The 72,089-nt window shown below is 34.1% G+C and overlaps 5 protein-coding genes and 1 pseudogene across 5 annotated transcripts in view; 2 read left to right on the plus strand and 4 right to left on the minus strand.

Annotated features, from left to right (window-relative positions):
• The first annotated feature begins 19,899 nt into the window (after positions 1–19,899).
• LOC131046601 (UDP-glycosyltransferase 72B1-like) lies at positions 19,900–20,331 on the plus strand. Its single transcript, XM_057980378.2, has one exon. The coding sequence runs from the start codon at positions 19,900–19,902 to the stop codon at positions 20,329–20,331; it is 432 nt and encodes a 143-aa protein (XP_057836361.1).
• Positions 20,332–24,779: 4,448 nt separating this feature from the next.
• LOC131046602 (replication protein A 70 kDa DNA-binding subunit A-like) lies at positions 24,780–25,639 on the plus strand. The gene is made up of 2 exons (XM_057980379.2): positions 24,780–24,955; positions 25,057–25,639. The coding sequence occupies exons 1-2, from the start codon at positions 24,780–24,782 to the stop codon at positions 25,637–25,639; spliced, it is 759 nt and encodes a 252-aa protein (XP_057836362.2).
• A 6,590-nt stretch (positions 25,640–32,229) lies between these two features.
• On the minus strand, positions 32,230–33,946 carry LOC131046626 (UDP-glycosyltransferase 72B1-like; annotated as a pseudogene).
• An 8,560-nt stretch (positions 33,947–42,506) lies between these two features.
• LOC131046619 (UDP-glycosyltransferase 72B1) lies at positions 42,507–44,309 on the minus strand. The gene has a single exon (XM_057980393.2). The coding sequence runs from the start codon at positions 44,169–44,171 to the stop codon at positions 42,777–42,779; it is 1,395 nt and encodes a 464-aa protein (XP_057836376.2). The 5' UTR covers positions 44,172–44,309; the 3' UTR covers positions 42,507–42,776.
• A 9,092-nt stretch (positions 44,310–53,401) lies between these two features.
• Positions 53,402–54,082, minus strand: LOC131046627 (UDP-glycosyltransferase 72B1). Its single transcript, XM_057980402.2, has one exon. It carries the CDS (start codon positions 54,080–54,082, stop codon positions 53,402–53,404), a length of 681 nt encoding a protein of 226 aa, XP_057836385.2.
• A 4,961-nt stretch (positions 54,083–59,043) lies between these two features.
• The window catches only part of LOC131858809 (UDP-glycosyltransferase 72B1-like), a 20,501-nt gene continuing 7,455 nt past the window's right edge, over positions 59,044–72,089 (minus strand). Inside the window, exons 2-3 of the mRNA XM_059212258.1 lie at positions 59,299–60,654; positions 59,044–59,142 (exon numbers count right to left, since the gene is read on the minus strand). Of these exons, the coding sequence (XP_059068241.1) occupies positions 59,044–59,142; positions 59,299–60,654 (1,455 nt within the window). The remainder of the gene's footprint in view (positions 59,143–59,298; positions 60,655–72,089) is intronic.

Consider the following 72,089-nt stretch of genomic DNA (forward strand, 5'->3'; position numbering starts at 1 on the left):
GTTCGTCATTTGGTGAAAGTGATTTAGTTGAAACTATTTGTGATAAAGAATGCAAGAAAGAAAATGAGAATGTGTTTGCAAATTATGTTAGTTGTGATGATAAGAATATTGGTTTAAAAATAATGAAGAAAATGGGTTATAAAGGTCAAGGATTGGGAAAACAAGAGCAAGGAATTAGAGAGCCTATTGAGCCTATAATGAGGCTAAACTATGAAGGTCTTGGATATGTCCCAGGAAAAGAAAATGATGCTATTAGTTCAAGCAAAACAGCCCATAAAAGGCATTGTATTAAGTGTTCTCATTGCAATAGAGAAGGACACACAAAAGAAATGTGTTGGGACTTGCATCCATGTAAAATCTATGGCTTAAGAAATCATTCTGAAAAAATGTGTTGGAAGAAAGAATCAATACCAGGTTGTATAAAAATGGATTGTGGATGGACCTATGGACCTAGTTGGCAAAAGCTCACAGGTATGTTCAAAAGATTGTACAAATGTTCATATGTGATGAACAATAGAAGTAATGAAAGGTTTGAATGTCCAAAAGGGATTAAAAATGTTTTCAGCCAAAAGAAATCATTGCCTAGCAAGACATTTACAGATTGTATTATGTTTTGAAATTTAAAAACAAGTGTTTAAAGAGACTACAGCAGCAGTTGAAGAAAATTGGAGGACAAGAAAGAAAGAGAAGTTGATGAAAGAAATCAGAAAATCAGAGAAGGATATCAGTTAAAGAGAAGACATTGTGAATGCTGAAAATTGCAGCAGCTGTAGCAACAACAAGTTAGCAAGAAAACCAAGGCAGAGATCACAGACAAAAAGGGAAGGTAGTTGAAGAAAGTTGGAAAGAACAAAAGAATGGATAGAATATTGGTAGTTGAGATTAAGGGGGAGTGTTTGAGTCTAATCTCACCTACCCCCATCCACATGCTCCGTATGCACAAGTGTTTACAGAATTAGCAGGATTTGGATTTGTTTTCAACATCTACTCCAACCTGTCCACCGTACCTTTTATAGTGTTAAAACATTATTTTATATGCAAAATTCTGGAAGTTTCCAGCTACCTCCTGACCATTCTAAAAACATCTAAGACCTCTATTAAAAGAGGCATTTTGTAATCATTTTGGACTTGAAAGGAAGAATGAAAATATGGTCTGATAATTAAAAATTTGTCTTCCTTGTGTGCTGCTCTGTTTTTCTCCATGCTTTGTTTTTGTGTTTTGTTTTGGTCTGTTTCATTTCTATCAAACGGGAAGCCGATAGGCGGGCAGGCGTGAGGACCTGAGGTGGAGAAGATGATTGGAGTTGATGCATTCGTTATACTCAGCGAGGACTTTTTTTTGGTTTGATACCAGCTGGAGAAAGTGTTTTTGGTTTCTATACTTGATAATTTCAAGTATTTGAAATGGTATTTACTTGGAATCATGTGAGGCTTGTGCCATTAATGTATAATCCATGTTATTCAGTCTTGATGAATGACAGCGTACCATCGTTGGTATTGTTTTAAACGATGCAGGAGTGAACCCCAAAGAAGATATATTATGCGCCACATGCATCTTCAAATTGTTGAAATTCAATTCCATAGATCCAATACCAGCAGAAGATACCAAAAAAACATTGCAAATCTGTAAATCTTTACTTGTAGTTTCAATGCATCATTTTCATTCATTGCAGTATTTAAACTTTCTAGTTACAAACACATTGAATTCTACAATTTCTTCCACGTACTAAAGTTATATATTTTCAATTCTTTGTCTTCATTCACATCCCATCAAGTTTTGAGCTCACCATACTTTGATACAGGTTTGAAATGAAAAAAAAGAGCTTACAGTCATTCCATACATCTAGTCAGGTATTCGATTTAATTATCGATTGCAGTCCAACAGATGGAGCTCTAGTCTTTATTTCACTTTTTGTTTTTGTTACAGGGCGTGACATATAGTGCCAACCACTTAAGGAGAATTAGAACTACTTTAAGATGAACGAGAAAAGAAACTAGGAACACCTGAAGTTGCTCTTACAGACAAATTGTAAAAGCAATATATTTTGAGAGATTTGAACTGGGCCCGAACTGAAACCAAGTCTGCACATACCCACCCAATTTAGCATGTAAACTATAACTGACAAATAAATCAGTATTAGATTGAGAAACAGAAGTTTCATATCAACCGCCAAGCATTTGTGTAACTTTGGACAAATAATCAATACCATGACACCCAAATAAAATATAAAGAAATTTAAATCAATAATAGGGGGAAAATGCTACAATGGTCGAGAACAAAAAAATTGTCTTTAAAATAATGAGGCCCAGGGTTGGAGACCTAGCTCATGGGTATCATATTGCTGCAGTTCAAAACTCACTTGGAGGAGAATTTGGGAGAGCAAACGGTTAAAACTGAATAATCTCAATTCTTCAAACCCAGGCAGAGAGATTAGTGAGCAGGTTTGAGAAAATCATTATCTATAAAAAGAACACAAAGGTATTGGCAAAATCTGAATACTTATACCATTAAATAGGAGGCTTTGAGTTTGAATGCTAAGTGTTCCATAACAAAATAACAGTGTCAGAACTGAGAGTATGAGCCCTTTGAAAAAATATGACCTAAGGAGTTTTAGAAGAATAATCAATGCTTGTGATAGGAAAAGAAACAATAGATAAGTAATTAACACCTTAGAATGCAATGGAAGGTTCTATATTTAAAAGCTAGATGGCCGGGAAGGAAATGAATTCCAAAATTTTGCATTGCCAATGCAATGAAAAGCTAGTCCGAAAATGTGTATAAGTAAAACTGAAATGTTAAAGCCGAAATAGCATGATCAAAATACCTTGGACTCAAAATCCATCTTGAGTGCCTTAAAAGTCACATTGTCCTGTACAACTTCTTTGAGAAGAAATTCAAATGTTTAAATATAATTGTACAGACGTGCAGATTCAAATTTTGTATAAATATTGATATATATGTAAAAATGTAGGTAGATATACATATACAGATATGTGAAGAAAATATATAAGAATTACTAAAAGGTGCTGAAATTTCTTGTTAAACATCGAGCTATTGAAATGGAGTAAGCAAGACAAAGGAACTTGAAAAAGCGACAGGCAAAATGCAATCACTGTAGGCTTTGGCAAACATAAAAGTGCATTAAAGTTTAGTAAAGGTGTTGAAGACCTGCAGGAAGAAAGTCAGGTTGATGGAGATCATGAAACAACATGGGACGTATATTTCCCAACATTAAAGTGTGCAAGAAAGAAAGTAATCTGCAGCAATGGATTAACTGGGTAATATGTACATAAATGTAAGATTTATTATGGAAGAAAATATTGTACCTCTACAAGTTGTTGTTATTGCAAGTGTGCTTGGAAAGTCTGTTGAGACAGATCTTGCAACCTATCCTCTTCCTTTTTCCTGATAGTTGTATAAGCATTGTTTTGCAATTTTGAAAACCTTTCGAAAGTGAAAGGAGGCTCAATCCTCAAGCCCTGAAGCATTTTGACTCTTGACAGTGCAGTATATGTGAGGCCTTGTTTTTGCCACACCAATATCAATTGTTACTTTGTCCAAAGTGAGGCCTTGAGATTTGTGAATAGTGATAGCCCAAGCCATTGTTAGGGGGAGCTGCGTGTGGCTTCCTCGAGTTATAGGAGACTAGGAGCCCATTTTGGATTTGTTAGGTCTCAATGGGGCCTGCTACAATGTTGAAATTCAACAACAATTTATTTTGGCAACTCTGGCAGTTTAGAATTTGTATCATAAACAATGGTTTTGATTTCTCCTAATGAGCTATTGACAAGTCCGACCTCTATCTATAAATTAGCAATTAACATTACTTGCTCATTTGCACAAAGTAGTATCTCAGATGGGAGTTGCTCATCATTATCGTCGCCAACATTAGTTTGCCTTGCTATTTGAGCAACACATCGGACGATTGGCAAGTGCAACTACTTTAACATTTTGATATTGTGTTGTCTAGTAGATGCATTTGTTGCGAATAAATGTATGCGGGTGTCAAATTGTGCATTTTCTTCAGCAACCAATTTAGGGGACGATCGAGCCATAAGAGTGTCCCGAGCTTCCTTGAGGACTATGGCATTTCTAATGTTGAGGAGGATAGTACGAAAGCGTTGTTGTGTTTTAGATGCACCTTGGTGGCAAAAAGTGGTATTCAGTGTAACAACTGTAGTGAAAGAGCGCCATAATGTGAGAGTTGTAGAGTGCGATGCGTACAAAGGTTTATCCATTACAGGGGGCAATTGACCCAAATCACCAACAAGGATTATTGAGACACCACCAAATGGTTCTTGTTATTTATGAGGGAATGCTTGGTGCAATCTGCTGTATATTTTCAAAAGTAGTTTAGGGCCCAAGAAACTCATTTCATCAATTAGAATGTATTGTAAATCTTTGTATTGTTCTTGGAAAACCATTAAAGATTGGCCTATCAAAGGTTGCATTTCTTTAATAGGGATCTGAAGGGCAGCGTGGATTGTTGTTGCTTGAATGTTATATGCTGAAATACCTGTTGGGGATAGCACAAGTAATGGGTTGCTCTTGGCATTAGAGAAGATGTTCAGTTTCCTTCTAATGCATTCGATTAGGTACGATTTACAAGTGCCTGTGGTATCTCATATAATCATTCGTAGAGGCGCTTTGGCTTGATGAGCTGCAAAATGGGAAAATATAATGTCAACAACAAGTTGTTATTCTCCTGCCAAATGGAAAATATCACCATTTGAAGGAGTTATTTGTCGAAGGCCAGGTTGGAAATCTAGTTTTTTTGTAGATATGAAATTAACAGCAGCATTATCAAGCTGATCAAGCAAATCGATAGCATTCCAATTGAAATTAATATCATAGTCACGTCTGCCTAGCATTTGCAAGTCATTTTTCTTGAAATTGTTTGAAGCGCCCATTTGAGAAAGGTACTCCCATTCATATTGCTTGACATGTTCTGATTGTAGGAAATCATCATCATCAGAGTTTCCATGATTTTGTATTGTGCAGTCTTGTTCAATGCCATTTAAATGCCAACAAAAGTAACCAACTGTGTGCAATAACTTCCAATTTGCAATGATTTGGTCTTTTGATGCACCTATATATGTAGGAATATGTCGAAACAGTTTATATAGGAGCAACTCACTCCAACAATATGTCTCAAACTCATCACTATCTTCATTTGGTGAGCTTATCAGTTGCGGATAAACATTTACAATTGCTTGCTTTTGTAGCTTTTGCCATTTACCTTTCTTCCATTGTCTATTGTATGAAAATTGTTGTACTGATTGTACCAAGGAAACCTGCTCCAATTCAATAGGCCTTTCCATATATGCAGAGATATAAGACATACAAAGTTCGGTAGGGTCATTTGAATTGGTAAGTCATTGGAAAACCTTCCTATTGACATTGAGCATCACAAAATGCCGACTACAAATAATCAATGGTAGTTTTTGCAACATGTGATAAGTTTCTTGTGCACTAATGTCTTGGTCAACAACTATTCCCATCATGAATCTTTGATAGGCCAATAAAATGGTATCTTCACTATTAATTGTAGCAACTATTTTTTTGAGCATATCAACATAGCTTGCTGATTTGGAAGCATACTTAGGGATATATTGGAGAACAACCGTTTTGGAACAGACAGGCTGGCAATCTACATTTGCTCGCCATATTGCAAGCATAATTGGGTTGTGAATATTCAAGAAAATGTCATTCCTTGCTGGTTGGTAACATGGCGTTCGATCATGCTCAATAGTCAATGTGGAAAGTTCTTGTTCAGGCCATGGAGCTTTACATCGACATTGCAATACGGTGCCCTTTTTTTTCAAGCAAGTATGTTTAGATAATTTTGTGTGTCGTTGAACAACATTCACCAACTCCTTATAATCTAAGAATGGATCAATTGATAAAATATGGTTTGTATCAGCTAGGCATGGGTCAGACATAGAGGTTGTGTACAGTCTATTTTCTTGCTCAAGTTGGTTGTGAGGATTCCAAGATGAGATGTATCTGTCAAAAAAGAATTTTGTTGCATGCACGTGTTCACAATTTTTCCAATTAATGGTATCCATATTTGGTGCACCAGGCAGCCATAGGAATCCATGTATGTGTGTTGACCCATGAAGTTGTCATTCATACCTATAACAATGGTCTTTAGATTTGAAAAGTTATTCGATAACCTCTTTGCGAAAGATTGTAAATCTAAAATGCAAGTATAATGTTGTAGCGTGAGGGTTGCGAACAACATTTTCTATATATTGTTTCCTTGCTGGTTGGGATTCCATGGAGGAGTTTGTTGATAATAGTTTATGCAGGTCTGGTCACTTTGTATTTGTTGAACTTAATGTGAAGAATAATGTGGGCATTCCCAGTTGTTGTATCATTGTAGTGAGGTCTCTTTGAGATTTATTCTAATATGCTCAAGTGGCACGCGACAAGGCTCCAAACCGCATCAATAGTTTTGGCAATTCATTAGAAGGTGTATCCTTTAATTCTTGCAAAGTGGTTGGAAAAGATTCTTCCAAATTGGCCCTTATGAAAACTGTAATGCATGTAAAATTCATCTTAATAACAAGTATTCAAATATCAATATCAATTAGAATCAAAGGGAAATCAAGAATCCCTATCTAATCAAAGAATCTTAACAAACAGACAATGAAATAACACAATCAAGCAAAATAGGAACTATAAATGAAATCAATTAAGGACTCCCTATTCCGTGACTACGTATAACTTCCATTGCTCTTCTCTTCTCTGTGGTATGATGGCTCTCACATATTGCACTGGTAACCTGCAAGTGACACAAAGATTCAAAGTTTGTGATTCAGAGGAATTGTCCAGGATTGAGGAGGATTTAAAATGGAGATTGGAATTGTCTATATTTGCCCCTCTTTGAGACAATGTCGAAATGATGTTGTTTCAAAGAAAATAAAAAATTCTGCCCCAGTATGCCCCAGTTATACTTAGGGTGTAATGCCCACTCAAGAGATTGTTTATGCATTAAAGACATGAATGATCTCTCGAAAAAAGAAGAATGTGAGATGAAAGATAGAAGAATGGTTAGTAGATTAGAGATAGAGATAGGTGATATGAAGATGATATTGAGATAGAATATGAGAGAATGAACCTTAGAATGAAATAGAATAATGTTAGATGATAGAAAATGATTTAGAAAGAGATGATGAGAAAAGAATAAGCACACTAGCAATAAGAAGATGAGATAAGAATGAGAATGATTGAATCATGAACCTGTGTCATTATTTATTTTATTGCACCAATATATATTCATCACTGAGGCTTATTATTGAACAATGAAACTTAGCACATTAGGGTATAAGGAACCAAGATGCAAAGATATCTCATTGAAGAAACAAACACATAGCAGACAAGGAGTGAACCCCTCCATTCTGGTTGTAGTGCTAGGGGTTGAGGTATGTGGGATAGTCACAAGCATAACTATCCTTGACTTTTGCATAGGATATTCCTTGAATGAACGTACCAACATAGACAACCACTAGAACTATTAGCCCAAAACTTCATTGGTCCACACCACAAATAGCAAACAAAGAAAAAGATAATGCCCATCATGGCTCCTCTAATCACTTGTGGACATCCCTGAGTAGCATAGGAACATAATCTGTCACCAAATGATAAAAGATACAGACTAACCCGGACAAAATTCAGTAGCTATACTGACCTTGTGCCTTCGTTCTCAGTTGCTTGATGTGATGGTTGATAATGTCTGATCTCAGAAAGTTGCGGACCTTGTTTAAGACTGACCTGTCTGATTTCGAGTGTATCCTCCTCTGTTTAAGACAAGATAATGATCACTTGATATGGATATGATACGATTGATAAGACAATTTGATCAGTTGATTGCAAATGTTTGTCAGGATAGTCGTATCCTTTGTTAACTTCGTGCAAAGTGTTTGCTGGATATCTGCTAGGGTATTTGTTTCTCACAAGACATTTTATTGCAAGTTTTTTGATTGATTGATTTTCGATTTTTAGTTCTTTTCCAAGAGCTTTTTCGATGTTTTTTGGATTATGTAGATCAATATTTGAATGTTTTTTATTGATTTTTTTCAAGAAATTTTGCAGATGTTTTTGGATTTTTTTAAGGATTGTTTGCAGATGTTTTTGGATTTTTTATGTTTTCCATATTTGAATGTTTTTGGATTTTAAGTTTTTCATTGTTTTTGGATTTTTCGAAGGACGTTACATGATTTTTTAGGATTTTTTGGATTTTTTCAAGACTTTATATGATTTTTTGGATTTTTTCAGGACTTTATATGATTTTTTGGATTTTTTCAAGACTTTATATGATTTTTTAGGATATTTTCAGTTAGGCCCATAGTGTGCAGACCTGTATGGCATGATGATCTGCAGAATGTATGTGGAGACAAATGAAATTTTGACATGACCTATGTGAATGCGATATGCAGGATGAAGATGCATTTCCTATTCGAACAAGGTTGACTGTGTTTGTTTTTGCATTTGTAATACATCGATTGAAATAGAGGTGCAAAACATTTTATAGATAAGCGATCAATCGATCCCTAAGGCCCTTTGGAACATTCAAATCAACACACTTAGTGACTAGGATTTACAAATGGAGACGCGGAAAACTTCCCCATTGGTTCTTGAAACTTTGATCTTCTTTTGCCCATGTGTGTGTAGATGAGTTAATTGTTGCTCTTGTTTTCACTAAAGATCCTTAGCATCCTATATGACTAGCTACATGGATTATTCTAACTTCAAAAGCATCCTGAATAGAGTCTCGCTGCCAGCAAGCCTTGAGAGCTCCAATGAGGTTTATAGACTGTAATTTCTCAAACATTGCTCCATTGCCAGTAGGCGTTCATAGCCCTAATGGAGTTACTTGTGTTTTCCCATAGTCAAGCTTTTTGTCGCACTTGCATGCGTGATATTTCAATTATATATCATTGCTCTTTTGCCTTAAGATGAATATTTGGCATAGCCTTTTTTTTTTCTTGCCTTGACTTGTAAGTAATGAAACCTACTTGGGTGTGACAATTACATCAATGCTGAAGTATAATTTTAGATTTTTCACTAGGGGTGTGACAATTATAGCGGTGCTGAAGTAGAATTTTAGATTTTTCACTAGTCATATGATCAACTAGGTGTCTCGAATGAATTAGAGATTTATTGTGTTTGAGATATAACAATTGATAGATTTTGGGTTAACAAGTCTCAAATAGTGAAATCACTGCCCAACCATAAGTAAAGCATCGTCACAGGGTAATGTTGTGAATGAATGACCTTAGGACCTCAAAGACTTCATGTTCGAATATCTAAGAAAGGAGATGGCCCTTATTTCTCTTGAATGGAAACAGATGATAAACTTGGATAGTTGCCTTGTTTTATTGATGTTGCTATATGAAAATGCATAAATTTTGCGAATGTGACTTTTGAATATGATGTGCTTAGAAATAAACTATATGCAGTACAGTGCTTTGAATAAAATGATATGCAATGCGGAAAGTAAAACCTAAACTAACCCAGCCTTTAGGTATAATGTTTGTGTAGGTAGTTCATTGGTCTTTGTTTGAAGAGTCAGATAAAGATGTATTTTTCAATACGATATAAGGACTCAGCTAAGTGTACATGTTCAACATCTCCAATGTTGATTTTATTAGTTTTTGGATTTTGTGGATCATCAGAGGGAAATCCATCGCTAGAACCCATGAATTCAGCTATAGCGTTATCATTTTCAAAGACATCCAATTGTGGTAGATTCTCTTGCCCCCAATCTATCAAGTGCGGGTGTATGAGACAAATTGGTTTCAAAGTTATGACATGAGTAGGTGATATACTTGTTTTTATTGATGCACTTGAAGAGGATGATGAAACCAACCAAGTGTTGATCTTATTAGCTGGTGTTATGCTTGTGCATGAAGAAGATGATGAAACAATTTGAGTGTTGATTTCATTAGCTAGTGACATGCTTGTTTTTGTCACCACTTTGGCATGTGATGATGGCTCACATGCAATTGTTGACAAGATGCTCTGTGTAGTATAATCTGGATTGGTGATTTCATTGATAAGGGGTTCATGAACAACTTGTGTAGAGGAATCATGAGAGAGACTAAGAGAAATGACAAGTTTGTTTGAGAGGGAATCTTGTGAAGAACATGGAGGATTATGACATGGAGATGAAGGGATGGAGGGACCTTGATCAAGATTTGGAGAAATAATGGAATCTTGTTTAAGACATGAAGGTAAAGGTATGCTTTGATCTTGGTTTGTAAAGGGATTATTAGGGAGGATGGAAGGGATGCCTTGTTCTTATTTAGGAGGTGGATGTTGGATGGGACTTGAAAGGACACTTTGTTCTTGAGATGAAAGGGTGTCATTATGAATGGAATAGAAAAGAGCAAGGGGATCATCATAAGACTCTTGGTCGGTGGGATCTTGATCAAAAATTGGGTAGGATGGAAGTGGTTGTTCTTGATCTTTATTTTTTTCAAGACTCATTTCTTCTGATTTTGGATCATCCTCTTGACACGGGGAAGGAGTTTGGAAATGCATGGGATATTTTTGGAATGTTTCAACATTTTGGCCTGATGAAGAAGGATTTTGAATGAGATCCTCTGAATCATGACTTGGATTATATTGGATTTGTTCTATGGATACCCCTTGAGAGGTTGTGTTATTAGATAGAGATGGAATGGGTTGGTCTTGTGTGACTTCAGGGGATGATGAAATGGTGGATGAATATGGTTGATTTGGGCTCTGGTTGAGAGGGATTTGATTTTGGTTGAAAGTAATATGATTTTGGGTGGAAGATGTTTGATTTTGGTTGAATGAATTTTGATTTGGACTTTGGTTGAAAGGGGTTTGATTTTGGTTGAAAGAGATTTGATTTTGGTTGAATGAATTTTGATTTGGACCTTGGTTAAAATGGGTTTGATTTTGGTTGAAAGAGGTTTGAATGTTAGGTTGATATGAATTTTGATTTCCACTTTGGTTGAATAGGGTTTGATTTTGGTTGAAAAGGGTTTGAATGTTGGGTTGGTGTGAATTTTCATATGGACTTTGGTTGAAAGGAGTGTGATTTTGGCTGAATGAATTTTGAATGTTGGGTTGGTATGAATTTTGATCTGGACTTTGGTTGAATAGGGTTTGATTTTGGTTGAAAAGGGTTTGATTGTTGGGTTGATATGATTGGTATGATTGATATAGTGGGTTTAAAGAAAAAGAAAGTTTACATGACTCTAATGTTAGTTGAACTAGGGTAGGAACGATTTTGTTGAAGAATGAAGGTTGGCATGTTTGAATGGTCTCACAAGAAGAAGAAGGTTGGTCTGATATTGATCCCCTCATGGTCATCACTTCTCTCATCGTGTTTTCTAACTAGCCCCTATAGTTGTCAGGACTAGCCATGTCTGTCACTTGTTGCAACGTTTTGATTTGTTGAGCTAATATTTCTATGGATGGCGATGAAATAGGAATGGAAGGGATGAATCCTCCACCTTCCCTACAAAATGTATAATTCCAATCCATGATGTTTTCTTGTTTGGTTTGGACCTAGGATCACAACATCTAAGATGTTTTCTCCATTTCTTTGGATGTGATAATGTTTGATTGAACTTGACCAACTTGTTTGAGTTGAGGTTGAGTTTGATTGATACTCTAATTGTGATTTGGATGTTTGGGGTATGACTTTCTAGGATGATTATGCAAATGATGATGAACTAAGACAAACGTATATGAGGTCTAGATAAGGATGTATATGATAATGTGGACTCAAAATTTGGACTATGCAACAACTATGGATGATAATGAAGATGTGAATGAGGACTACGTGAAGACTTTAGGATGGTAATGAGGACATAAGTGGGACTATGCAAAAGACTTAGGATGATAATGAGGATGTAAGTGGGACTATGCAAAAGACGTAGGATGATAATGAGGGTGTAAGTGGGACTATGCAAAAGATGTAGGACGATAATGAGGACGTAAGTGGGACTATGCAAAAGACTACCCAGGGTCACAAGTATGTAAGGACTTTAAGTTTCTGGTTTCAAAATGGACTTTGTTTTCTGTAACTTCGTGTCTATAAAAAGTTTTGTAGTTTTCCAAATCTGAGAACAATTGCAGGGAGGTATGTATAGCCGACTGACTTAATTTTCATACAATCTCAGAAAATTTGGAGATACATGGGATAGGGCCTGAAATAGCCCAAGGGATTGACTCAATACTGATCTAGCACAATGATACATAAAAAAGCACGAAATACAATCTTAGGCTGGATAGTGGACACCATTCAATGAGGCCCCCGCAGCAAAATATCGAGACAAGACGGACAGATAGAGAGTCTGGCAGCACTGGTTCCACTCCACGACACACACTTCTCGAGCATGCCAGTCTCTCTTAGCCCGAAGATCTGAAGATCTTATCACCAAGGGATTTCTATCTCATAATGTAAGGTACATGAGGGGTATCTATGGGGTACGATCTGCACTCCCAGAATCACTGAATGTAGGATTTTCAGCAACTAAATTGGTTCTTAGTATTAGGTTTCAAGGGGTCCCGATCCAATGATGGATTCTCAGAGCAAGCCACTTAAGACTTTAGTTGAGCTTATTGGTGCAAGGAAGGCCCCCACATACATCGAATTCACTCAACACTCTAGCCGTTTGACAGTATATTTATATAGTGGCTTGAAAAACCCGCTCGAGAGTACGTTGGGAGAGATGATATCCCCAACGCATCCCAATTCGAAGTACCTCTGTGGGGTGATGAAATCCCCAGTTAAAGATACCCCTCACTACATAGAATAAAATAAAATTTGGATGTCGTTGTCACCTTCCTTCTTTCTGCCAATACCCCGAAGGTGGGTGGAAAGTCAGTTAGTGCAATAGTAGGTCCACCCCAGACACAATAAAAATTCTTTAGCTTAAGAAAAAGAAAAATGATTTAATCTAATGCAGCCTGATTCACATTCATTTTATAGCCCAAATTTAGGTGTTAGATACGCATGTGCATGTCTATTTTAAACACCAAATCGAAATATGAAGGCATACATGCCAATTTTAACCATTTGTTGATTTTAAGAACCAAAAAACCAAGTGTGAGATACATGCAAGTCAATTTTAGTCCATGTTCATTTTAAGCGCCAACAACGAAGTGTGAAATTATCCATGCATGTCCATTTTAACTGTTGTTGATTTTAAGCACCAAAAAAATGAAGTGTGAGGCGATGCATGCAAAAAATACTAATCTAATCCTCTCTGCAAATCCGCCATAGGCTGTAAACATAAGATTAGTATTAAAATCAAACTAACAAAAAATAGAAACTCAAAACTTGACAGAAGCTAATGCGTAACAATACCTGTTCGATTGCGTGATACTTACAGACCGAATGTGTGAACCTCACAGAGCGAATGCGTAATACTGACAGAGCTAATGCGTGATGATATCTGATCGATTGCGTAGCAATAACAAGTCGATTTCATGATAGACAGGCAGACAACAATAAAAGTTAAAAACTAAAAACTAAATAAAAGAAAACTAAACCTGATCAGGAACCTACAAAACCAATTGTGAAGCCCTAGCCAAATCTATCATCATCCATTCAATATTGATTAGATCATATTTAACTGTATAAGAGAGAACTAAGCTATTATATCTATCTAAGGCCAGTTGCTCTTCCGAATCCTGTATTAATTTTTCTGCCCGGAGAACCTTTTGATAGTGTTTGACTTCTCTTCTTTGTTGTTTCGTCCTTCTTGCACCTGAAATCCTGAATTGTACTTTTCTTGCCATAAATTGTTATAATCAAATGATGAAATAGAAGCAATTTGATTCTAGATTAACCCAATTTTAGACAGAATTAGACAGATGAAATAACAAATGAAAGAAAAAATTAGACAACAATGCTTCCTGCGAATGCGTGATCCAAAAAGGGCAATTGTGTGATCTGGACAGGGCGATTGCGTAACCCTGTCAGAACGAATGCATGACCCCGAAGGGTCGAATGCGTAATGTTGTCTATTCGATTGCGTGATGATGTAATCTTGATTGCGTGACAAAGAATCTATTCTCGAAATTCGTGCAACCTGCAAAAAAGATAAAAAAAATCCGTACGATCTGCAAAAATCACACAGAACACAGAAAAGGTTAAATTGATGTTAGTTCATGTCGGGTTCACCAAAATGTAATGCATGTAAAATTCATCTTAATAACAAGTATTCAAATATCAATATCAATTAGAATCAAAGGGAAATCACGAATCCGTATCTAATCAAAGAATCTTAACAAACATACAATGAAATAACACAATCAAGCAAAATAGGAACTATACATGAAATCAATTAAAGACTCCCTATTCCGTGACTGCATATAACTTCCATTGCTCTTCCCTTTTCTATGGTATGATGGCTCTTAGATATTGTGCTGGCAACCTGCAAGTGACACAAAGATTCAAATTTTGTGATTCAGAGGAATTGTCCAGGATTGAGCAAGATTGAAAATGGAGATTGGATGCTCAATTTATAGAAAATTGGAGAAGATTGATTGAAAGGTGGAACATATTGATCAAGAGGTGGAACTCAGGTGAGCTCACATGAAAATAGATAGTTGAACTGTTGATTGTAGGAGTGAACTATAATAGATTGAATAGATAAAATTGAGTCAACTGATTGAGAAAAAGCTGATTGAAGGAAGAAAAAGAATGATTTGAGGAAATAAAGAGGATGACAAAGAAAGCTTAATTTAGAAAAAGCTAACTGAAAGATGGAAAATAGAGATTGGAGAGATAAATGATTTAATTAATTAATTGATTGAATTAATTAATTTAGCATGTGCTTGCATTTAGATTTAGATTTTCAATTTAATCTTTGCATGAGATTTTAATTCAAATAATTGAATTTATTAATTCAATTTAGTATTTGAATATATTTAGAACTTGACTTTGATTTTCAATTTGGTTTTTGAAATCATGCACATGTAATTAGAAGAATTAATTATCTAATTAAATAATTTAAAGAAACTATTTAATTATTTAGAAATGGAACTTAATTAAATAATAAAGATTATTTGAATTAAATGATTAGATCACAATTAATTAAATAATAAATATTTAATTAATATTTAGAAAAGGGTTAATGATTAGATGATGATAGAATTGAGAATTAATTTATTTAAATAACAAAGATTATTTAAATTGGGGAATTAACCATAATTAATTAAATAATAAATATTTAATTAATATTGAGAAAAAGATTAAAATGATTAAATGATGAAAGAATAAGAAATAGAATAATTAGTAAGATGATGAGGAAATATGAAATTAGAAGAATAAGATTAATTAACTTAATTAAAGAATTATTTAATCGATTAGAGGAATAATTAGTACATGATCAATGAGACATTTTTAGGTGTCTACATACAGCCGATTGTTGTGAATGATGTCTCATAATAAGATTATGAAGATACCTAAATCTAACATGCTGCCCAAATCTTTGGTCATAATATCTTATTAAGTGAAGAGCATATTCATGCAAATGAACATGTTTTGTTCTTGGTTGGAGTGACAATTCAGATCCATTTGGGAAAAGCGTTGGGAAAGCCATAGCAAACAACCCTTCAATGTTGTATTCATTTATGAGCGAGCTAGCTATTTCAGGCCAAGCCATTACATTGTTGTCATCCATATCTAGTGGCAACATTTTTTTAATGGCATCTAGCTCACCTGTTGAACACGATAGTTTCAGAATAAATGATGATGGGCTCTCTAATTCAATCCCATTAGTATCAAATTATGTTTCTTGAGTGGTCGGGATAGTTAGCTGATCAGTGCAATCTTCAAACACATCTAACAAATTTGATATATCAGTAGTTGTTTCTGGCAATAAATTTGCTACACCAAAATCAATTATACCATCATTGTAGTATTGGTCATGTTGGATTTTGTAATTTAATGCATCCATAACATGGAACCTGTTTACATAGAAATCATAATTTTTCCCTTCCAAATTCATCTGTCGAACAATAAGTATTTGTAGCTGATGCAATTTTCATGGCAAAGCAGTAGCTATTTCTGAAATGTCTTGTGGGAAATTGATAGTGTGCATTGTATACTTGTATTGACTGCCTCTTGCATGACTAACTTGCAAAACAAGAGCAACCCTTTTGATAAGAATTTCCTCTACCTGGGTAAGCCTTTTCAAAACAAATGGTTGCTCACCAGGGTCCATATTGTTTGCACCTAAGAAGCGATGAATACCCTTTTTGTTGTAGCATCTAGAGAAAATTATTCCAAGCTGATTTCTGCTCACAACCATACCAATATACTTTTCTTTACAGATTGTTCACATATGTAGGTGTGATAAGCTATCGATTCTTCTTTGGAAAGTGGCTAATGTATGTGCATATCCAGGACACTTAAAAGGGTTCAACATTGGTCTAGCTGTACCAATGCCAGGGGTATTTGTTTCTTGAGCTATAGGGGAAGGAAATAGAGGGGTTTGATTGTGTTGTGGAATTGAATATGGGAGGACAAGTTCATGGGGTTGCAGTGTAAGCCGAGGGTGGGTGTCATGTTCAAGAGACAGTGACCCTTCAATATCTAGAAGACTAGACTGTGTTGCAACCAAATGTTGAAATGGTTGTAGCACACTGGAGGTTTGTTTCTCGCTTTGTCGCTTGATTCGACACCTTTTTGATATTTCTTCTTTATGTTGTGCATAATAAATCCTATTCTTTTCTTTCTTCCTAGATTTTTTTAGATTAGATTGTTGCATAGCAACATCAATGTATATCTGAGAGATATAGAAGCATCATGCATATAATACTATTTGTCATTTTGTAAATTCAAATAGAAATGATAAGCTTCAATAGGTAGAAGCCTAATCTTCAATCGGTAGAACCCTAATCCCCTGCCATTGGTTCTCCACCCTTCCTGCGCCAATTAAAGCTAAAGAAAACTTTATTTGTATGGATAGCATGCTAGGAAGGAATGCACCTCGGCTAAGCGCTTTTCCTTGAGTGTTTTGCAGTACATATGTGTATGTGTGCATGTGTATATATACGTATTTATGTTAACATACACAAATTGATATATATATATGTGTGTGTGTGTGTGTGTGTGTGTGTGTGTGTAGGCTATGCATATATATATATATGTATGTATGGAGATATATACATTTGAGGTGAGGTAGAATGATACATGGTTAGCAAGGGAAAAACCTCTTTTGTATGCATAAGACTCCAACAATTATAGAACTATTTATGTACACATACACACATAAAGATAAATATATTGGCACACACATATATATGTTAATTTATACATACATGTATATATAGAAAGATATAGATATGAATTTATGTGCATAGATAAGTATACAAATATGCATGCAGGTTTGAAAATTTTGTTAATCGGGCGGCAAAGGGTTTTTTAAGGGAGGATAATTTTTCCCTATTTATACAAGTATGCATGTCGGTTTCAAAATTAACAAGTATGCATGTAGGTTATAAGTTGTAACCATGTTCTTCCTTGATATTATTGTTCATTTACTTTAACAAAAATGTGTCTTTTCCTAGAATTAAAAAAAGATATTTGAGTAGGTGTGGCCATTATATCAGACGACAATTATATCAATCAATGAATATTGAGTTAAAAATTTGATTATTCAAAGCCTATACTTCTAGGTCTCCCTCACTCTAATCAAATTTTAGTCAAAAGAAACAAGTTGATAGTGAGTACTAACCAAAATACAACTCCTACATAAAAATAATATAAATTGTAATTTTGTTTCATGTTCACCAAAATAAAAAGTTGTCAGACAAACATATTTTATTTATTTTTTTAACACAAGGTTGGTATGATATTTTAATTTTTTTATTTATTAAGAGAGTACAAAATTAACAAAAAAAAAATCACTCAACCTTGTTTCTAATTTAAGTGGGGGACTCATTGAGAGTGTGTTTTCAAGATTTTTGCCATGTCCTTTGATGTCCTTGAATAAAAACCTTTAAGTTTATTTTGAGGGTACTAGTTTTTTAGTGCAAAAATATATCAATAAGTGGCATTTTCATATAAATTTGTGTCTCTTACCCTATAACATGTACTTATCCATCCTACAGATTCTAATGCACTTACCCTATACCTTATTGATGTATTAACTCATTTATGTGCACGCGCCTTTCCATGATATGTATACACATGCTTCCATAACTATATTTTTTCTATATTGTTTTGAGCCCTTTCATGACCAAGGTCATTTCTATGGTCATGAGGTTGACCCCATATCACATATTTGCTCTTTTCAAATTCAATTTTTGTTGACTCTTGCTTAAGTCATACTAAACACAAATTTGCATGATGCCTTGCTATGTTCTTATATTTAAAGACACTCAATGCATTCATTCTAATAATCGAAGTCTCATTTGGATTCTTAATATCTTCAAAAGAACTACGAATTTCTTCTAGAATAAAATTAAGATTCAATTCTAACATTCTAAATAAGATTGAGAAATCTTTGACACAATTTTGGAAGCCATCTCGACTGATATGGTTCATAGAATTGAAATTAGATCTTGCAAATATTAGTGGAAATACTAGAAGTGGTATCCAAACATTGCTTTGTGGAATTTTATGCATTGGAAAGGGTATCATTGACACTCCTCTCATTTTCCTATGACACCCTTTCAAGTCAATGATGACATTTTTAGTCACCCATGTTAGTCAGGCAATGCAGGTTTTACACCATTTGCTTAGTAAAGTGGGAGCTTATATTGGCTCACATCGCCTAGTGTAAATTATTTTTCAAGTTCTCCTAATTGGTTCTAGAATGGCCCATTTAGGAATGCTTCATCCTTAATTTACCTTTTGTGGGCAGCAAGTATCTCTCAAACATTTGTTTTGATTTTGTACTAGAGTTTAGGATGTTAATCTTAGATTCATGGAATCATGACATCTTCAAGCCATTCAAACCAAAGCCATTTTCTTGGCATATGATCTTATTAAGAGATTGGACTATTATCCCTCATAAATTCATTTAAAGTTGGCATACTTTTAGGACAAAGATTCTCTTTAGCATATGAAAAGATAGAAAATACACAATTCTTGTAGGATGCTTTGTTGATTGGCAATTTTCAATCTATCTAATGTGTTATTATAAATTCAAGTGCACTTGAGGTGGTCCACTTATAGGTTTTACTAGATCATTGGAGTAATATCCCATATACTATAGTTAGAGTTCTTCCAATTCCCTCCTCTTCTTGGGATCGGTCTCCTACTCGTGGTTATCGACATGGTCATATCCAACCTATTCATGGCTATTAGGAGATCCATTCAAAGGCCTCTCCTCCTCTTGTGAGAAGGGAGTGTGCTCAAGTGGGCTAGTTGTAGCTTGGAAACAAGCAATTTGCCTCTTTGTCTCCTATTAATGGGGGTTCTTCAAGCTAGCCAAACTCTTGCAAAAAATTTAAATTGTCCTTTTCCATTTCTCCTATCTAGATGATCGATGACAAAAAAGAAGAAAAAAATATTGAAATCAATGATAAATGAGACTATTCTATAATTACTCTAAATCTCATTAAAAAATGAGATAAATTGAATGACCCATATCCCCATTCTCCTCTTTTACTTTTGCTCTAATCATCTACTAACTTTGTTTATATTTTATGTTAGCTTATTCCAAAAATAAGTTTGTTTGAACTTTAAAAATGTGAACTTTTTTCACCATCTTAATTTTGTAAATATACATAATATTATTTCATAATTAGTAATAAAGATACTTAATTGGAAGACTTTAAGCTGTATGAACGAGCCTGCTACATGCTAAACTTTCACTTACAATATACCATTCCAGTACTCTCTGCCTTTGATTGAAAAGCCGCATCTCGTAATATTTCCTCTCACCAGGGGAATGGGGCATTTCCTTCCCTTGGCCGAGTTTGTAAAGAGGCTATCTAAATTTCATGGCTTCTCCATCACTTTCATCATCAGCAAGTGGATCTGGACATCTCAGCAACCCGCAGTTTTTCAACGATTGGCCTTCTCTGCTCTGGACATACACTTTACAGAGATTCCTCACATTACTGAGTATGAAGATGAGCAAAACATGAAACTTGCAACACGCATTTTGAAGTTCATGCTGAAAGCGAAGCCACACATTGAAAATGTCCTGCAATCGTTGTGTTCATCTGCGCCCGTCTCTGCTTTTATTACAGACCTCTTCTGTACAGAACTGTTTGACGTTACCGCCAAGCTGAAGATGCCAAGTTATATGTTCGTGTCGTCCTCTGATTCTTTTGTTTGCTTCATGTTACATTTTCCAAAGCTCGTTTCGGAGATTTAAGAAGTGCAGAGAGCGATGAGGGAATTGATGGAAAGAGAGGAGGGAAGAAAGGCGAGGGAGAAAATGAAAGAAGTGAAGGACAAGGCAAAGATTGCACTTGTGGAAGAGGGGAGTACAATGAAGGCCACAGCCAATGCAGCCACAGATTTATGACAGAGACCAAGCTTGACTCCCTTATTTGTTTGCTCGTGTAGATCAAATTTGTTGTTTGACACTGGCTGCTATGCCGTCTTCTTCTTTTTCTTTCTTTCGGTGCCGTGATTATTGTGGCTTTTCACATAGGCTAGGATGGCGCATTTTATTTATTTTTAATGGAGGTCCAGATTTGCCAGCTGCAAGTTTAGTAAGGGCATGAAGTAGTCTGCGAGCTGTCAATCCAGCGAGGATCTGTATGAAGTAGTTTTTGTCATTTAATATTAGACATTTTATTACTATGAAAAAAATGTAATTTTGTTAATTATACTGAAGGTGTCTCTTTATTTTGAATGGACAAATTCTTTTTTTCAAATCTATGATGCAGAACAATGGATAGTCATGCAAGATAATCAAAGAATTTATGATCATTAGATTTTATACTTTCTTTTTAATAAAATAAAATATGCTACTTGTATCACTTTCCATCCATTTACTTCGTCACCATTATTTACTGATTTATTGCTTTTTCCTTTTTCACAATTCCTTTTTCCGTTTAAAAAAAGTTTTTCATTTGTCACGACACCATTATTTATTTATTTATTTCCCTATGCATTCACGTATTTAATTTTGTTTGTCCTTTTTATTGATTGAACTTCTAAATATATTTAATTTATAAATTTTTGTTTTTATTTATCATTTATTTTAATAGTTGTTATATTATAATATATAAGATATAAATAATAATTAATTTAAATATATATATTCTATAGAGATTCTAATCTATTATATTTATAATATACTAGATATTAGTATATATTATATTATACAAAATCTAAATAATATTATATAATATATTTATATAATATAATATTATTATTTATATATAAGTTAAATTATAAATCAACAAGTTGTATTGATGGTTCAATTTTTTTAATAGATTTAATTTTTAATATTTGATTTTACTTGTTAAAAGTTAAATTTTAAAATTTTATTTATATAGTTTATTTTTAATTTTTTAACTTTTTCTAATAGAATCCTTTTGTCCAATTACCAAACATGATTGAGTTTATGTTGTACAACACATACTTTAATTTGGCTCTACACTATTTTGCATCCAAGTTTGTAGTGTACAATAATGAGTATACATACAAGTATATTATGCATTTCAATGTAAATCCCACATGGAGTAGATTGTTTTCCCTATGTTAGTTATTTTATTTCATAATAGATGCAACTTTGACAATGCATAAACTAAAACTCAATAGCTCATCTTGTAGAGTAAAAATAAAGTCAATTGCTAGTGGGATTCACTCCATCCATTAACATCATCCCTTGATAGTTATCAAATATAGGTGTTTTTGGTAACCCATTTCTTATAGCTTTTTATATAAATTTTACTATGTGATCAATATATTATTACTTACATTTTAAAGAACAAGCAAAGGCATACTAAATTTAAAAAAAAAAAAATCATATTTGACCTTGAATTCGACATGATAGTCTATATGAAAGAAGGATCGATCATGTAATTAATTTTGTTATTTTATATTCAGGATCTACAATTAATAGACATTTTTAGTCATGCAAGACAGTTGAAGCTATCTTAATCGTCTTTGTCTACAAAGTGCATTTAGTTGTCATTGGTCAATGTCTTAGTGTGACAGTAATAATCACTCCTATGACCAACAATTTCATGCAAACTATTGTCACCTAGATACATTTCTCCTCCATCAAACCATTGTAGGAAGACAATTTCTCCTTTTGAAGAGTCATGTGATAGGAAAAACATGATTTAATTAAATAAATACCTTTATCCTTCTCTCCTCTTTGTATTTATCTCTCCCTCTCCCTTTCCCTCACCATCTCCATCTCTCTCTCCCTTATTTCTATCTCCTTACCTCTCCCTACATCACCCTCCCTATTGCTCTCTATTTCTATATCTCATTAATTATCCTCTATCATCTAGACTCTTATTTTATCCCCAATTCTATTTCCTTACCCCTCTCCCTATCTCTCCCCCTATGGACCCCAATGTATTTGACAAATTTATCCAAAAAATAGACCAATCTTTTCCTAATTGACCTTCAAGACCTATTCGGTGTACCCATTGCACACTAAGGTGTGATTGCTAGTATGTATATATTCATCAATTGATCTCAAATCCTATAAATTCTCTATTCCTCATTCAATTCAAATTCCTTGTATCTCTTCTATGACTCCTCAGATCATCAAGAAGTCAATTTATTTTTCTCTATTTTTGCTATCATAGAAAAAATTAGCATGATCAAAACATGATGCTTTACACATAAGGGAGAGGATCCAGTAGTTATGCACCCTAACTTCACGCTTCTTGAAATCTTATGTGGAGATTGCAAATCACTTCCAAATTTTTTTTATAGCAACTTACTTGACAAGTCTCCTACTTATAACTAAGGTTTTAGGGCCACATCATCAAATATGATGCCACATCAACATGCTTTTTGTCAAGGTGTTGAAAACAACACCCACAAAAGGTGAGACTAATAGTCGTGCAAAAGGGGCCTCCATACTTGTGCAGCTGATGTGGCATCACATGATTGGTTGATTTTTACAACTAAAGGTATATTTCATCAAATTATGGGTATTCATCATCACCAATAAAAAATTTAAAGTCATAACTATTGGTGCAATATTGTCAAACAAATTAAACATTAAATCAACAACTTCTATCACAATAATTGGAACGGTCAACTACCTTATTATGATTACTTATTTTTATCCCTTACCAAATATGAAACCTCAAGATCTTCATCTCTACTTTTGTTTTAGATCTAGTGTATTATAATTTTAATAAAAAATCAAAAGGAGTGCTAGAATTAAATCAAATGTGGACTTGAATGCAAGATGTTTTATATTATTCAAAATGAACTTTTCAAAAAGAATACCATTGAAGTAAGTGTAACTTGGATTCACTTTGCAACTACCACCACCTCACTCACGTTGAAGGTCAATTTCGCTCGAGTGAGCGCTTGCTTGTCTCGGGCATCGAACTGGCCTTCTGGTCCATCTTTGCTCACAACACTCTTCTCATTTATTGTTGCATTAATACAGTGTGTTGTGCAAAGTTCTTATGGCCCAAGGTTTTTTGGGTTTTTCCCATTCTACAACGAGTGAAAAGTCATTTAAGGAGGCATTTAATGATTTCTTGGTCTGTCTTCTTCCACAATGTCCTTATACAAAACTCTAAAACATTGTATACATCAATTATAACATAATTTCAGATGTCAAAAATCATTTGTCACTATTTTATGTTTTTGTTTATAATTCTATTTGAAATATCATATACGGCAGCTATAGAGCTACCCTCAATTTCACAGGTCAAAAAATCACTTGTCTAGTCTAGTATTTATTTTTTATAATTATATATGGAAGAATCTTAGGCTAAAGGGGACACTAAAGACACTAGGAATATTGTATCATACTTTTGGTATATGGATGTTTACTTTAGTTGTTGTTGTTTTTTTCGTGTATATACTTACGACAATTTGAATACATGTGGGTGTTAATTTTTAATGTGTGTTTTTTTTTAAACTTTTTATGTTGATTTGATATTTAATCTATTTTTGTTCTCCTCTTTGTCTTATAGACATTCTGTGTTGTCTTACATAATCCATTCCCTAAATTCTAAAGAGTTTTAATCGCTATGTCATCTCCAACAAGTTCTATTGTTGGATCGCAATAGAATCCCCCAAAAACTTTGGTAAAATAATCCATTATCTGCAATTTCAAATTTGATGCTTAGAACATCATTTTCAGAATTTTCCAAGTACGGGAAAGTTGTATAGAAACTCCTTAGCCTTGTTGTCGGTCTGCAGATTTCCATTTTAATTTGTATGAAGCCATATTATGTCCATAACTAAAAAAAAAAAACTGATTCATATAGAAAGGCTTGGATGTACTTAGATGCATTCTCAAATTGGAAAATGCATAGAAATCTTCATCTATGTTTTCATTTTTATGTGAATGCATATTTAAATATATGAATTAACATAGACTGGCGTATGTGTGTATATATATATATATATGAAAATATATAATTTTGTGAAATTCATATCTATATTGGTGATATTAACATGGTTTTGTTGGATTCTTAAAAAACATTTAGTATTGACTGAGCTGTCCCATTTTGAAATAGAATGACTTACTATATGTATTCAGCCTTGTTGTTCTATCCTTGTAGGGACTTGAGTGACCTTACACCATATGATATCCGATCTATCAATGTTGGAGATGCCATCCCTTCACCATTGCTGCAAATTTTGTCATTTGAAAGAATGACAAATGATCAAGATCAGAATAAGAGATACAAAGTTGTCTTGTCTGATGGCACGTATATGCAATTGGCCATTTTGCCAACCAGATATACTGAATTATTGCATTCAGAGACCTTAAAGATAGGTTTTGTGTTGTTGTTGGCAACTTATGCTTGTAGATATGTTTGGAGCACGAGGTAGGATATGCGATATCTTTTCTTCCTTTCTCTTTACCAATTTTGCTATTGAGCTTAACTCCATTTATAAAATTGAACAATTTATTTTCTACCTTTTACAGGATTATAATTACATTCACTCTAGAGGTGAAAATTACAAATTGTCCCTTGCTTGGAAAACCTAGGTATTTGTTTAAAGAGAAAGAACAACAAATGTTAGTGCGAGAAACACCTCCTCCCTCTAAACGTGCTCTTAAATTTGGTGTAGACTTGCCATCTCCACAAAGCAATGCACCGGATAATATAAGCCCGATAAAAAGCCTAAACCCTTATCAAAGCAAATGGACAATAAAAGGGCAAGTTACAAATAATAGGAAAATGCACCAATATAGCACATCAAAAGCTAATGGTCAAGTATTTAGTTTTGATATCATAGATGATGAAGGATGTGAAATTAGGGTGACTTGTTTTGATGAAATAGCAGAATTGCATTACCATCGAGTGGAAGAAGGGGCATATTATGTTATTTCGAAAGGTTCTATCAAAGACGCAAACACAAAATATAACAAGTTGAATAGCCATCTAGAGATTGTTTTGATTGAGACCTCGGTTTTGAAGCGTTGTGTACCTAATGTTGCAGCTTCAGAGAAAAAATCTCGCTACACTCCAATTAATGAATTATTAACTGCAGCAACTACACTTTGATTGATGTTATTGGTGTCGTAGTAAATGTTGGTGACATTTCAATAATACATAGAAAGGATGGTAGTGAGGTGAAAAAAAGAATAGTGAAAATAAATGATATATCAACTTTCACAATTGACATTAATCTATGGGGAAAAGTATCCGAAGAGTTAAGTGAAGACTTGAAAAAATATGCATAGAGCTGCTACATTGTCATTCTGTCTGTACGGAATGCTCGGGTGGGCTATTTCAATGGCAAGGTTATCAATACCACAGCGGCAATAACTATAGATATAAACCCTTGCATCCCTGAGGCAGAAACCCTAAGAATGAGAGGAGAAATAACAACACACCTTCACCCAGAATCTGCAAGTAACAGCTTGATAAGTAGCCGATATAATAGAATGACAATTGTATCCATCCTTGAACATATGAGTGTTGCACCAGAGACTATTGAAACCAGTATTACCTGTTGTTCTTAGGTTCATAAAGGATGATCCATTCTATTATATAGCTTGTCCACTCCAAATCAATGGTAAAGAATGCAGAAAGAAGTGCAACAAGTTAAATGATAATTTATGGTTGTGCCCTAGATGCCAAACAATAGTGCCTGAATGCAACTATAAATACTCGTTGCAGATGAAGCTCGAAGATGCAACAGGGCAGCCTTTCGGCTAATGCATTTGATGAGGTTGGAATCCAACTATTCGCTGCTTCCACTAAGGAACTATATATATTGCAATATGATATGTCCACAAAAGAAACACCTTGATCCATAATTAATAGAGAGATGTTGATGCACTACACCTTTACGCTCTTGATTTCCACCGAAACATATAATTCAGAACGTAGATTGAGAGTCACAATTAACAAACTAGCAAAGGTTGATTATGAAGCTGAATGAACCAATTTGCTTGCAAAGATTGCTCGCCTAGATACAACTACATAATTCCATACACGAGGAAAACAATTTTTTTTGGCTTGTTCCATCTGTTTTATTCAGCTCCTTCACCTGCATTTGTTGCGATTACACAGTATTTAGTTCATTGGAACTCTCTTTTGGTTATTCCCAAGACCCTTTACTATCACGTATGGAGACAAATGAATACCGATTTAATGCACGTTGTTTTTTGGGGTCCTTGCCCAAAATTATTGTTGATTATTGTTTTGTCTGATTGCGGATAGTTATTTCAATACTTAAGTTTGTTGGGCACCTGTTTTGATGCTTACTTTTATCTCTACAGTCTTAGATTCTAGCAACCATTTGATGTTTTTATTAAACAATATTGTAGATATACATAATAAAATTTATATATACATCTATGCACGCAACCTTTTCTTCTCTGTACATTTATACATATGTAGACATGGGCATGTGCGCAAAGAATAAAAAAAAAAGGCTTCCTCTAGACAGACTAACGTTTCTACACATATATATATATATACTTAAATATATTTTTGTCTATGACTATTCAGCTATCAAAAAGAAGGTTGTCTTATTTCTTCTATGTGCTACTTGATTAAAATGTTTGCATGTATATAAGTGAATATAGATCAAATTGTAAACTAAATGTGTGCATGTGCATAAATAAACTTTACCCTGCTTACACTTTAGCTGAAAATACGAATCTCACAAAAAAAAAATCCTAATATGTGTTTTCCAACATTGTGCTTTTTCTTTGATGAACTATCTTTCTTTTTGAAATACATAATTGCATTTTGAACACTGTCTAGAATTATCTACATTGTTTTCATAAATGTTTTTATGCATATTTATCTACACAATTCTTGTATTTTCTGCAAACTCGTTTGCTCTTTCAAATTATAGAATTACCCAGGAATGTTTTGTTGTCAAAGTGTTAAACTCTTTTGTCCTCGTATTCTCATTGCAACCACCTTCCCTGAGGCATTAACTTGCTCTTTTTGTAAAAATAAAATACAACATACTTTCTTCTTGCATGCTACTTTCTGAATTGCATTCACTTTTCAATTTCACAACTATGTCATTAACGTATGCCTATCATAAAGATGAAAAAATTGTACGTTTATTTCTCATCTCCAATGAAAATCTATTGCTTCCATGTCTATCATTGTTCGAACTACAATTCTGGTCCAGAAATAGATGGAACCACTTAGATGCTTCATTATATTATTCGATTATATGTTTCAATTGTGGTTTTTGATTCATTTCTTTACTGCCTTTGTCTTCATAATTAGTGCAATTCATCTCTATGCTTATATACATATTGTTTTCTACTTTGCAAATTTAACTGGATCTATATGCATTCTTAAAACTTATATCTTTCCTTGTTCTCTTCATTTGGGTTTGAACAATTGATGTATATATACATTAAATTGAAAAACTATATATGGCCTGACATGTACAAGAACAAAAAAAAACAGTTGTTTTCTCTTAAGAAACCTTTTGTTGCATGTTGATCAGAATTTTGAAACCTACATGCATACTTGTACTAGAAGTATAGGCTTTGAATAATCAAATTTTCAACTCAATATTCATTGATTGATATAATTGTCATTTGATATAATGGCCACACCTACTCAAATATCTTTTTTTTTTAATTCTAGAAAAAGACACATTTTTGTTAAAGTAAATGAACAATAATACCAAGGAAGAACATGGTTACAACTTATAACTATGAAAATAAAGCTATTTTTTTATGTTTAACTAAACTATGTGACAAAATTGATCTTAAGAAAACTGTATCCCAATAATGCATCCCCAACTTGCATACAACCATTTTATAGTTCCATATTGAGGCTACCAAAAACTCTATAGCCAAGATTTATCATCAAACAAAATTTTTGTTGACATATTCATTCTCCATGGTTTGAAACAAGTCTTCTCTATTCCATAGTTTAGTTATTTTTAAATCATAAGTAGATAATGTTAAATAGAATCCTATCGAAGTATAGTCTATTTGAAAGAAACAAATTTTATATTCATCATATCCGACACAAGGGAAAGAAAGACCAACATGAGGTCTAATTTCAAACAATAAATATGGCCAACATGAGGGTGCAAACTAGGGAGACAAGCTTGGTTACTTTGGTAAATCTATGGCAACATTGACAATGGCCTTATCTATACTCCCACCTTCCATGATAACAATCTCGATGTTGTCCTTTTAACTTTGTCATTTTCTCCGTGGCCTTTGTTCCCTCCTCTCCTTAAATCTATAGCTACCTTGTCCATCCTTTGTTTGGCAACAAGAGGCCAAGTGATCATGGGAACTCCACAAGAGACACTTTCTAGGGCAAAATTCCACCCAATGAGAAAGGAAGATCCATGTAGAGAGGTGAGAAAAATAGGGATTTGGTGGAGCCAATTAATTTGCTCACTTGATAAAATAGTTTTGTTTCTCAGTGTCACAAATAGAACAAACGAGGGAGGCTACTTATTTAACCATCACAGGCACCTGGGCTTGTTGGGAGCATTAGAGTTTGTGAACATCAACAAGCCGATTGGATAGATGGAGAGAAATGTACAGGTGTTAATGAGAATCCCTAATACTGATGAATAATGATGAAGAGTAAATACTCAACAGATATTGAGAGAGGGGGGGGGGGAATCAGTATTTGCAAAAACTTCTTTAGCAAATTGAACTGCAAAGACTGCACTGACTAACTGGTAAATAACATCACCAATCTAAAACAGGGCACTACCGGTAAAACACAGTGAGATTGTGAAAGACATAAACCTGTAACACTTAGATCTCCACACAACCTAATGTCTCATTTCCACTTCACCCATATGCATAAATAGGTAATACATCATGAAAAATATAATGACCACTAGTTTAACATGCTTTACCACTTGACAGAAAATACTAAGACATCACATAAAAAAGCATCACACATGACACACTTATTTTTCACGTGGAAACCCAATTGGGAAAAACCACGGTGGGGATGAATACCCACAAGTTGTTCTTGAACTCTTCTGAAGTCCACTTTGTTAGGAGCCTAATCAGGTTAAGGACTTTACAATAGGTTTTGCTAGGAATCGATCCTGCTAGGGATCACTCGGTTAAGGGATGGCTAAATACCCGATTAAAGGTTAGAACCCTGTTAAAGGTTACCTCGCAAGAGAATTTGAAGAACTCATTGATTTGAGTCACCTTGTTAAAGGATTTACACAAAGCCTGTTAAAGCTACGCAGTTAAGGGATTTTCCAACTACTGAAATGGTTAGAAGTCAACAGGTAATACACTGATTTGATAACAACACTCAATGCCAATGCAGATCCACTTTAGTTCCTTTACTTCTGCAATCACACTCTATAGGTATCTACACACTTCTCTGGTCTGGCAAGAATCAAGTATCTCTTCACATGGATACACACATAACATTTGCCAACAACTCCAAAATGTGAATCATCATCGACCTTATAGGAAACAGATAGGTCGGTAGCATAAACCCTAAACCCTAAACATTTAGGTTATCAATACAGTCGGTCCAATCCTGACCATTCAAACACATTGCATAGAATAAAACAATCTTGAACAAATCTCAAGACATTCTCCATCGCTCGTTCTTTGCCTCTTCTGGAAGTTGATAACCCATCACGCGCTCTCCATCGTTTACTGGGACTTCGTACATTCTCGAGGTAGATAGGATCAATCTTCTTCATGCAAGATCCTCAAGGAAATTCTTCACGCGCACAAGGCTGACGTGGCAACACGATTTGATCTTCATTTCAATGCTAACCCATCACAGGATGTCGTTAGTCAAATCACACAGACTTGAAATGCATCAATCGGAAACCTTGAAGCCGAGACTACCAACTAGTAGTCATAACAAATGAAACCCCGATATTGGTTCACCTATACCAATTCACATCATCATACCAGTTCTCTTGCCAGTTTGCTTTCTTCAATATACCGATTCGTTCTTTAGCATATTGACATCAATGACAACATACAATATCATCATGTCATCAAACTATGCACATATGCCAACAATATATCATCATTGTTGATTTTGTCAACATCAACAAGCCTATTGGATAGATGGAGAGAAATGTGCAGGTGTTAATGAGAATCTTTAATACGTCCTTGAAGCAGAAAGCATGGTGGATTGATCATTTGAATGTAAAATTTAGTTTATCCTGAATGGTAGGGTAAATCCATGGGATGAATCAACATAAACCTTAATATCTCCACTTCAAAATTGACATTTTTTTAAATGAAATCTCCATCTATAAAATAAACTTTTGAAGACGTAACACAAAATAAAGAAAAGAAGTGAAGGCTAAATGGAATAAATAAGACAAAGCAAAGAGAGAAAAAATGTGAGAATCAAAGGAAGCATGATAAATTGGAGTTTTTATTGGAAGAACTATGGTGGATGTTGGTGTAGTAGAGACAGGTAATAATAGGAAAGCAAAGGAAAAAAGTCAAGACAAAGGTATTCAATGGTTGTTAGAAAAAAAAAAATGGTGGGAATATATATTCATTTTGTGGACAAGAGTTCCTTTTAGAGAGGAAATCCTTAAAGTCTATGATTAGTTAGAGGATAAAGCTACTAGAAGAAGGAAAGATTTAATTCCTTGAAAAGTTGGTAGAATTATTAGTGGATTGAAGACTTCTAAATGTGTTGTGCAAATAATTTGAGAGAGGGGGAGAGAGAGAGTAAATGGGATAAATATGTTGAGTTGTGTTATCGCGAAGAAGGGGAAAGTATTGATGATCATCTTGAAATATGAGAAGATTTAGAAGACAACAATAAAAGATAATGCAATGCATCACTAGAATCAACCCAAGATGTAGTAGTTATGCAAGAATTCAACATTAGATGTGAAATGACAATAGAGATGGAGACCTCTTAAGGACCCATGTTTGATAAGGGATTTGAAGAATTAATCATAAAGAAGATAGGTCTAACTTATCAAGATATGGGGAAAATAGAAAGAAAATAAATGACAAGAAAGATAATTTATGGTTCAACAAATAGTTCAAAGTAAAGACATAAGTTATGTGAAAAACTATAGAAGTACCCAACAAGATGGAACAACATGATAATCAAATTATTGAATTCTTTGAACTGGGAGGTTCACTTTTTTAAAAATGTACAAAAAATAATGTAATCTACAATTAATTGTTGATTAATTCTTACTTACTATCAAATTTAGTCATACTTATTTTTGGGAGATTTAGTTAATTATAACTACTACTATTGATTAGTTAAGAGCTCTTCATTTTTGAAACAGTATTTTTTATTTATTAGAGGGGGCTATTGTTGAGTTCCGGTGGGAAGGTTTTTTTTGGGTAAAGAAGATAAGAGAGATCTCATGTTAAGGAAATGTTGATAATAATGCATATTTCGTCAGCATTTCTGAGCTTCCTATACGTTGAATCATGATTTAAAATAGTGTGATATCTTTTTTGGGTATTTACTTGAAGTTTATCTGCAAGATACAACTTTTGTCTGCTTTAGATGGTCAATGGGTGTTACATTGTGACTCCCACTGAGACCAAATGAAAGCGTTTCTCAACTTCTATAAATCAGCATTTTACATTCCAAGCTTAGGCTGCCAAACATTCTGTATAAATTGCTATGATAAAAACAGAACGTTTATAGGATTCGAGAACAACTGATTAACAAAATTTTATTCTTGATAGTACTACAAGACAACGTTCAACCAAATAAAATGCCCCATCCTAGCCTCTGTGAAAAGCAACAAATTTCACAGTAATCGCGGCACCGAAAGAAAAGAAAAAGAAGAAAGACGACATAATAGCCAATGTCAAACAACAAATTTGACCTACATGAGCAAACAATTAGGGAGTCAAGCTTGGCTTCTGTGATAAATCTGCAGCTGCATTGGCTGTGGCCTTCATTGTACTCCCCCCTTCCATGAGTGCAATCTTGGCCTTGCTCTTCAGCTCCTTCATTTTCTCCCTCGCCTTTCTTCCTTCCTCCCCTTCCATCAATTCCCTCACTGCTCTGTCCACTTCTTCTCTCCTCACAAATCCATTGCTTTCTATCCTCAATCCTACGGCTACCTGAATCTGCTTCACCAATATGACCCTGTTCATCTTCTGTTCGGCATAAAGAGGCCAAGCGATCATAGGAACTCCATGTGACACGCTCTCCAGCGTAGAATTCCACCCGCAGTGTGAAAGGAAGCCTCCAGTAGACGGGTGAGAAAGAACAGGGATCTGAGGAGCCCAATTAAGAAGTACCAGCCCTCGGTCACTGGTTCGAATCTCAAAACCCTCCGGTAAGAGCTGAGAAATATCAGTTTCCAGAGAAGAAGAATCCCCAGATTTGTGCCCGCGCAGAACCTAGAGGAACCGGTGGCCACTGGCTTCCAATCCAATCGCCAGATCAGTAATTTGCTCCCTCGAGAAAACGCCTCCGCTTCCAAATGCCACAAACAGGACGGACAAGGGAGGCTGCTCATCTAACCATTTCAGGCACCTAGACTCGTCGGGAACATCAGAATCTGTGAACATCAAGGGGCCTATTGGATAGATTGGGGGTGTTGCAGGCGTGCTTAGGGTTTCCATGGCTTCCTCCTCCAGTTCAGCAAATGTGTTAATGAGAATCCCTGTTGCTTCCCTGCAGTGGGAGGCATGCTGAATAATCCATTTAAACGCGGAATCCGATCGGTCCTGGACGGAATTGATCAGATCTTTGGCAGGAATCGGCGGAAGCCCCGGTATCTCCACCTCAAAATCGGCGTCTTTAAATGAAATCTTAATCTCCGAAACGAGCTTGGGAAGATGCAACATGAAGCAAACAAAAGCCGCAGAGGACGGCACGAACATATAACTTGGCATCTTCAGCTTGGCGGTAACTTCAAGCAGTTCTGTACAGAAGAGGTCTGTAACAAAAGCAGAGACGGGCGAAGATGAACGCAACGATCGCAGGACATCTTCAATGTGTGGCTTCGCTTTCAGCATGAAGTTTGAAATTTGTGTTGTAATTTTCAAGTTTTGCTCATCTTCATCTTCAGTGATGTGAGGAATCTCTGTAATACGTATGTCCGGAGCAGAGGAGGCTAATCGTTCAAGCAGTGCAGGTTGCTGGGATGTCCACACCCACTTGCTGATGATGAGAGTGATGGAGTAGCCATGAAATTTAGAGAGCCTCTTTACAAACTCAGCTAAGGGAAGGAAATGCCCCATTCCCCTGGTTAAGGGGAAAATGGCGATGTGCGGCTTCTCCATCAAAGGCAGAGAGAGGTAGTGCTACAGGAATTGTAAATTGTCAAAGTAAACGTATAGGTACAGGCTATGCACTTGGCCATCTTGTCTTGTATCAATGCATGTTTGTCTATTGGTGGGAATCGTCATGTCTACGTCTGACGCTTTCCCACGTAGGCCTTCGCTTAACCGGCACATTCTACGCGCTGAGGGTTTAGATTTTAAGTGGCTGGGCCCACAACTCCCTTCAACCGTCATGGCCTTTACCGTGCTGTTTCCTTTCACGTCCACCGTTTGACGTTTACCGTTCTCGCAAGTCTTTGCCGTAATAACTTTGTTTGTGCTGTCGGCAGGAGCTTGCAATCCCACGTTCATTGAGGGAGGAGGTTGTTATAAAATACATAAAAGGTTGGACAGAGTAGAGCATCTACGCTCTTTAATCTATCGAACAGCACTAGGTATGCCTATACTAATATAAAACTAGCAATTGCGCCTCCCTCTGCAATGGGTATGAGGTAGGTAGGAAAAAATTATTTTACTTTTTTATATACATTTGTACAATACATGTGATCAGTTGCTAGGGAATCAAGAATTATGTTCTTTGTGCAATAGAGGTGTTAATGGAGAATTGATAGCTTCAAATAAACTATTCATCCACTTATAAGGATCTAAAAATGAATTTAAAAACCTTTGAATCAGGGAGATAATTGGGAGCAAGATGAGAGAAAAGAAGAGGGGTAAGGAGATAGAGATAAAAGGGAAGGATAGAGATGAAGGTGGAGATGAATATATATATGTATATCTGTGTGTGTGTGTGTGTGTGTGTGTGGAGAGAGAGAGAGAGATAGAGAGAGAGAGAGAGAGAATAGTTAAAAAAGATATGGATAAAAAGAGATAGACAGAGGAGAGGATGATAGAGAGAGAAATAGAGAAAGATATAGAGCGGGGGAGATGAAGGGAGAGGAGTGAATGAGAGAGATGGATAGGGAGAGAGATAAATACATAGGGATATATAGGATATGAAGAGAGAGAGAGAGAGAGAGAGAGAGAGAGAGAGAGAGAGAGAGAGAGAGAGAGAGAGAGAGAGAGAGAGAGAGAGAGAGAGAGAGAGAGAGAGAGAGAGAGAGAGCATTGGAGATGGAATGAATAAGAGAATGCTAGAGATAATGAGATGTAGATAGAGATGGGGAATGACAGATAACATGATAAAGATAGAGGGGGTAGAGTGAGAGAGAAAGATAACATAGAAAAGTAATATCAAGAGGTATAGAGAGAAAGTAGGAGAGATAAATGGATAGATGGAGTGAATAAGAGAGAGATATATAAAGCTAATGAGACATAGATAGAGTGGAGAGGGAGAGATAGGAAGATAGAGATACAAGGAGAAAGAGAGAGATAAACAAGGTGATAAAGAAAAGTAATAGAGAGCGTGAGAGGTTAGAGATAGACATATGGAGATAGGGAGGGAGAAATAGGGAGTACGCGTGAGTGAGAGAGAGATCTAGAGATAGATATCGAGATAGAGAAATAGGGAGAGTGTGTGAATGAGAGAGAGAAATAGATGGAGAGACAAAGATATATCTAAATAGATGGAGAAAAAATAGGGATAAAGGAGAAGTGTATAGATATAGAAACATGGAGTGATAAGAAGAGAGGGAATCCGAGGGATAGAAAGAGGGAGAGATAGAGAGACAAATATAATGGAATTGATAGAGGGGAAAGAGAGAGATGCAAAGAGAGGTAGGGGATAGAGATAGGGAGACAAAGATATATATATATATATATATATATATATATATATATATATATATATATATATATAGGTAGAGATGGAAGGAGAGAGGAATAGAGGGAGAAATAAAGATAGAAAGAGGGAGAGACAAAGAGAGGGAGATATGAAGGGATATAAAGATAAAGATAAGATGAGAGGTGGAGAGAGGGATACATAGAGATATTTATGGGAAGAGATGCTTTCGATGTAAAAAATCATTATGTTGTTTAATCTATCACATCAATTTATATATGTTATGTCTTTTATACTCTTTCACATCTGCGATTATTAATTTTTGTTTTTCTTTTAACATTTTAATAATTAATATTATTAAAAATAATTAAAACAATCTGTCAACTTTAAGTTAAATTTTTTTTTTTATTAATAATAAATTTCTTAAATGATTTAGTAAAAAATAAATTGTTTTCATTCATAATTGATATTTACCAAAAATAAATTTAGTTTTAAAGATATTTAGATAATAGTAATAAAAATAAAGTAATTATCAATAAATAATCAATAAAAATAAAAAAATTCAATGATACTTTTGTTTCTTAATAGTTGGAAAGTTTGATAAATACATTTTATAATGTTACTCATTATTTTATAATTATATTTTGGTTTTCTTTAAAAATACAATTAAAATCTTGAGAATATTCTATTAAATAAAATGAATGATTTTATATAGATTAACATTTGTTTGATAGGAAAGGTTCATTTCTCTCAAATTTCAGTCTTAACTGCAAAGAAAGTTGTATTTTTTAATAAAAATTCAATCAATAAAATCGACTTTGACTTCCTATTAATTTAAAAGATGCACCCACAAAGGGCTATTATTAAGTGGCATTCAATTCAATGGCTAAAAATTAAATATAAGATGACTATTTACCACTTTTTGGTGCTGATAATGTGTGAAATTACTATTGACTAATTAACCATTGAATTGAATGATGTTTGACTAATATTTTTTACACCATAATGTTTTATTTATTTAATCAATATATACTTTAATATTTTAGTTGTACTATTTCCCTTAAGATATCTTATTGAATCTCTGTTTACAAGATTATATATACCAATTAAGTTCTATTCCCTCTAATATATTGTATAAACTTATTATCTTAAAGAATTTATTTATGTTGCTAATAAAAATAAAATAATTATTTATTCTTTTGTCTAAATGAAAAGTAAAATTATCATGTTATATAAGAATTAAACTATTTGATATTTGAATAAGATTTAATCATATATTAAAATTTTAAATAACTTTTAACCTATAACAAAATTTTGCAATATATATATGGTCGATAATAAAAGTATTTATTATTGAAAATAAAAGAGTCTACATCTTGCATGAGAAAGTTTAACTTCCAGCCACCCAAAAAAACCACCCATCCAAACCACCCATATAAAACCAAAACCTGCCAACCAAACCACCCTTTGAAACCATCAATCCCAAACCCATTACATGATCAATTTGAGCTCCAAAAATTTGCTCGTTTACACAATTACAGTTCAGATTTAACAAGGAAATTAAAAACCTATTCGTTGTCTGACCATAAAAAGATCATTTTACATACATGGATTAACCCCACCTAAGCATACAAACAAAGACCATTAAAGCTTAAAGTAATTTAGCTTGAACTACCCAAGATTACTACTAAATCTTGCTCATCATCCGCCTTCTTCTTCCTTGACCGCAACTTTCTACGCTCCACAAGCCCCGCCTCCTCTTTGTCTTGGTTCAGAGCTACCTCAACCTCCATCAGTTGCACAAAAAACTTCAAATCTTTCCAGTCTCGTCTCGCCTCCTCTCTGCAACATGCCTTGTATCGCTCTTCAGGCTATCTAATAGATGTAATACATCTATTGAAAACCTCATGGTGCAAATTCTCTATTCCCTCTCTCACATCGAAACCCACTCTAGGTATTGCCCATTCCCAGATTGAATACATTCCCAAAATGTATTCCCGTGGGACTATAGCCTCCATTACCCACTTAACCTGCACCACTGAATTCTCTAGGTCCACGCCCCATGCCACAATCAGGGAGTATACATCCATGTTCATTTAGTATCTATGTCTCAAATCACCAAACGAGTTGCCCATAATCAACTGTACACACTTCACCAATCTGTCATCCTTAAACAAAAACATTCCCTTCAACCTCCTTTATGATACAGAGCCAAAGAAGGGACAAAGTTACTTCTTCATTTTCAGTGTAAAATTTGCTTCCATGGATCCCAGTTTCAATAGTGGTACCACCTTACTTCGAACCCATTATAGGCAAATAACATCGCTAAGACCTATAAAAGTTACTTCTCAAAGAGCTACCACCGATTCCAAAAAAAATGCTTCCATAAATGCACTATACAAACCTTTCCCCGCCACCTTTCTAAAATCTCTTATCAGGATTTGGCATGCTTTTCAATAAAACTTCATAATTGCAAGTTCATTAATGCTTCATACTTGCTAACAAATTTTCAAACATCCTCTTCCAATGGAATAAATTTGAAATCTTCTACCTTTGTTTCACCAACTTTATCAAATGATACTGCCCATTTAGAAAGTTTATATGCTTCCACATTCCCCATTCTTTTGACATGGCTAATTTTAAAGTCTTCAAAGGTTGCCAACTCTTCTACTATGGTGGAAATTTTATTCTGAAGATGCCACACATCAATATTTCCCCTCATAATTGCTCAAGTTATGATTAGGTAGTCCCCTTTTAAGTGTATTCTTTGAGCTCCCAACATCTTGCCAAATCTTATTGTTGCTAAAGCAGTGATGCTTCAGCCACATTGTTCGTCCCCACCTCCAACTTCTTCGCCCCCAAAGCCAAAATGTTGCCATTCCAATCCTAAGCAATGAAGCCCACCCTTGACGGTCCAGGATTTCCTCTCGAAGCTCCATCAAAGTTAATCTTCCACCACCCCTCTAATGGTTTTTCCCATGTGACATTAGTGGACACACTTGGAGGTGAATTAAATCAGCCATGCCACTTAACGAGTCGTAATCTAATCTAATCTAATATTTTATTTAGGTGAAGTCCATATAAATTTTTTACTCACCTTTCTATTTTAAAAATCTTTCCACTTATATTGTACCCTTAAGATATTAAGGGTATACTTTTCTCTTTTTCATATATATATAATATTTGTTTTCCAAACAATCAACAATGTTAAAAAAAGATATGATTCAAAGATAATGTTTTATGTATGAGGATAAGTCTTTCTAAAGAATTTTTTTTTTATATCTTATATAGTTTCAATTTCAAATTATGTAAATTTGAATATTACAAACGATAAAGGCTAAAGTCCACTTGATATGGCAAAACACATAGCATCCCAAAACTAGTTCATTAGAATACTACTTTTCAATATATAATTGTATTTATATGTTTCAAAACATACTCAAATATAAACATGCATTTGAATGAGTATAATGATTTCGCTATTACAAATTCTTACAAATAAGAATAAAAAACCATAAAATCATTTGTTTATATAAAATTAACTTTATAATGACAATTTAAACATATTTTAGTATTACTAAAGATTTAGAACACTAGGCCAATGATCTCAAAAAAGAAAAAAATAGTTGGCAAACTACATCCACAAGCTTCTTATTCTAATTGCCTTTTTCACCTGATTTTAGTTTATGGACCTAAATCTATAATGGGGAAAAAATACCTTTGGGATAATATCTCCCGACTTTTGGATAACTTCCTCGACATTCCCTTCATAATTGGAGGTGATTTTAATGCAATCTTGTCCCTCTGAGACAAGACGGGTGGTATCATCCCCCTGTTAAAACTATGCGGGTTTTTTTTGAATTTGTTGGTTCTAATGGTCTAAAGGATTTTATACCATCAAATGGTAATGTTACATGGACCAATAGAAGGAAAGTTTTTTTACATATTACAGAAAGACTAGAGAGATTTTTTGCCAATCCAAGCTGGTGTTCAGTATTTGTATAGCTATGTAGTAGAATAAGGGAAGATAATTCCAAAAAATAGAAAAAAGAGACTTCGAATGAATGTTCCTTTTTATTCCTTTTTTGGAAATTTCCATAAGAGGAATAAAAGTGACCTTCGTTTGAAGGTCCCTTTTTTCCATTTTTTAAAATTTCCATATAAGGAATAAAAAGAGACTTTTGTTCAAAGGCCCCTTTTTTTCATTTTTGGAGATTACCATCATTCGAAGGTTTTCATGCTTTGAGCAAAGGTCCATCTTTGAATGAAGGTACTTTATAATGTACCTTCGAAAGAAGGTACCTTTGCTTCAAGAAAAACCTTTGAAACCTCCGTTCGAGTTCAAAATGTTAATTTTTATTCATCCACGAGTTTGTAACCCACTACTGTGGGATCACCTAGTATAATATTTTGAAATTAGGTCCAAATTTGTTTATGTGCATGACATGTTTATTCTCTTATACTGTGTGTTCATTTATGTCCCTTACAATCTTTCATAACTATGAGATGACAATATTAAAAATTACCTTGGAAGGACTATCATTTCATTGTAAACAAACAAATTCTCTTAGGTCAAGTCCTACAATTTAATGTGCAAAAATTTGAAGATGACAAGAAAGAGTCGTAAAATGAGGTATAGATATTTTTTACTCTTTTTAGTATATTTCAAATCCAACTATTGTTGTTGATTACTCATCTGATTCTCTAGTATGAGAGGATTTCGATTGATACTTGGATTATTAGAATGAGTGCATCGAGTGTCTCTAAATATAAGGACATAGCAAGGCATCATGCAAATTTATGTTTAGTTGGAATGAAGCAAGAGTCCACCAAATTTGAATTTGAAAGGAGCAAAGCTACAATTTGAGGTCAACCTCGTGACCATAGAAATGACCTTGGTCATGAAAGGGCTCAAAACAATATTAAAAAAATGTAGTTATGAAAGCATGTGTATTTTATGCATGTAATAAATATCACGATAAGGTGAATGCACATAAATGAGGTATAAGGTAAGTGCATAGGAATTTGTAGAATAGGCAAGTACATTTCATAGGGGTATGAGACTCAACTTTATATAAAATATCACTTATCAATATATTTTTGCATTAAAGAACTCCCCTTGAAATAATCCCAAAGGCTTTTATTCAAGGACATCAAATGACATGACAATAATCTTGAAAACTCACTCTCAATGAGTCCTCCACTTGAAAACTTAGAAACAAGGTTGAGTAAAAAATATTTTGTTAGTTTTTTGTTCTCTTAATAAAGAAAATTTACAACTTCAACCAACCTTGTGTTAAATTTTTTGTGAAACATGTATGCTTGAGAACTTTTTTCTTTTGATGAAACTAATTACAATCTTCTTTTATTTTTATGTAAGATTTTTATTTTGGTTAGTAATCACTATAACCTATTTATTTTTAGTAAAATTTGATTAGAGTGAGAGAGACTTAAAAGTATAGGCTTTGAATAATTAAATTTTCAACTAACAAGCACTCAATGACTATTGATCAATTGAATCACGAATCGATGTACTGACCACACCCACTCAAATATCTTTTTATTTTAAATAATTTAAAAAGAACACCACTTTTATTAAGGTCAATGAATAAAATACCAAAGAAGAACATTGCTACAACTTATGACCATAAAGATATATTTTTCATAGAACTTAAGATAATTTGATATGAAGTAAACTATATGGCAAACTTAATTTTAAAAAAACAATCCCAATGATGCATCACCAATATTTTTTGGCATCATATTTTTTGTTGTAGTATTGTAGAATATTTAAACTCAACACCATCTATAGGTGCCTACAACATAGACTTTGCCATCAAACCAAATATCTTTTGACAATTTGACGTCTTTTTGTTCAACACCATCTTGAGAATGGAAAAAAACAAACATAACATCTTCTCTTAATCTTCACTTCTAAACTAAATTGATTGCCACTGGTTTGGTAGCATCAGTTTCATTACTAAAATTATGTTGGACAAACTGATTCTCCAAGTGAAGTTCCTATAATAGGTTTTCCCAAATTGTAGAGTTAAATCAAAAGAAAGATACATATCCAATTCCATGTTGAAGCTACCAAATGCTCTATAACCAAGATTTATCATCATCCAGAAATCATAAGTGGGTAGTGATAAAAGTAGAATCCTAACAGAGTATAGCCTATTTCAAAGCAACAGATTTCACATTCATCGTACCAACAGAAGGGAAAGAAGACCAACATGGGGTCTAATGTGAAACAACAGATTTGGCCAACATGAGGTCACAAACAAGGGAGACAAGCTTGGTTATTTTGGTAAATCCGCGGCAGCATCAATAGGAGCCTTATTTGCTCCCTCCAAAAAATGGTTTTGCTTCTGAATGTCACAAACAGAACAAACAAGGGAGACTGCTCATATAACCATTTCAGGCACATGGTCTTGTTGGGAGCATTAACAAGCCTATTGGATAGATGGAGGCCATTGTGCAGGTTTGCTTAGGGTTTTAATGGCTCCTCCTCTAGAATCCCTGATGCTTCCTTCGAGGAAAGTGAAAAAGGAAATATGACACAATCAAAGGAAGCTCTAAAAATTCGAGTTTTAATTGGAAGAATTATGGTGAATGTTGGTGTTGTATGAGACAAGTAATAATGAGAAAGCAGAGAAAAATTGTCAAAACAAAGGCATTCAATGGTTGTTAGAAGATGAAAAATATCAGTGGAAATAAATACTTGCCTTGTGGACAAGTTTCTTTCACAGAGGAAAGCCAGAGAGTCTAGGATTACCTAAAGGGTAACTACTAGACGAGGGAAAGATTAAATTCCTTAAGGAGTTTGTAGAATTATTAGTGGACTGAAAACTCTTAAATATGTTGTGCAAAGAATTTCAGAGACAGAGAGATGAATGGGTGGAGATGAAAAGCATGAATGAGATGAAGAAAATTTAACAACTAAGCCGTTTTTTAAGCATAAGTAGTGTCATGAGAGAAACAGAACGTTTATAGGTTTACTGATAAATACATATGCATTAACAAAATTACATTCTTGATAGTACTACAAGACAAACGTTGAACCATATAAAATACCCCATTCTAGCCTCTAAGCTTAACAGAGCAGGGAAGACGACCAAAAGTATAGCTGGTGTCAAAGCAACAAGTTTCACAGTAATCACGACACCGAAAGAAAAGGAAAAGAAGAAGACGACATAGTAGCCACTGCCAAACAACAAATTTGACCTACATGAGCAAACAATTAGGGAGTCAAGCTTGGTTTCTGTGATAAATCTGTGGCGGCATTGGCTGTGGCCTTCATTGTACTTCCCCCTTCCATGAGTGCAATCTTGGCCTTATCCTTCAGTTCTTTCATTTTCTCCCTCGCCATTCTTCCCTCCTCTCCTTCCATCAATTCCCTCACAGCTCTCTGCACTTCTTCTCTCCTGACAAATCCATTGCTTTCTATCCTCAAATCTACGGCTACCTGAATCTGCTTCACCAATAAGACCCTGTTCATCTTCTGTTCGGCAAAAAGAGGCCAAGTGATCATAGGAACTCCATGCGAGACGCTCTCCAGTGTAGAATTCCACCCGCAATGTGAAAGGAAGCCTCCAGTAGATGGGTGAGAAAGAACAGGGATCTGAGGAGCCCAATTAAGAAGTACCAGCCCGCGGTCCTTGTTTCGAATCTCAAAACCCTCCGGTAAGAGCTGAGAAATATCAGTTTCCAAAGAAGAAGAATCCCCAGATTTGTACCCGCGCAGAACCCAGAGGAACCGGTGGCCGCTGGCTTCCAATCCAATCGCCAGATCTCTAATTTGCTCCCTCGACAAAACAGCTCTGCTTCCAAATGCCACAAACAAGACGGACAAGGGAGGCTGCTCGTCTAACCATTTCAGGCACCTAGACTCGTCAGGAGTATCAGAATCTGTGAACATCAGGGGGCCTATTGAATAGATGGGGGGCGTTGCAGGCGTGCTTAGGGTTTCCATGGCTTCCTCCTCCAGTTCAGCAAAGGTGTTTATGAGAATCCCTGATGCTTCCCTGCAGCGGGAGGCGTGTTGAAGAATCCATTTAAATGCAAAATCCGACCTGTCCTGAACGGAATTGCTCAGATCTCTGGCAGGAATCGGCGGAAGCCCCGGTATCTCCACCTCAAAATCAGCGTCCTTAAATGAAACCTTAATCTCCGAAACGAGCTTCGGAAGATGTAACATGAAGCAAACATAAGCAGCAGAGGACGGTACGAATATATAACTTGGCATCTTCAGCTCGGCGGTAACGTCAAGCAGTTCTGTACAGAAGAGGTCTGTAATAAAAGCAGAGACGGGCGAAGATGAACACAACGATTGCAGGACACCTTCAATGTGTGGCTTTGCTTTAAGCATGAACATCGAAATACGTGTTGCAATTTTCACGTTTTGCTCATTTTCATCCTCAGTGATGTGAGGAATCTCTGTAATGCGTATGTCCAGAGCAGAGGAGGCCAAGCGTTCAAGCAGTGCAGGTTGCTGAGATTTCCACATCCACTTGCTGATGATGAGGGTAATGGAGAAGCCATGAAAGTGACAGAGCCTCTTTGCAAACTCAACTAATGGCAGGAAATGCCCCATACCCGCGCTGAGGGGGAAAATGGCGACATGCAGCTTTTCCATCAAGGGCAGAGAGAGGTACTACTACTGGAATTGTAAATTACAAGCTAAAGTATAGCTTCATGAGGCTCATTTATACGGACGTCATGTTGCGTATTATCTAACGGCAGCAGTTGAACGATCGTCCATCTTTGTTTTGCTGCTCTGTTCATTTGCTTATGCTCTGTTCTTGTCATTTTCTTTATATTTATGTTTTTTCATTTATTTTTATCTTTTGTTTATATTTATGCTTTTCTTTATGATTATTAGTTCACGCATTCATTGAATGCATTTGATTTTTGAACCCAGCCAATCATGTGATAGTATTTTCACATATTTGCATGGAGTTGTATAGTTAAAAATGAGGCACAATTCATTGCAATTTATAAAATACAATTTTATCTTCTTTCGTGTTGATCTTTAGTCCAAACAGTCACCGCAAAAAATATATTTTCTATTTTCAATTATTTATTTATCGGGCACTATTATTTTCAACACCAAAAAAGACAACCATAATGATAATTGATGGTTCCATTCCCAAAAAATCTTTGGAAATCTTATTTCATTGACGGAAACCAACAAAATATAATTAAATATTCTTTGATGGGATGTATTCCCTTGACAAAAGAAATTACATTGAAAGCATATTTAATTCATCTTTGACAATTGACTACACAACACTCTTGTAAGAGTACAATATACATGTATTGATCTCTCCATATCCACTATGTGCCACTGTAGACCTTAGTATATGTTGACAAAATCCTGTATTTTGGCATATTCCCCTTTTTGAAATGGCTAGAAAAATATTAATTTGGTGCTATGAATTATTGAATGAACAATACTTTTACGATAGTAGTTGGTGATATTTAATATGGTGTGGAACTCTAGAATGTTCACTCCTTTTATTAGTTCTTGCGGGTAATGTATTCATTCCTTATCAATTATCAGTTTTGTTGAATATATAAGCTTGCATTCTCTGATAACGATTTCCACTTTTCTTTGTTCTTCCACAATTGTGTGTGGCTTCGTAGAGCTCTACAGAGAGGTAAAGTAAATTGGCAGTAGTGTTTTGGGCTGCACATTTGTGTTGGATTTATATTTCACTTCTGCGCTTAAAAAAATATATCATTACCATTGGCAGGGTGTTTAAAAACGTTGCTTATTGAGCACTTGGTTTCCAGAGAGCTCTTTAATTTGTGACCTCATTGGTGTCCTTCTCCAGGTAGACATGTTTGGAGTCACTTATATATTTCCCTATAGGTATGTCTCTGATTCATATTTCCTCGCTATGCTAAAACAATATTTTGTTATGTTTGTCAGGGTTTTTGACAACCCTAGGTATTGTGCTGAGAGAGATCAGTATTTGAAGATAAAAAAAATGTATGCTTTGAAACTACTATTTTATGATATAGAGATTGTCCTTCGTGGCATGGTGTTGCTCCCTATTTTGATAGCATTAGTGGTCTTCTTTGCTGCTCCTACATTTTTTAGGCCTTTAAAGATCCCAAGGCGGATCTGTACTTTGTTTTCTAGATGAGTTGGGAACTGTCTTAGAGTTTTGTTTTCAGACTTGTTACAATGGTTGCACAGATACATCTCTAAGAACACATTAATATATCAAATCTTATTAGTTCTTGCCGATAGGCAGGATTACTTATGCATCGGTTAGATGCAATTTTTTCTTTTCGTTGTCCAATCATTTCATTGAATTAAAAAAATCTATTAGCACTTCCATAGTTTTATTATTTTTACATATTTTAATAATTTTATCAAAATTATTTATTTATACTTGCTACAATCATTAGCATAATTCAAAATTTTTCCTTTTATTTGTAGAAAAATATTTATTTCTATAGTCTTAATAGCTCAGTCCGAATAAAATGGAAAAAAGTAAATCTAGAAAGATCTAAGAAAGTCAAAAATCTTATCCTCTTCTTTAATGCAAGGAGAAAGGATCCAATTAGATGTAACCAGTTGTTAGAGAAATATGGATAAATCTTATCCCATTGAATGTGTCTTTGAATGCAAAGAATGATATGAAATTATTGCCGCAAATTAATTTTTGATAACCTTCATTTCACAAGCATAAAACATCACGATGGAGATGCAAGACGCTTCCACTTAAATGTTATTGAGCCCTTTGTTGCACTGCAATTTGGTAGCCTTTTTCCTACAAAAATATCAACAACCATAGCATGAAGCTTCCTCTGTAGGGTAGGGAAAGTCGGATTTTAACTTCTACTCTTTATTAAATATTTTCATTAATCAGATGCATAGTTTTGATTTGCTTTTTTTGGTTTCAAGCCACTGCTTCTGTGCAATATATGTAACTATTACAAATTCACTAGCCAAGGGTTTTTCTTTTTAAGAATTGTATATAATATTTTCGATTTGCCCAAGTTTAATTTATGGCTTTTGATCAATTCACTTCTTATGTTAAGAGGTAACTAGAGTTGTTTACGCTCTCATAGTTTTTGTACTACACCAGAATTGGCAATTTTTGATGTTATTGATTGTTGATTATGTTTGTTGCTTGCTCTTTTGGCTTTTGTTATGGCCAGGCAGAGGTGTAACGGGTGGTTTCTCTATAAGCGGGTTTGGCTGCCTTTAATGTGTCTCGGGGCTTCTGTTATACTTTTTTGGTTAAAATTTTGAAGGGAATGTTCCTTGATTTTTAGTTGAAAAAAGTTTTGTTTATTTTTTCAAATGCAGATTTCTCTTCTGCTCTTGGTATAGGATAAAATGATACAAATGGTTTTTTATATTTATGGCAGAGTACTGAATTCACCAAGGATATGTCAGGGATTTTGGGGATTCAATTCTGAGATACCTTAATTTGTTTCCGCCTGAATTCCCCAAGGATATGTCAGGGATTTTGGGGGATTCAATTCTGAGATACCTTAATTATTTTTAGTTAAATTCTTTTGATATTTCAAAGTCATTACTATTAAATCTGTTTGGAAGTCTTTCCTTTTGCACAACATCTATTGAAAATATTGTAATTGAGAAAGACAAAGATGACCAAAATAGAATTTTAATGAAGAAATGGATTTTACCTAGCTCCAGCAGAGTTGGAGGTCCTTGGTCTTTTGATGGGTACAAACTTGCAATTTTTTTGGATAGAATTATATTGATTCAACCATAGATCCGCACAACAAACAAACATGGTTGAGAGCTAACAATGCCAAAGGCTCCTCCTCTTCTTCTTCTAGTCAATTTTCACTTTCTTTCACAATTTTAGAAATTTGAACTAATGGAAGTTGCTGAGATTTAAAGATTTCTAAACGAACATGAATGAAGTGGGTGAATTGGAATTTATTAGTTCTGAATCTACAATATATCCGACTGAAAGGAGGTAACTTGCCAAGTTTTATGTATATACAAATGGTGGATTTGAGATATTTTGAATTGGTTATCTCCATTGCCAAGTGTTGTATTTTTATGGACACACATAGTGTATTCATGTATCACCAAGCTACCATGTGGGCACGTAGACTTTTTACATGTTTTTCTAACATTGCCTGCAAGAATTGTTTATTGAAGCAATTAAAATTTATCGCATTTAATAATATTGTTTAGGCAATTTTTGTCTGGTTGAACTTTTTTTCAAGCATTTTATTACATATTCTTAAGGATCCAAGTTAATTTTTAGTATATCTCTTTTAATTATTGTGTGAATTAGAAATCTACAATATATCAAATTGCATTTTAAGATATATAAAATATACAAATCTTGATTCAATATCAACATTTCAAATCTTTCTTTATTGGTAATTCAATTAAATTATAGATGCCTAAATAAATGGTTAATTATTTTTTCATTGGAAGATAGTATATTTTCTCCCTTTTCAACAAAATTCAAACTCTATGGATAGAATTGATGAGTTATAAAATTCTATTAGATTAATTTTATATTATGATTTTTTCTTAAATGATTAATTTCAAATTATTATTTCAACTTATAATTCTAAACTATAAATTAATTTAAATACTAATTTAATATAATATAACTTTGTATTTAATAATATAGTAATTTATCATTATGACTTGTCTTATATTAATAGCAATTATTTTGAAGAGTGATACCACAACAAAAATTTTAATTTAAAAGATGATCATATGCAACTTTAATAGCAACTATTCCTTACACGATTGAATTTTCATATTAAAAGAATATCCATTACTACTTTTTATGTCAAACCATGTTCAAAAAAAAAATAGCATTTATATTTATGAGACCAATTACAAACATAACTTTCTATAATTACTTCTCATGATTTGCTTAAATGCTAATCAAACAAGTATTTCTATAAAATTCATAACTTACAAATAGAGGAGATTAATGATAGGTTGTTGTCTTAAATTTGTTCATTCATCAAATTTTACAATTCCTTTCTATGACATTTATTTGGTTACTCACGAACTCCGATGATACAAAATGCATATGTTTCAAAGGAATCAACCTCCAAGCCTAGTATGAGGAGAACTCATGTCCTCCATTGCCCCAATGATAAAGAATTTTTTTCTTGATCACCCTCATAATAATGTAACATGCAACCATAAAATATTTAATTATTTTTACTTTCATGCTCCAATCATCATTCTTCTTGGAGTGCCCCCTCAAAGACGATTCTCTAGAATTCATTACATAACTTGCTTTGTGTAGCTCAATGATCAAGCTACACAAAACACTTCATACAAAAAATTACAACACTAATCTAAAACATCTCCGTAGGAACTTGACACTTGCGTCTCTTGTTAATATATTTCACTTTGTTCTATCATTTTATTTGTTTTCTTTTATCTATAGTCTTTTTTCTCATTTTTTAATTTTTCTTTTGGCCATCTTGTCTTTATATATGTATGAATGAATTATGTTTGTTTTGTTTATATGCCATTTTTATTTATTATTTATTTATTTATATTTTATATATCATTAAATATTTGAATTTATTCATTTTTATCTCTATGTGTATGTTCGTGGTTATCTTTATGTTTCTATTTTCTTTGTTTGTTCATTTTTTCATCTTCTTATACTTCTTTTCATTTTTGTGAATTTTTCTTTTCGTTTACTTATATGATTTTATATGATTATATCTTTATTTTCATTTTTTTTTTTTAATCTTTATGCTTATTTGGTTTTTCTTATGTTTATATCTTCTTTGACTTTATTTTTATGTATTTATCTTTATATTTACTTATAGGGTTTCGTATGATTTTATCTTTGTGACACCCTTTCCAAGGTATATAATTCCAAAACAAATTGTTTTGAGATACCACTTCTAGCCTTTGCATAAAGGTTTACAAGATCTATTTTCAATTCTATGAACCATATTAGTTAAGATGGCTTCTAAAATTTTGTCAAATGTTTCTCAATCTTGTTAAGAAAATTTGAATTGAGTCTTGATTTTATTTTAGAAGAGATTCCTAGTAGTTCTAAAGAAGATATTTAGGGGTTTTTTATTCCTGTTTTTGGAAACTCCTAGAGCATGAACCTGTTAAGAATAGGGGTTGTATACATTGCACAATAAATAACTATTTTAATTACACAAAATGCATGTTTATCTATGATACATCTTAGGTGATGTATTTAGCCACATTAAATAATTATTTGGGTCCATTTGTAAAATTGTATGTAAAATTAACTTTTGTATTTTATGTGTGAATTATACATAAAAAATTTAATATTTGAAAACCTAATACCCAAATGTTAATGTGGGGTAAATGGTTTTGCATACTCATAGATTTACTTTACCCCTTAATTGTATTTGTGTGATTTGTATAAAATCATGCACATGTTTAATGGTTGAGATTGGTTGTTTGGCTTAGTTTTCATTATATTGATTTCTCTTTTGAAAAGTGCATATGCAAAGTATGACATGGGCTACTGCTTCAACACATGATGATGCATTGAAGGAGCTCAATGTTTCAAAAGTGTTCATGGAGACTCTATAAGTGTATTATAATATTTTCATTGTTGAATAATACATTGAGTTTGGATACTTTTGGAGCCTAGGCTTTTCCCTTTTGAGGGTTTTCTTGTAGTTATCTTGTAAGCATGTATACTTACTTTTATATTATAGGGTTATGTACAAAATAGTTTGATTAGACTATATTATTTTTCTAACAAGTGGCATTAGAGTCATCATTGTGGCTAAAGGATGTGAGAGATCCATGTTTTGGAATACCCCTTGTATGGGATGATCTATTTCAAAGTTGAAATCATGATAATGTTAGAGAGATTTCAAACATATCAAGGTATGCTATATGTTGTACAAGTCAAAATATGTAGATTTGAGGTTTTGGGGTTTGCAAGTTTGTGGTGAGTTTTTATACATATGAGGTTTGAAAATAAGTTGCTAAGAAGGTTTTTTAGTTTTTACCAAGAATATTTTGCCGGAAAGGTTTTGCAAATTATCTCCTAGGACCAAAAAAAAACTTTGTCATTAGGTATAGGAGGCCTAAGAGTAAAAAAATTGACGTAAAATTTGACCTATTAAAAAAATTACAAAAATATTTTTTTATTTTAAATATTAAATCTTGTGGTAGAAAACAATTATTTGAAAAAGTGAAAAAATAAAAAAAAATTGATTTCAAGGGGTCCATAGATGTACCTCGTACTTACTAGTGTACGATCAATAATGACTAGTATTGGGTTGTGCGAGGTTGATGATTCCTACCTATGTTGATCGACCACTAGCTAGGAGTTTTGGAATGATAAAGCCTTAGGCCCTTGGTCCCCAACCCTCAATTGGTGAAGACCCCCCTGCTAAAACTCCATGGGCCCAATTGGAATTTGAAAATTAAAAACTAAATTTTTTTTAAACTCTTTGAAATCCATCGCTCAACTTGGGGCTCGCACATTACTACTTTCTTCACTACCACCATTGTGCCATAGAAGCACCACCATTGACACTAGTCGATGTCACACTAATATCATCCATATGGTATGTTAAAACCTCAATATAGACTATTAGAGTAATTTTCTTCTAGGAGTCATAACTTTTAGCTGTGATATTTAATTTTTCTTTCAAAAGTTGTCAAAAAGCTCTCTCCAAGACTATATAGTGGGATTGGTTTGGTTGTCATAAAATATTATTTTTATCGAATTTTGGTGCCATGAAGTCAGATATTACTTTAAAATAGTTAACAAATCATAACTTCCACGTACGAAATGAGGTTTTGTATTTCAAATAGGTGATGGAGAGCACTTGTAGAGTACTACACTAGGAAACATATCCTATAGTTTATGAAATGTCTCTAAAATTGGACTTGATTTGTACTATATAATAAGACAAGTTAATGATTCTAAGATAAGTTCATGGTCATAGGGTAAGTGCACCAATATGTGATACCAAAAAGATGCCAAATTATCTTTTTGGTCCACATTAGAGCATTTGGAATGCACCAAATGGCTTGGGAAGATCGATCATAAGGCTTGTCATTTTGAAACCATTGGTGCTCACCAAAATTTTATGTAAACATAAAAAAGGAAAAATGAAAAGTTCATTTCATTTTTTGCTCTATTGTCCCTTGGCTTGCATTTTTTGTGCCCTTCAACCTATGCTCACCAAATTAATTGGCCATTTTTTCACCTATAAGTTGTGAGATCTTCATCAAAATGATGCCAAGATGTCGAGGAAGTCAATGAGGTGAGTATTTCTAATTTTTTAGTGTCAAATCTTGATTAAAATGTAGATCAAACCAAATTTTTAAATTAAAATTTATTTTAATTTTTAGGAATTGATTATCCACCCCTAAATGTTGAAAATCCTCCATCAATATTAATTTTACTATAGGTCACTTTAGTAAATCTATGCCAACATTGATAGTGGACTTATTTGTACCACCTCCTTCTAAGATAACAATCTCAGCTTTGTCCTTTAAAATCCTTTCATTTTCTCCCTAGGCTTGGTTCCCTTCTCTCCTTCCATAAATTCTCTCACCACTTTCTCCACTTCTCTTCTCCTCATTAATTGGTTTCTTTCCATCTTCAAATATATGGCTACTTGAATATGCTTCACTGGTATGACCTTGTCCAACCTCTATTTGAAAAATTGGTTGAATGCATTAACCAATATTCCCCACCATTCCCACTTCTCAAAAACTTGCTTTTCTTTTCTAAAATATTTTTTTATCATAAATTAAATTTTTTAAAAATTTATTTATTTATTTTGTAAAAAAAATCTGTCTTTTTTAAGAAGTCATCTATAAATTGAGAAGTAATCTATAAAGTAATATATTATAAAGATTTTCTATATGATGAAAAGTTTGTTGTTCCTAAAATATTACTATGCCACAAATGCAAAATTTCTTTAGATCTTGTAGCACTATTAGGAAACTTCACATTAGTTTGCTCCCCAAATATAGAATTAAAATCAAAAGGACAATAAAAAAAATTTCCTTTAGCTATACCTTTTCTTTTTAGATTTTAGAGACTTCTCTCTAACATGCCACAACATTAATTTCACATATTTCCTAATATTCAACTAGAAGACTTGCCCCCTTTTAGATTTGCAATCCTTTTATAATGCCTTGTTTTACCATAGTATTAACACTTTTGCTGACTTTTGTTTTCTAAATAAAATTATATCAATCATTTTGACCCACATGTGATAAAGTATATTCTCTTTAAATTGTTATTTTTGAATTATATAATACATCAATCACTCAAATTTACATATGATATAGTTCTAGCACTTTCTTTGATTTTGATCTAAAATCAGAATATGTTAGATTTGAAACTATAGTGGAAATGAGGATCTCTTGGGGCCTTAGATTGATGAGGAATGATAGACGCCATCATAAATGAGGATAGGATTGTAAATAATGGATGTGTAGAGCATGATATTTTGAGCATGCTAGATGTTGATATAGTGACAAAAATAGAAAAAAAGTAAAATGGTTTCTTGATAATCTATGATAAATAAACAAATCATTAAAGAGCTACAAGTCACAAAATTGAATTGAAAATCATATCTAAATGACATAATGCAAAGGAAGAAACACACAAATTTTTTATTCCCTTAATTTAATTTTAGTTTTTAATTATTTATGTTTAGGGATAATAAAAGGTTAGACAAGTGATATAAAAAAGTTAAAAGGATTTCTCTGCAAAAAAAGCAATAGAAGTGGGTCTAAGCTCGCAAGAATGTTCAAAGTCACCACAATGTTTTATTCCACGAAATGTTGAAAGTTACCCAAAAAAATAAAAACAGAATGTTAGGAGGAAAACAGAGCGTTTACAGGGTTCAAGTCCCATTAATTCCTTCCGCGCTTAGGGCTTTAATGGCTTCCTCCTCCAGCTCAGCAAAGGTATCAATGAGAATCCCTGATGCTTCCTTGAAGCGGGAGGCTTGGTGGACAAACCAATTAAACACAGGAACCGACCTGTCCTGGACTGGATTGGGCAGATCCCTGGCGGAAATCAGAGGAAGCCCCGGAATCTCCACATCAGATTGAAAGTCTTTAAAGGAAACTTCAATCTCCGAGACGAGCTTGGGAAGATGTAACATGACGCAAACAAAAGAAGCAGAGCTTGGAGAAAATAAATAAGATGGTATGTTAAGACTGGCGCTAAAGTCGAGCAGGTCAGTACAGAAGAAATCTGTAACGAAGGAAGAGATGGGCGAAGAGGAATGTAACGACTGTAGAAGCTCTTGGATGTGTGGCTTTGCTTTCTGAAAGACTATTAGGTCTTGCTCATTTTCATCTACGGTGCTTTCAGGGATCTCTCTAAAGCGGATGTCCAGGCCGGAAGAGGCCAATCGTTGTACCAGAATTGGTTGCTGAGATCCCCACTTCCACTTGCTAATAATGAAGGTGATGGAGAAGCCACCAAAGTTGCAGAGGCGCTCTGCAAAGGCCGCTAGTGGGAGGAAATGACCCATTGCCCTACTCACAGGGAAGATGGCTATATGGGTTTTGGCCATCTCACCTGTAAAATCCACGAATGCCTACAATTACAGATAGTGGAATCGTTTTTTGTAAGGAGTAAGCAATAGCTACGCATTCAAGAAGGATCTCAAGGGCAGCTGCTCAACGAAAGGATTTCTGACAAGGGAAGTGAACGCCGAGCCAAATTTTATTGGCTTTGTTCAACTTACCACATTGACTTGGGTTTTTATATCGTTGAAGTATCTTTGTGGAATGGAGTGATTTGCACGCAACGTCGATGCAGAGATCAGGATGCTTTATTGATAGTATTTTTTAATTAGTTAGAAATATATATGGTCAATGCAGAGATGAGTAATTTGCAAGCAAAGTCGATGCAGGATGCATTATGTTATGATTTATTCTGATTTTTGATTAATTAACATAGTTTAATATATGTATATGGTGATAATTGATATAATTTTGTGTAAAGTTTGATTTATATATCTATATGGTGGTAATTGATATAATTGGATACTCTTTATTCCTCCATTCTAAATATCTATTTCACAAAAAAAATCACATAAAAAATAAAATAGATAGAAAGTCAAATGGCTAAGACAACGATGAATTCTTGGATCCTAGACATAGTCTTGTATCTTTTGATACGTTACTTGTGGATTTTGTGATACCTCAATTTAAATGCATGATGAAAAGGTGATCCTAATATCCATTTTGATCTTTCACTAGCTCATGTAAGGACTTCCTTAATGAGGATAAGATATTAAAGAATTTATTTCAACAAATTCTTAAAGATTTAAATTTTATTGTGGTTTTCTTCTCATTTCCTAATAGTCAATACATTCATTTAATGATTTGGGAAGAGTTTTCTTAAATAGTTAAAAATTAATACAAATCTTGAGTAGAGTAACTATTGCCAATTTATTTGAATTTGCCAAAGGATCAAATGAACACAACGATGATTATGCCATTTGCTTCCAATATCTCTCTTCATTAAGAGGTTAGTTATGCAAATTCAAGATATAATGTGTACCTTTAAATAAATTTGATTGTTTTTATGGATTCACATGTACAAGTTAGAACCATCAAATCTAAATTGTTAGCATGAAATTCCTTCAAATATAGGTATCCAAGTCAAAATTCTCTTAAAACTTCCAAGTATCAAAAGTGAAATTAGTTTTTCAATGGTAATGAAATAAAGGAACGTATTCACATTAAGTTGTTAAACTTTCGCCTTTCATTTTTCTATTCAAATATGTATAGGAGGTTCACTAAACTTTAATAATCTATTGATGATGTACTTCAAATTCTGTTGAGTGTCAATTTTAGTACACACCCTCCTATACTTTCATTCAATCCTAACAAACACTTCATATTTGGTATAATGATCAAGCATTTTGTAACTATCATCCTATTAAATGGAATTTTACTCAAAATTGCATAGATCTTAAATATAAGGTTCATAACCTCATCAACAACAATACAATTAAAGTCGAATGGCTGAATGATTTTGGAAATCAATTCATTGCACTTACTAATAGTAAATTATAAACATACATGTCAAATTATTTTTGTACCATTAAAACAATGTTGAAACATTTGATATAGATGGTAATGATGATAATACGGAACATCGAGACATATCGAATGATCATGATTTTGTAGGATATTTAAATCTAGAATGTAGCATCTCCTCCCCCTCCTCTTATGAACTCATCAGTTTCATTTTATAATGAGTGGATCCTAATTTTTTTTTACTATATATACCATTGTACATTAGGACATGCATGTGAGAATGAAAAATTCAAGATTTCATACTTGATCCATCAAATCAATATAACATATGAATGTGTTATTAAAAAGAGATAAATTAGTACAAATGTTATCTCTTTAAATTTTATATGAATCTGATTTTTATTAATGCTATATTAGATTACCCATTAAGAGATCATATGGAAGAAAATAGAATTCAACCAACCAAGTACATTAAATGTGTATGAAGAAAAATTATATAGGAAACGAATTCATCAAAAAAGAGAGGCACATGTATTAATTTTCAACACAAGAGTATATATGCAACATAATTATTCATTTCTCACTTCAATTTAACAATACCATAGTAGTAATTATTAAATTTATATAAAATTTGCTACTCTAACCCCTTATTCATGTGTGAATATTAATAAGCATAAAGATATAGTTTTATAATACAATGGGCCTCAAAACCATGGGACAATAAAGTAACTCAAAAAATACTCAAATAATATGAAAAAGAGTAAATTTTTGCAGTGCATTTCCTTTGAATTTCACTTTATTGGGAATTTGGCCCTCCTAAACCCACTAAAAAATCATTGAGCTTTAGCCAAAGAAGATGAGGGGCCCTTGAAACCTAAAATAGTAAACATAGGATTGTAATTGAATATCATACTAACCTAATATTATTTAAGTTAAAATTATACATTGTAGTGACATCTATAGGAGTTATAAAATATATCAACTATAAAGTATAAGACCCATGATCTTCAAATACCAAGATAAATTATTGTGCTCACTTGTTTTGTGAGAGAGTCTAGGACATTATCTTGAGTTTCAAACTTTTGGAATATAATCATACCATTCTTTATCATGTTCTTAGAAAATAACACTAAACATCAAGATGCTTGATATGGGCATGGTACATGGGGTTCTTGGCCAAACAAAGAGTGTTCTCACTATCACAACTAACTCTAAGCACCATACAATCAAAACCAAGAGATCAATATATTATTTTTAACCATATAGATGTATTTGTAGTAGTCATATACTCTACTTTGATGATGAAAAAATAATCCTTTAGATTTATTTCGCTCATCCAATTAACTTCACTAACAAACAAAGAAAATACATTGCCACTAATGGACCTTTGGCTATCCAAGTTACATGATTAATCTACACTTAGAAGGGATATAAAAAATATGAGTAATTACCATGATAACACTAATAGTAATCAAAATTTTGTCAAAATTATTTAAAAATCCTCTTAACTGTAAACAAAATTCTTCTTACTAGGGTTAAACATAAACTTGCTCCAAATTGGCATTTTTGAGGAAATATTTGCTCAAGTTTAAATTATCACATATATCAAGATACCAATAAAACTAGCATTAATAATATTACACTTTTCCTCAAAAATATCATTTGATTTGGGACACATATCTAATGAAAGTTGAGTTCTAGTGAGAAAATGAACACCCACAAATTTGCAATCATGCGTAATAAGCCACTACAAAATGGTATCCACATAATCATTTTGAATCTGTAAAGCGAAAAATCGTGATCGAACCCTAAGTGTTCCCCCCACCACTCCAAGGAGAGAGAAAGGAGGTCACTAGGGTTGACGGTTTTCACTTAGGGGAGGCTTTACATTCAAAAGAGAGGTTGAAACCCACAAGATCCAATCCCACACAATGCAAGATTGGATTCTAAATGAGTTTCAAGGGTTGTGACGACAAGGCTACCCTCTTTTGTAAAGAATGTAGATAGAAGGATTAAGCTAGGAATGCATGAAAAGTGAGAAAGATTCACTTATAAACAGAGATAGGAATATGGGATGAAGCTGCGGACCTGGAATTAGTAGTAAAATGTCGAGATGATGTTGTCCCGCAAATTTGAGCGAAAGTTTATAGGACGATGGCGCCCGACGTGCACACGGTCCTCCGAAAAATCCGTGAAACGAAGGGGGATCTGTTCGTCTCTGCACAAGGATTCCAGATCTTCAATTACAGCCGCGTACCTGCAACCTACACACAGAAAAGAGAGGACGAATGGGGGGTTAGGGATTAGGGGTTTGCCCTTAGGTCAAACCCCGGTTTTGGAATTAACCAAGAAATGAGAATGTTGTAAATGTAAATGATTGTAATGTAATAAAGTACCAATACCTTGTTGTAAGAATGTTTGTATTCTTACATGCGAAGGTGTAAATGTTGTTGTATGTTGTATGTTGTATGTGATCTCCTCTTCAATGGTTGAATCCTTGTCTTGAATGCAACACTTAGCCTTGAATGGAGACTTAGAATGATCAATTGCTTGAAGGAATGCTTGAATGCTTGAATGCTTAAATGTTTGAATATCGTTTCCGCGTCTTGTACACATATGTTCTTCTTTTTTTTCATCTACCCTTTTTGAGAGGGGAAATGTAGTTTATATACTTGCCAATTAGGGTTGAAAGATTGATTTTTCTGACCTTAGGCCGACCTAGGAAGATTATTTTCCAATTTGCAAACTAAAAGACCCGAAGCCCCATAAGAGACCGGGCCCAAAATAGGGCTAGGGACCAGGGCGCTGGGCACCATGGTCCCACCTCCAGGGACAACAGTGTGCAAGGAGGATCAGGCCAGGGTGCTGAAAAAATGTAGTTTTTGATGTCATGAACAAGTTTCGGGGTCTCCATTCAGGTTCAGTGTTGCGTCGCCATCGTGAAGACCCAAATGCAGTCGAAATTGCAGTTGAAACTATAGTGGAAATGAGGATCTCTTGGGGCCTTAGATTGATGAGGAATGATAGACGCCGTCATAAATGAGGATAGGATTGTAAATAATGGATGTGTATAGTGACAAAAATAGAAGAAAAGTAAAATGGTTTCTTGATAATCTATGATAAATAAACAAATCATTAAAGAGCTACAAGTCACAAAAATGAATTGAAAATCATATCTAAATGACATAATGCAAAGGAAGAAACACACAAATTTTTTATTCCCTTAATTTAATTTTAGTTTTTAATTATTTATGTTCAGGGATAATAAAAGGTTAGACAAGTGATATAAAAAAGTTAAAAGGATTTCTCTCAAAAAAAGCACTAGAAGTGGGTCTAATCTCGCAAGAATGTTCAAAGTCACCACAATGTTTTATTCCACGAAATGTTGAAAGTTACCCAAAAAAATAAAAACAGAATGTTAGGAGGAAAACAGAGCGTTTACAGGGTTCGAGTCCCATTAATAAATATATTTGTATTAAGAAAATTAGATTCCTGCTATTATTATAAGACGAAGTTCAACCAAAGCAAGCTCCAGCTTAGCCTCCAAGCTTAACAGAGCAGAGAAAACGATCAAAAGTATTTGCTGTTTCAAAGCAACAGATTTCACAGTAATCAGGGCACCCAGAGAAAAGGAACAGAAGACGACAACATAATAGCCACTCTCAAACAACAAATTTCGCCTTAGTGAGTCCACAAATTAGGGAGTCAAGCTAAGTTTCTGTGATAAATCTGTGGCTACATTGGCTGTGGCCTTCATTGTACTTCCTCCTTCCATGACAGCAATCTTGGCCTTGTCCTTCAGCTCTTTCATTTTCTCCCTAGCCTTTGATCCTTCCTCTCCCTCCATCAATTCCCTCACTGCTCTTTCCACTTCTTCTCTCCTCACAAATCCATTGCTTTCCATCCTCAAATCTATGGCGACCTGAATCTGCTTCACCAATATGACCTTGTTCATCCTCTGTTCTGCAAAAAGAGGCCAAGCGATCATAGGAACTCCATGCGACACGCTCTCCAGCGTAGAATTCCACCCGCAATGAGAAAGGAAGCCTCCAGTAGACGGGTGAGAAAGAACAGGAATCTGAGGTGCCCAATTAAGAAGCACCAGCCCGCGATCCCTGGTTCGAATCTCAAAACCCTCCGGTAAAAGCTGAGAAATGTCAGTTTCAGGAGAAGAAGAATCCCCAGACTTGTGCCCGCGAAGAACCCAGAGGAACCGGTGGCCGCTGGCTTCTAGTCCAATCGCCAGATCCGTAATTTGCTCTTTTGACAAAACGGCTCTGCTTCCGAAGGCCACAAACAGAACAGAAGACAGAGGCTGCTGATCTAACCATTCCAGACACCTTGACTCGTCTAGAGCCTCAGAATCTGAGAACATCAAGGGGCCTATCGTATAAATACAGGGGTTTCCTTCCGCGCTTAGGGCTTTAATGGCTTCCTCCTCCAGCTCAGCAAAGGTATCAATGAGAATCCCTGATGCTTCCTTGAAGCGGGAGGCTTGGTGGACAAACCAATTAAACACAGGAACCGACCTGTCCTGGACTGGATTGGGCAGATCCCTGGCGAAAATCAGAGGAAGCCCCGGAATCTCCACATCAGATTGAAAGTCTTTAAAGGAAACTTCAATCTCCGAGACGAGCTTGGGAAGATGTAACATGAAGCAAACAAAAGAAGCAGAGCTTGGAGAAAATAAATAAGATGGTATGTTAAGACTGGCGCTAAAGTCGAGCAGGTCAGTACAGAAGAAATCTGTAACGAAGGAAGAGATGGGCGAAGAGGAATGCAACGACTGTAGAAGCTCTTGGATGTGTGGCTTTGCTTTCTGAAAGACTATTAGGTCTTGCTCATTTTCATCTACGGTGCTTTCAGGGATCTCTCTAAAGCGGATGTCCAGGCCGGAAGAGGCCAATCGTTGTACCAGAATTGGTTGCTGAGATCCCCACTTCCACTTGCTAATAATGAAGGTGATGGAGAAGCCACCAAAGTTGCAGAGGCGCTCTGCAAAGGCCGCTAGTGGGAGGAAATGACCCATTGCCCTACTCACAGGGAAGATGGCTATATGGGTTTTGGCCATCTCACCTGTAAAATCCACGAATGCCTACAATTACAGATAGTGGAATCGTTTTTTGTAAGGAGTAAGCAATAGCTACGCATTCAAGAAGGATCTCAAGGGCAGCTGCTCAACGAAAGGATTTCTGACAAGGGAAGTGAACGCCGAGCCAAATTTTATTGGCTTTGTTCAACTTACCACATTGACTTGGGTTTTTATATCGTTGAAGTATCTTTGTGGAATGGAGTGATTTGCACGCAACGTCGATGCAGAAATCAGGATGCTTTATTGATAGTATTTTTTAATTAGTTAGAAATATATATGGTCAATGCAGAGATGAGTAATTTGCAAGCAAAGTCGATGCAGGATGCATTATGTTCTGATTTATTCTGATTTTTGATTAATTAACATAGTTTAATATATGTATATGGTGATAATTGATATAATTTTGTGTAAAGTTTGATTTATATATCTATATGGTGGTAATTGATATAATTGGATACTCTTTATTCCTCCACTCTAAATATCTATTTCACAAAAAAAATCACCTAAAAAATAAAATGGATAGAAAGTCAAATGGCTAAGTCAATGATGAATTCTTGGATCCTAGACATAGTCTTGTATCTTTTGATACGTTACTTGTGGATTTTGTGATACCTCAATTTAAATGCATGATGAAAAGGTGATCCTAATATCCATTTTGATCTTTCACTAGCTCATGTAAGGACTTCCTTAATGAGGATAAGATATTAAAGAATTTATTTCAACAAATTCTTAAAGATTTAAATTTTATTGTGGTTTTCTTCTCATTTCCTAATAGTCAATACATTCATTTAATGATTTGGGAAGAGTTTTCTTAAATAGTTCAGAATTAAATAGTTATGCAAATTCAAGATATAATGTGTACCTTTAAATAAATTTGATTGTTTTATGGATTCACATGTACAAGTTAGAACTATCAAATCTAAATTGTTAGCATGAAATTCCTTCAAATATAGGTATCCAAGTCAAAATTCTCTTAAAACTTCCAAGTATCAAAAGTGAAATAAGTTTTTCAATGGTAATGAAATAAAGGAACGTATTCACATCAAGTTGTTAAACTTTCGCTTTTCATTTTTCTATTCAAATATGTATAGGAGGTTCACTAAACTTTAATAATCTATTGATGATGTACTTCAAATTTTGTTGAGTGTCAATTTTAGTACACACCCTCCTATACTTTCATTCAATCCTAACAAACACTTCATATTTGGTATAATGATCAAGCATTTTGTAACTCTCATCCTATTAAATGGAATTTTACTCAAAATTGCATAGATCTTAAATATAAGGTTCAAAACCTCATCAACAACAATACAATTAAAGTCAAATGGTTGAATGATTTGGGAAATCAATTCATTGCACTTACTAATAGTAAATTATAAACATACATGTCAAATTTATTTTTGTACCATTAAAACAATGTTGAAACATTTGATATAGATGGTAATGATGATAATGCGGAACATCGAGACATACCGAAAGATCATGATTTTGTAGGATATTTAAATCTAGAATGTAGCATCTCCTCCCCCTCCTCTTATGAACTCATCAGTTCATTTTATAATGAGTGGATCTTAATTTTTTTTTTACTATATATACCATTGTACATTAGGACATGCATGTGAGAATGAAAAATTCAAGATTTCATACTTGATCCATCAAATCAATATAACATATGAATGTGTTATTAAAAAGAGATAAATTAGTACAAATGTTATCTCTTTAAATTTTATATGAATCTGATTTTTATTGATGCTATATTAGATTACCCATGAAGAGATCATATGGAAGGAAATAGAATTCAACCAACCAAGTACATTAAATGTGTATGAAGAAAAATTATATAGGAAATGAATTCATCAACAAAGAGAGGCACATGTATTAATTTTCAACACAAGAGTATATATGCAACATAATTATTCATTTCTCACTTCAATTTAACAATACCATAGTAGTAATTATTAAATTTATATAAAATTTGCTACTCTAACCCCTTATTCATGTGTGAATATTAATAAGCATAAAGATATAGTTTTACAATACTATGGGCCTCAAAACCATGGGACAATAAAGTAACTCAAAAAATACTCAAATAATATGAAAAAGAGTAAATTTTTGCGGTGCATTTCCTTTGAATTTCACTTTATTGGGAATTTGGCCCTCCTAAACCCCCTAAAAAATCATTGAGCTTTAGCCAAAGAAGATGAGGGGCCCTTGAAACCTAAAATAGTACACATAGGATTGTAATTGAATATCATACTAACCTAATATTATTTAAGTTAAAATTATACATTGTAGTGACATCTATAGGAGTTATAAAATATATCAACTATAAAGTATAAGACCCATGATCTTCAAATACCAAGATAAATTATTGTGCTCACTTGTTTTGTGAGAGAGTCTAGGACATTATCTTGAGTTTCGAACTTTTGGAATATAATCATACCATTCTTTATCATGTCCTTAGAAAATAACACTAAACATCAAGATGCTTGATATGGGCATGGTACATGGGGTTCTTGGCCAAACAAAGAGTGTTCTCACTATCACAACTAACTCTAACCACCATACAATCAAAACCAAGAGATCAATATATTATTTTTAACCATATAGATGTATTTGTAGTAGTCATATACTCTACTTTGATGATGAAAAAAAAATCCTTTAGATTTATTTCGCTCATCCAATTAACTACACTAACAAACAAACAAAATACATTGCCACTAATGGACCTTTGGCTATCCAGGCTACATGATTAATCTACACTTAGAAGGGATATAAAAAATATGAGTAATTACCATGATAACACTAATAGTAATCAAAATTTTGTCAAAATTAATTAAAAACCCTCTTAACTGTAAACAAAATTCTTCTTACCAGGGTTAAACATAAACTTGCTCCAAATTGGCATTTTTGAGGCAATATTTGCTCAAGTTTAAATTCGCACATATATCAAGATACCAATAAAACTAGCATTAATAATATTACACTTTTCCTCAAAAATATCATTTGATTTGGGAGACATATCTAATGAAAGTTGAGTTCTAGTGAGAAAATGAACACCCACAAATTTGCAATCATGCATAATAAGCCACTACAAAATGGTATCCACATAATCATTTTGAATCAAACAAAAAAAACAAGTACTCTATATCACTATTTATCACCATATCGAGCATTTATTTTGTATACCAAAAATCCTTTATTTCAAATGTGCCAAAATATTAAGTTTCAAGTTCCCTAATCATATCCTTGATTTTATCAATGAATAACATGTCAACCACATACAACATAATAATTAAAATTTGATAATATTTTTTTTTAACATAAACATGGTGATTTTTATCACTCCTAACAAAACTTAAACTCAAAGAAAAGTCAACAAAATTATAGTACCACATCTCAGGTGAATATTTTAGGTCATATAATTAATGTTTCAACCTTTAAACCAAAATTTCATTTCCTTTCACAATAGAACCATTAGGATGTTGCTTATAAATCACCTCTTAAAAATACCCATGCAAGAAAGTGGTCATAACATCTATTTACTCAATCTCAAAACCACAAGTTGTAGAAATAGATAATAAAAGTCTAATATGAGTAAGTACATAAATATGGGGGACCAAAAAGTGGCCATACAACCTTTTGGCCCCCTAGTGAGTATAACGTGTGTGCTACAATGAGAGTGCATTACAATGTGCTTGTGTTATGGTATGTTGGCCTTAAAAGAAAAAAATACTTGAGACTTTGGTGTTTCAACTAAAAACCCCATTGAATATGAACCACAAAAATTCCCTTTGATAATGCCTTTTCATATACTCTCAAGATATAAGAAAATATATTAGGAAAAATAAAAAATAACATGAGAAAATTTGAAATAATAATTGGAAGGTTGAGAGATCCATTAGTAGCAAACTCTCATTCTACCCCTCACCACTTCACTAGAGTCGACAATATTTGACATAGTATTTTTTGTTGGAAGAATGTTGCAAATATGTACTTGAGAGATATTTGAGAGATGTGTTGTCATTGATGTCAACATATTTCTCTATCTATGACAGTGATGTAGTGAAGTTTATTGAGTTAGTTTGTTCAGCGTAGTAAGTACATAATGAAGATCGAAGTTTGAGGATTAAAGGGTTTGTAGAGGTTTATCTGTAGTTGATTCAGTTCAAGTTTAAGAGGTCCACATGGAGATTTGATTGAGTTATGGGTATATATGTTGTGGCTGGTTTTTCAATTGTTTAGTGGTAACACAATGAGACTATTTTGATTTGCATTGCTCTGCATTGTAGTATCTTGTTATATGGATTTGGAGGTATGTTTGGGACATTGGTGCGTGTCCTCAATTCAAGTGGTTTGTGGTTTGGAGGTCCGCAAGTGATTTCTCAAGGTTGATAGTCATTGCAACTTTAGTGTTCCTGAGGTTCGGTATGAAGATGTTGGTGATTCTAGTAATTTGTGTTGGTATAGATGTTGCTATGGTAATTCATGATGCTTGTGGATGTCTTTGGATCGTGTGCCTTTTGTGTTGGTGGTCCTCATTGATCGTTGATCTTGTAATTGATGCTTTTCTTTGATACATTGGTGTTCTTCATGTTCTTGGCGGACCGGATGCTTGTAACATGTTGCGGATGTTCAAGGCATAGTTCTTGAAGGTGTAATGTGTTCGAGGCGAAATATTTGGGTCCGTGCTATGTATCGACCAACATTGCTTGGCCCGCATGTAATATTGTATTGAGTGTGGTTGTATTTTTGTAATTAGTTGGTGAGTGTTGACATGACATTTATTATTTCTCCAAGGTTGATTTCATGTATAAATAGTTGTAATAAATTTGTATTCGAGTGTGGTGTGTGGATGAGTGTAAGTGTGTATGTGCGCTGAAAGTATACATCTTTTGAAGGCAGAGAAGAAGTGTGAATAAGAAAGTTGTTATGTGCTTCAATGGAACTAAACTAGGCATTAAGGTGATGTTATTTCTTAGTTCATAATTTTTGGAAGTGATCCATGATTGTTTGTATAGGTAGTGAGCCTTCCTTGGGCAATAAGCCTTTTTATTTTGAGTAGTGAGCCTGAATGCATGTGCATTCCCCATTGTAGTACTTCTAACAGAGTATACCTATATTGTGGGTGTATCCCCAACGTGGTTTCTCCCCTAACAAGGTTTTCCACGTACAAAAATCTTGGTGTTATGTGTGTTTATGATGTGTTGTTGAATTATGATTTCATGTTTAATTATCAGATCTGGGAATAAGTTTAAGTAGTGTAAGTTTTTGTGACAATTGATTTATTCCCCCACTCTCAGTTGTCTGCCCTACTTGCATCAATTGGCATCAGAGAAGGTTCCTCCAAAGAAGCTTAATTGCTTGAGGTGATTCGAGATGGCAACTTACAAGAAGGACAACTCGAGATTTGATGGTACCAACTACTCTCTTTGGAAGAATCGCATGAAGTCTCATCTAAGATGCATTGGTGAACCTTATTGGGATATTACTAAAAGCAATTATACCATTCTTGCAAATGGTCCTCAAACTCCGAATGAGATCAAAAGTACTGAATACAATATTAGGGCTAAGGAAGCATTGTTGAGTGCTCTGACTGACTTTGAGATGACAAATGTTATGGAATTGCAGATTTCTCATGAGATATAGAAGAAGTTGGAAACCTTGTATGAAGGTGACATTTATGTGAAGATTGTCAAGTTGTAGAGCCTAAAGGGAAAATATGAGATGTTGAGGATGAGCGAATATGAGAACATCACTTCTTACATGCAGAAGGTGAATGAACCTGTGTGTAATATCAGATGTATTGGTGGGAAGTTGGAAAAATCAGAGATTGTTTCTAAAGTGTTCAGATCTTTAGCAAAGTTACTTTCAGGAGTAAAAAGAATTGTTCAAGTGGATTATTGAATCTTGTGCATACTGATTTGTGTTGTCCTTCTAGAGTCAGAAGTTTGCAAGGAGACAAATATTTCATGTTGCTGATTGATGATTATTATAGGATGATGTGGGTTACTTTATTGAGGGAGAAGTCTGAAGGCCAAGACAAGTTCAAGATTTTCAAGGCTATGGTTGAGATAGAGACAGGTTTGAAGTTGAAGTGTTCGAGGTCCGATGGAGGTGGTGAATTCACCTTCGGCGAGTTCAATGCATTTTGTGAAGAACATGGGATAAGAAGACAATTGTCTGCTCTGAAAACTCCTCAACAAAATAGTGTTGTGGAAAGGAAGAACAAAACCATTCAAGAAACTTCCAGGACAATAATGTTGGAGGGTTCAAATGTTCTACATGTCTAATGGAGAGAAGATGTGAGTATTGTTGTTTACACTCTTAATCGAGTGCATATTAGAGGTGATATCGGTAAGACTCCTTATGAATTATGGTTTGGTCATGCTCATACTATTAAATATTTTAGAATTTTTGGAAGTAAATGTTATATCAAGAAGGATGAAGATCTAGGAAAGTTTGATGCTAGATGCGATGAAGGAATATTTCTTGGTTATTCTACTAAAAGCAAGGCCTACATGCGTTATAATAAGAGACCGAGGGAGATAGTTGAGAGTGAAAATATCAGGGTTGATGAAAGAAATGAGAGACAATCTAGATCTTGCAGATATGATTCAAATAATTAGAGTGACAATACAAATAATGGGAAGCAACCTGAAACACAAAATCAAGTCTAGATCATTCCAAAGAATCTAGTGCCTCAAGGAACTAGTGAAAGTGCTCAAGAAAGAACACAAGAGTTTGAAATTCAATAAAATCCTAAGACTCACACGTATGTAAGGTTGAATCATTGTAAAAATTAGATCATAGGAGATATAAATAAAGGTGTTCAAACAAGAAGAAAAATTGTTGAAGATCAAGTTGAGTATTGTTTGATTTCAAAGATTGAACATAAGGATGTAAATGAAGCATGTAAAGATGACCATTGGGTAAAAGAAATGGAAGAAAAAATGATGTAGACTGAAAAGAATAATACATGGGATCTTGTTCCTATACCTAAGGAAAAAAATGTATTTGGAACCAAATGGGTCTTCTGGAACAAATTGAATGAGCAAGGTGAAATTGTTAGAAACAAAGCAAGACTTGTTTGTAAAGGATATTCACAAATAGAAGGAATTGATTTTGAAGAAACTTTTTCCCCTATGGAAAGAATTGAAGTTGTAAGATTGTTTCTTGCTTTTGCTGCTTACAAGGATTTCAAAGTCTATCAGATGGATGTCAAGTCAGCATTCCTGAATGTTGAATTGGAAGAAGAGGTGTACATTGAACAACCAGATGGATTTCAATTTTCTGATCAAGGAGATATGGTTTGCTGGTTGAAGAAAGATTTGTATGGATTGAAGCAAGCCCCAAGACCATGGTATGCTAGATTGGATAAGTATCTACTAAAGCTAGGATTTAACAAAGGTACTGCTGATAGTAATCTGTACTTCAAGATTGATCATGATAACATTCTGATTGTTGAATTTTTTGTTGATGATATTACCTTTCGAGGGAATGATAGTTTGTGCAAAAAGTTTGCTAATGAAATGCATAATGAATTTGAAATGTCTATGATTGGAGAGATGAAATTATTTTTGGGTTTGCAAATTACATAGTCATTACGTTGAAGAATCCTCATGCCTGTAATATAGCTATTACGTAATACCAATTCTTTCCTCCAATGATGCTAGCTTCATGACTATTTCACTAGCTTAGAAATTCCCAAGCCTTTGAGAATAACAACTATCGTATTCTCTCACAACAATGAACTATTTCCGTATTTCAATGTAAACCAATGAAAATAAGAACAATAAGATAAAAAGACAAATGATTATGAAAACTAAAAGATGAGATGTGACAAAATGAGATGGAATGCCTATGCTTCAAGAGAGCTCCTCTATTTATACAAAAGTATAATTGAGCTCTTAGAATTGCCACCAATCTCCCTCTTATCGCCACCACTAAGTCTATGTGGCTTCTCCTCTAATTACAAAGCCAACACATAAACAATCCTGTGAAATATTACTATGAATCATCCTTAATATAATACTTAGTCAAATATAATAACTACCTTACACATTTCCTAATCAACTTCAACTTCTATCTAATTACTATATACTTATCGACCAAGTCTTCCTATGCTTTATTAGCATTGTGGAATGGGTCTATGCTTACCAAAGTGTCAAATCTAATGGAATAATAGATGTTACATAGATATGGAAACACAAGGGTTAAATCCTATCAAAGAGATTCAATCCAACATTTCAAGCAAGGATAAACAAACCCTACTAAATGATACTCAAAAGACAAAAGGCATCTTACCACTAACCCAACTAGTCTGACTCAACTTGACCAACTATGTTGTGAGTATGTGATAGCTCAATAAGGCACATATATTAAGATTACAAAACCAAATTCCTCTCATGAGTGATATTCTTCCTCCCATTCGGAGGCTTGTTCATCTCCTACATCAAACTTCACACATTACAATAGTAGTCAACTATTATTAAAACATATGTATATATATTCATCATATATTTCATATCAAAATATCATATTAACTGCATAATAATTCAATTGATTTCTAATAAAAAATATATTTATATTCAAAACATATTCATGCGATAAAGCATTTTAACTAAAACAAGTAAAAGTAAATAGTAGCATCACAATAGGGTGTAACATATTGTATGTAGATGATATGCTTTTCATTGTGTCTAACATGTGGGATACAAATGTACTCAAAATAAAATTAGTTAAGTCTTTTTCGATGAAGGATTTGGGCGTTTCAAAGCAAATTCTTGGTATTAGAATAACAAGAGAAGAAAAATTACGCACTAACATTATCTCAAAGTGAATATATACAAAAGGTGTTGAAAATATTTCAAATGGAAGAGGCAAAAATAATTAATACACCTTTTTCCAACCATTTTAAATTGACCAAGGAAATGTGTCCCAAGATACAAGAAAAGATGGACTATATGTCCAAAGTTTCACACTCTTTAGCAATTGGTAGCTTGACATATGCCATGGTGTGTATATGGTCATATATTTCATGTAGAATGAGAGTTGTGAGAAGGTATGTGAATAATCATGAAAAAGAGAATTAGATGTAGTAAAGTGGATTCTCAGATGTTTGAGAGGTACTACTATTAAGGCATTATATTTTGGAGCTTCCCATTCTACTCTATAGGGATATGCTGATTCAAGTCTAGTAGGTAATATTGATAGCATGAAGAGCACCATGAACTATGTGTTTAATGTAGTTGGGACATCAATTAGTTGTTGGATAATTTCACAATCTCAAAAGGTTGTTGTACTTTCAACAATAGAAGTATAGTATCTTTCTACTCTAAAGGTTACTAAAGAGATAATTTGGTTACAAAGGTTTATGGAGGAATTGGAAAATTAGAAGAAGAATAGGAGGTTGTATAGCAATAGCGAGAGTGTCATTAATCTTGCAAAGAACTCAAGTGCTCATTATAAGACTAAATATATATAACTAAGGTACCATTTCATATGATCTTGAATCCTACTCTGTTTTCATTGGCCTTCTAGAATGATAATGGTGGAAGTGAGACACAAGTCAAGTACTAGCACATAAATCCAATGGGATCTATAGGTGTAGTGGTGTTACTCCAAGATCATTCTCGAAGAGTGAGATTATTTGTTGTGAATCTTGATCAATCTCCAAGTGAGATTTTTTTGGTATGTGGTAATTAATTGGGGAGTGTAGAGGGGTATATCGTCCCTAAAGAAAAAAGTTCACATTATTTAATAAAAGAATTGGTTGTTATTTTGGTATGTAAACTAACCTTTATAAACTACCAAAAATGGTTTGATAAATAAGTGGTTGTGAAATGTGAAAAGTTATGAGGTTATAATTTGTTATTCATTGGATAATAGAAGAAAGTGGATTTGCTTCCTTTGTTTCAGGTCGTTTGTTTCTATTTTTTGTTCTGCAAAAAAAACATAAGTTTATTATAATACAATGAAAATACATTTTAATTTTGCTATTCTCATTCAAACAAGAATTTGTAGATTTTTTCAAAAATTGAATTAGCTCATGGAGCGGGAAATGGCTATCCTCAACCGGCAAGGCCACCATGATAAAATCAGTACTAACTACTATGCCCATATACCAACTCTCTTGTATAGACCTACCTTTAGTAAAAAAGAATGAAATAAATAAATACATTAGGACCTTCTTCTGGCAGGGCGCTAGTGAGAAATTCAGAATGCCTTTGATGGCCGGGAAAAAATCTGCAATCCTAAAAAGAAAGGGGTTTTGGGGATAAAAGATACGATTCTACAGAGAAAAGCCCTTGGGGCAAAATTGGTATGGAGAATGCATAACAATCCCCACTTAAAATGGGCTAGAATCCTATACAACAAATATCTCCATAATAATGATCCAACCAACATCTTTAGAGTATTCTCCCCCTCCAAGGGATCCAGAATATGGAATTTCATGATGAACTGCAAGGAAATAGTATAAAAAAAGCTAACATGGAATCTAGGGAATGGCAAGAAAGCACTATTTTGGTTAGATTCATGGGGAGGTTACCCTACAATAGGTAAAGATAACAAATTTGACACTTCTAGGGTAATCCTGGAAAGATTATGGGGCGATAAGGTTGTTGACTATATTGAGGAAAAAATAGTGGAGGGTATAAAAGCTTGGAGGTGGAAATCATTTGGAAATTTGGGTCTACCAGCCAATGAGTTAAGAGATCTGGAAAAGATACTGCTGTCCAGGAAAATTTCTTTTGATAAGATTGAGGATGAAGTAATCTGGGCAGGGGCTAAGAATGGTAGGTATAGCACAAAAGATGGATACAACATTCTCATGAAATAGGGGCCTAATACTGCTAAGGACATTTCATTAGAATTCTGTTGGGATAAGAGATGCCTTCCCAAAGCAAGACTATATGCTTGGCTAGCATTACAAAATAGAGTCCTAACTGCGGACATATTCAGAAAAATGGGGTATGAAGGCCCCAACATATGCCCGCTATGTGAGCAGGAAGAAGAATCAACCGATCATCTCTTACTTACTTGCGAATATTCTCATAATTGCTGGAGGTGGCTTAGAAAACAAATGAATTGGTACTCCCCCATTCCGACTCAGTCATGGCTATGTTTCAGGCATGGCCCATCAAGAACAAAGGGTGTATATATGATGGGCTTTGGGTGGTGGCTCCCTCAATGCTTGTATGAGAGATTTGGAAAGAAAGAAATAGGAGAATTTTCAGAGAAGACAAGTTGGAATGGCAGCAACTCACAAACAAGATAGAGGCAGCCATAATAGAACTAATCAATAGTCACTCTATGAAAGGTCATAATAACATGGAAATGACACCGTGGGATGATAAAATGAGATTAAAATGGACTAGCTTAAAGATCCCCTCATTTATTGGGGATGGTCCTACTGACACTATTAAAAAATGCAA

The sequence above is a fragment of the Cryptomeria japonica genome, chromosome 10 (assembly GCF_030272615.1).
Source record: "Cryptomeria japonica chromosome 10, Sugi_1.0, whole genome shotgun sequence".
In the NCBI taxonomy this organism is placed as follows: domain Eukaryota; kingdom Viridiplantae; phylum Streptophyta; class Pinopsida; order Cupressales; family Cupressaceae; genus Cryptomeria; species Cryptomeria japonica.

What these genes read in the sequence shown, in the direction of transcription:
- LOC131046601 (XM_057980378.2), top strand. Translation starts at nt 19,900, where the DNA reads ATGGGGCATTTCCTTCCCTTGGCCGAGTTTGTAAAGAGGCTATCTAAA.
- LOC131046619 (XM_057980393.2), bottom strand. Translation starts at nt 44,171, where the DNA reads ATGGAAAAGCTGCATGTCGCCATTTTCCCCCTCAGCGCGGGTATGGGG.
- LOC131046627 (XM_057980402.2), bottom strand. Translation starts at nt 54,082, where the DNA reads ATGGCCAAAACCCATATAGCCATCTTCCCTGTGAGTAGGGCAATGGGT.
- LOC131046602 (XM_057980379.2), top strand. Translation starts at nt 24,780, where the DNA reads ATGACAAATGATCAAGATCAGAATAAGAGATACAAAGTTGTCTTGTCT. An exon ending in AGATATGTTTGGAGCACGAG is followed by an intron (nt 24,956 to 25,056) that starts GTAGGATATGCG and finishes TACCTTTTACAG; the next exon opens with GATTATAATTACATTCACTC.